Raw genomic sequence first — 72,089 nt, forward strand, 5'->3', positions numbered from 1 at the left:
ATGGAGACAATGCTTTGAAAAATGAAATGGAGACAGTGCTTTGAATTTTGCTGGTTTGAATTCTTGTTGGATTTTAGTGCTTTGACTTGGATTTAGTGCTATTTACATTTAGTGCTATTTATATTTTGCTCTTTAAACCACTCACTAAATCCTGGAATGAATTCTGCTGGTTTGAATTCTTGTCCATTCAAGTCCTGGTTTGAATTCTGCTGGTTTACATTTAGTGGTATTTATATTTTTGCTCTTTAAACCGCTCAGTGCTTTGAATTTTGCTGGTTTCAAAATTAATGAGAGATGTAAAGAAAGATTAATAATTCTCCATATTCTCCATATTAGGGATTTATTGATAGAAAAAATTTATTCTAAGTATCACTAAAGATCATAGATTAAAAACAAATCACTAGTGATATATTATTGAAAGCACATAAAGTAGTACAAATATTTTTGAAAACACACTCATTAAAGCATATAAGCTAGTACATAAATCAATAAGAACCAACTAGTATTTCTCACAAAGAGTCTCCATGTAGTGTCCACAAGTGTTCAACCAAGTCCTGTTTGAGTTTGGAGTGAGTTCCTCTATCTCTGATGCGATGATGATTTTGAATGAATTCAAAAAGTTCTGGTGTACGCTCATGAGACATTGGTGGAAGACTTTCACTAATTGTATCATAATTAAAGTCTAATCCATTGGCATCCCTCTCATCTTCAACAATCATGTTATGCATTATTATGCATGCCATCATAATATCTTCCATTATTTCCGTTTTCCAAAAACGTGCAGGTCCTCGCACAATCGCGAAACGTGCTTGGAGCACACCAAATGCTCGCTCAACATCCTTTCTTGCCGATTCTTGAGCTTTTGCAAAATATATTTGCTTATTCCCTTGTGGAGATGAGATTGTTTTAACAAATGTTGCCTATTGCGGATATATACCATCGGCAAGATAGTGTCCCATTGTATAATCATTTCCATTGATTGAGTAATTGACTGGAGGAGCATGACCTTGAGTAAGGAGTGAAAATACAGAAGAACGATCTAATACATTGATGTCGTTATGAGATCCGGGCATCCTAAAAAAGGCATGCCATATCCATAAATCTTGAGAAGCCACGGCCTCTAAAATAATAGTTGGTTCATGGATGTGACCAGAATACATACATTTCCGTGCAGTAGGACAATTTTTCCACTTCCAATGCATACAATCAATGCTCCCTAACATACCAGGAAACCCGCGATTGCTTCCCATCGCTAATAATCTTGAAATATCATCGTTGTTAGAGCTCCTCAAGTACGTCTCAGAAAACATTGCAACCACCGCCTTAACAAAGTGTTTTAGACTCTCTATGGCGGTGCTTTCACCAATTCTCACATAATCATCCACCGAATCTGCTGCTACTCCATAAGCGAGCATCCTCATAGCAGCTGTCATTTTTTGAAGGGAAGACAAACCAATGATTCCAACAGCATCTGTTTTCTGGACAAAATATGGATCGTATGCTTCCACTGTAGATAGAATATGAAGAAAGAGAGATCGATTCATTCGGAATCTCCTCCTGAATAAATGGGCAGGATATATAGCTGTTTCTGAGAAGTAGTCTCGATAAAGTCTCTCATGGCCTTGAACTCGATCGCGATAAATAACTGCATGGCCTTCAATGGAACCACTACGTCTTCTCGAACATCTTTCTCTATTTAGTCGCTCTTCTTCCATTGCAGCATCGTTATTAACTGCAATTCATCATCACCGTCAAAGTCGTTAAGAATCATTTTCGTGGTATTGCGAGCCATGATAATTAAAAAATGAATGAAGTTGAGAAATATAGTTCAAATTGGTAAAAATGAAAGAGCAAATCTTTTTTATAAACAAAAATATATGACCGTTAGGAATATGTCCGTTACAGAATATTACCGTTAGAGAATATTATCGTTTGAAAATATGACCGTTGAGAGAATATTACCGTTTGAAAATATGACTATTGAGATAATATGATTGTTTGAAAATATTTTTTTTATAAATAATTTAATTATATATATTAAATAAATAAATATTTGCAAATGCCACATCAATATATACAGCATGTTATAAAAAGATTATTTATTTATTTATTTATTAATGTTTATTATAGTTTTCTATTAAAAATTAGTTAAGTTAGTTTGATTGGTTAGCTAAAATAAAGAGTATGGTTGGAGTGTACACTAGCTAAACTAGTTAGGCAAAATAAAGAAGGTAGTTTTTTGTGTACTTTGAAGAGGCATTTTAGAGAGCATGGTTGGAGATGCTCTTAGACAATTTAGATTTAACTCGAGTCGGATTTGAAGAGACAATCTCAAATTATAATTCAAACTTGCTCATAGCATAATTTAAATTAAGTTTAAACAACCTTTCAATCTGTTCAAACTCGAGTTGCGGCCTAACTAATACAATAGTAAAGAACCTGGATGATGAACTGAATTCGTTAATCCATTCCACGCATGCGATACCCATCTTACCTCACCACACGCTCTCCAAAACCCAACGGTGCACGTGCACCTACAAAACACGCTTTACTAGTCTCGCGATTGGCTAACTATGGGATGTTTGGAGAGTAAGACAGATCTTAAAATAGTTAATAAAAATAAAATAGATTAAAATAAAAGTGGTGTTATTAGTATTTCATGAATTATTTTGGATTTTCTATTTTTTTAGATCCCTACTTATAAATTTTGAAGCCTTCAAAATTTCTTTTCTTTCCCTAAATAATACTAAAATTATCGTTGTAAAAACATTTCACGTATTGAATGTACACCCCTACACCACCTACACCCCCCAAAAAGCTTCTTCCAAAAAACCATAGCAAAATCCACCAAGAAGAAGAACTAATGTGATTACTGTCTCTGCTGTCTCATCCATCATTGTCACAGTTGATATGCTCTCTCTCTCTCTCTAGATATATATATACATAATTTTTTAGTTTTTTCGTAATAATTTCTTCTCTTACAGGAAAAAAATTATAATAATTGGTTTGATTGGTTTTGTTGGTAAATATTATAAAATTGTGAGTTCAATAGAGAACTACGTAATAATATTATCAAAGCTATGCGATGAAGAAATAATTCTTGAACCTGATAATGAATTTGGGCTACTTCTAATAATTTCTGCAAGTGTTAAAATTTTTGACCATTCATTGTGTTAAGAAATTTCTATGTTCGGACATGTATTGTAATAATCGGGCCTGTATTCCCAAACTTGAAAAATGAAAACTTTTGCAAGCGTTAACAATTTTGACCGTTCAATGTGTTAAGAAATTTCTATATTCGGACCTACATTCCTGAACATTACTTATTTGTTCAGGAATGCCATCTTGAACAAATAAGTAATGCTCGGGCCTGTATTCTGCCAAAGGATTGCATTGTTACTGCCGGAATATTGCCATTGCTGGAGAAGTGTAGGTAGTCAAATGGTTGCCACTGTTACCGTCGAAATATTACTGTTAAAATGTTTTTAAGATTTTGAGGATGGGTAGGTTTTGATGGTGGAATTTGGAAAAGATGAATAGTTGGTGATGGAGGTGAGTGCTTTCATAAGCCATAATTCATGATGTAGTGGGTGTGTAAGTTTAATTGTGAGATCGGATATCCCAAAATTGGTGATGTTCTTTTTAATAATTTTATTTGAGATTATTATTGTAATAAAAAAAATTTAAAATTGGGATTCTAAAATAATTTATGGATACTAATAGCAACACTCTAAAATAATTAATAAGATAAAATATCATATTTAAATTATAATTTTTTCTCATAATTATTAAATTAATTACTCCAAAAAAAAACTAACTAACTTTCCAAATACAATTCATTTAATTAGACTAAAATATCTAAAATAAAAAATAAAAAATACCGACTAAAATAGTAACTTTTTAAAGGAAGCCAATATTGCACGCGCTTCAAAGCGAATCTCGTTACTCCAAAAAAATTCTCTTCCCTCTCATTATCTTTCTTTGGTATTCAAAGCAAACCAACACTGCCTTCCTTCCGTCCTTCGCATATTCATTTCTTCAGTTCCTGGCGATCCCTTCTCTCTCTCTGTCTCTCTCGTGCATAGGAGTATAGTACATATATATGTACGTATATACCTAAATCGGTTTCATTGATAGTTCGATAGGTCTTCCAATGGCGGCGGTGGCACCAGTAGTGGACGCAGAGTACCTGAAGGAGATCGAAAAGGCTCGTCGAGACCTTCGAGCTATCATCTCCAGGGAGCACTGCGCACCTATCATGCTTCGCTTGGCGTAATCTTATTCTTCTATTCAATCTTCTTCTTTTAATTATATATATATATATATATATCAGCCGTGCTATGCACGAGATAATTATAAATATTTATATTTGTTTTAAATTTTTTTTAATATATAAATTATGTTTTTTAAGATTTTTTATAAAAATAATTTAGCAATTTTATCACTATGGAGAAGTTGTAAAGGATAGTGTTATTACGTACGAATTGTATTCATAATTATTTGTAAGAGGGGATTTTAAATGCTGATTAGAGGATTTTGACCAAATTAATAAATACATGCACTGATTGAATAAGAGGATTTTGACCAAATCAATAAATGTTGATTTTTTTTTAATTAATAAAAAATTTAAAAAATTCAGATTGAGATAGTATAGATAGATATGTATGTATAGCATACTCAATTTTGTTTTTGTTACTGCTTCTGGTTTTTTTGGTGCTCTTAGGTCAGGTTTGTGAACAATTTTCATCATTCTAATATAACAGTGTACTCTGATTGTTAATTTGCTAACTATCTTGTGGATTCCTTCCGTTTTGTACAACTCTCTTCTTGTGCCTTGAAAGGTTCAATGATTTTTTTAATTGAAAAATCAATAATAAGGAACCAAATTTGGTGAAATGAAATATGATATACGTGACATGATTTCTGCTGCAATGTTCAGTAAATTTACGTGGCATATTATTATTTGCCATCTTTATTTTATTTATGCGTGTATGTTCTTTGAGACGTAATTAGACTTTTTATTTTTTAATGATTTAATTCTATCTGTTTTCCTTATTTGATGTGTGATGCTTAACTAATTGTGTCAAGTATCCAGATAATCCAAATAAAACACAGATGGCATGATTAACATTTTACCGGTCTTGATTAATAGATAACAAAGGTTTCAATTAAAGACTTTGATTGAATTTGAAAGAAAAAAAGAGAAAAAAAATTAAAAAGAACATATAAAACTAGAAATGAATTGACAATATGTACATATTTCAACATATGTATTGAGGGGACATATATTGTTCGATAGAGTAAGGTTGATATTTATATGACAATTAGATAATATGAGTTAGTTGCATCAAATTCATGCTAAGCGAGTTTGATACTAATTTTGATTTGTTTATTTTTCATGTTATTGAGTGATGTTAGTTTTGGATTCATGTCAAGAACTAGTCAATTATTAGAGAAATATCTTGATCTTGTTCAGTTTATAGTCATTTTATGGTATTACAGATATATTTGGTAATTTCCTGTTGTGTAAACATTGTAGCTCTAGTCACAAGACTGGCAACAACAATGCAACTATCTTGATTGAGTTAATAAAAAATTATCGATCCAGAGCATTTTGCTTATCTAATCTATTGACTACATTGTGCCATTGGTTTCAAATTGTTGTCTTTGATGCTTGAGGTGCTTTGTGGACAGGCTAGATAACATTACTACTTTACAGGTGGCATGATGCAGGCACTTATGATTCTAAAGCAAAGACTGGAGGACCTAATGGCTCAATTAAGAATGAGAAAGAGTTAAATCATGACGCAAATAAGGGTCTGAAAATAGCAATCGACCTGTGTGGTGAGCTTGTCTGCTTGATTTGTGTGCATTAACCATTCTGACCTTTTTATTCTGTGACACAAGTTCAATTCATTCCATTCCCAGTCCTCATACATATGTTTCACAAAATTTTGTGATCAGCAATCATATTTTTCTTCATCTTGATTGCTTTATATATCTTCACCTTATCATTTACATAACACTGTTGAATAAAGCATCTGTTGATATTCATAATTTTAAGACCTCAATACTTCGATACTAATTTTTCCAATTTATCTGTAAATTTTGCAATATATCCATCATTGTATCCATATCTCTAACTTTTCTCTATATATCTTTTATTGATATTTTTTTTTCATTGCATAAGATTGCACATTTCCTAATGATTTGTATTCTATTTCTGATGGCAGAACCGGTGAAGGCTAGACATCCAAAAATTACATATGCTGACCTTTACCAGGTAATGACAGTTCAGTAAGCCTCTATAGTATTTTCTTAACCTTCTATAAAACTTACGTTTTATCACTTTATATTAATCTGAAAATCTGGAGATAGGCTAGTTTTGGCTTTGTTTGACTAGTGTTGTTTGGCACAACGATATCTTCTATGGGAACTCCTAATTGCACACAACTTTCTAATTACACCCACCTACATAAAATAGAATGTATATTAAATGGATGAAGTGCTTTAAGCTTAAGATTTGTTTCATTAACATGGAGCTTGGTTTCAGTGGATCATGTGTCTATGCAGGAATGAATAATGTTCCATTGAATTTGTGTCTGTCGTCTGTGTGTGACTATGTCAAGATGCTGGCATATTAATGGTTTCACACAAAATAATGAAGACAAACTATTACTGAATAAAAGCAGGTTAAAGCTATGCTGATTTAAAGTAATTTACCAAATCATTTCCACTATTATTGGGTTTGCAGCTTGCTGGGGTAGTTGCAGTAGAGGTCACTGGAGGCCCAACAATTGACTTTGTTCCAGGAAGGAAGGTATGTTCAGGGAACATTTTTATTTTTCATCAAGGTTGTATCTTGCCTTCCCCAGACCTGCTTTAGTGAGAAGCGTTGTGCACTGGGTCATCCCTTTTTATTAACTTTGTCGTGCTTGTCAATCAGGATTTGATGGATTCTCCTGAAGAAGGGCGACTTCCAGATGCCAATAAAGGTAAGCCACTATTTTTCATTAGAGATGGGGGGGTATGCAAGCGAACATCTCCAAAAGCATCCGGAACTCTGGGTGTACTCTTTTACTGGCTGCTTCAATATTGTATGTTCAGTGATTTTTTCACGGATGAATGGCAATAGTTTCCTTTTAAATATGATTCTAAAACTTCTTAATGCACGTTGCTTAACGTACAACCACCGAAGAATTAGGAATTAGAAATGTGTTTTCATAACTCAGCCTACCTAAGTGAGAATCCTGTCAAATAAACCACATCCTATATACAGTACGGAAATTTTATTTGCATAACATTCTCATTACCAGATGTGCTCACTCACATAAACAAATAGAAATGAACTAAATTGTATTGTCCAATGATATTTCCTTGTAGGGCCATCACATCTAAGGGAGGTGTTCTTTCGGATGGGTCTATCTGACAAGGACATTGTGGTACTATCTGGAGCCCACACATTGGTAACTTTCTTGGCAGGTCTGTAATTGTTTTCAAACATTTCTTTGTAAGTAGTTAACCATACAATTTGGCTTGATTTTGGTGCTGTAGGGAAGGGCACATCCAGAGAGATCAGGCTTTGAGGGCCCTTGGACCAAGAATCCGTTGAAGTTTGACAATTCATACTTTGTGTAAGACTTTGAGAAGAACTTTACCATTTTTATGTGTCTTTCATCATCAGTAATTGGAGGGAGCATTTTACAGAAATATATAACTTATAACAGATAATGCATAATGATGTGATTAATCAGGGAACTTCTGAAAGGGGAGTCGGAGGGACTGTTAAAACTTCCAACAGACAAGGTTCTAGTTGAGGATCCTAAGTTTCGTCCCTATGTTGAACTGTACAAACAGGTAAGACGGGTTATGTCGGAATTATTGGATTCTTCTCATTATTTTGGTATTAAGATGAACAGATGAAAGTATGCACGGCAGCCTCTTAAAACGAACGCTAGGTTAACAAGCTCTTTCTAAGTTTTCAAGTTTGACTTTTTACATACCATAGCTTCTCTATATTTCAAATATCCAATTAATATTTTTAAAACAGAGTTGGACCAACACTTTTGTAGGTTGATAGCCGAAGGAAGAACCCTAGTTCTAGGGCACATACACCATAAAAGAGAAAAAAAGAAAAAAACAACAACCTATCAAGAAATGGGATAAGATTGTTTACATCTTGCCATCCCCATCTTAGCTGGAGCCTCGTGCATTAGATTGCCCTTTTATATTTTTCTGAGGTGTAGTAGAAAAGAGAAGTCATGTCAAAGGTTGGCAAATAACTGCTATGCAAGAAATTCAATATTATTTAAAATTTAAGAGATTTACTGTGTCATGTGTCTTTTCTTTCTTTATTCGTAGTATTTTTTTACCACATCATTAACCACAAAAGGTTTTTCTATCCATGTGGCAGGATGAGGAAGCATTCTTTGCGGACTACACGGCATCACACAAGAAATTGTCAGAGCTGGGGTTTACTCCACCTTCCTCTGGTGTCAAGGCAAAGGCTTTCGCAATACTGGCACAGACTGCTGTGGGAGTTGCTGTTGCCACTGCTGTGGTGCTCCTGAGTTTCTTCTATGAAGTTCACAGAAAAGTATAGTAATTAAGATTTATACGGTTCAACAAAGCAGAATTCATGTACCACACAAACACATCCAATTTCAGTTTTAGTATTACAAGTATTATTATATCATGTGCTTGGAAATATTATTACGTCTTATACATCAAGTAATAAGATGTGATCATTTGCTAAAAGATTCGATGTTACATCTTGTTTTTGTTCTTCATAGGTATCATCTGCGTTGAACTTTCTAACCCTATTTATCATTACCAAATGCACTTGGAAGACTAATATTGTGATCCTTGAAAACATGATCGCTGAGATGAGCATGATCATGTTTCTTTATGCTGTGTTTGGTTGGGGGATTTGGAAAGGGAAATGGAAAGGGAAATGGAAATGAAAGGAAAAGGAGAAAGAATTAATAGAATTTCAAATCCCAACTATGTTTGGTTGTGTTGGTTATAAAATAGAATTGATGTCCTAAAAGGTATCCTATTTCTTTATTTATTTCTCACCCCTTTCTTTTCCCATATATTTTTTATTATAACCAAACATAAATAGGATTACATTTCTCATTCATTTTCCAAATCCCACCTCAAAAACTCCAACCAAACACAGCATTAGTGTTTTAAGCGCACTTCAAAATTATCTTGGGGATGAATCCTCAAAATTACTGCACATTTCCTCCAATCCTCAATTCATTGTAGAATGTGAATATGAAATTCACATTTTGCCACAGAAAAAATGTTAAAAGGAAATAATGAAATTTGCATTCATGATAACAGGAAAGTGTATCTATTATTCAAAAATACCACATTTCAAATAATTATTACAGCCCTTTGGAGAGGCAAACATGAACAAAATAGAGACCCATATGATTTCTGTTGAATGGGACAAACCACCAACAGCTACCCCCCATTGCTAACCCAGTGCTAATACTACAACCACTATAGAAGAGAGGTTGCGGAGAACAAGTTCATCTCCAATCTAAAACTATGACAAAATTAGAAAATAACATTAATAAATTAGTTATTTTATGATTATATTAATAAAATAAATATATATATATCTGTCAGGCCCTTGGACTCAAAGATAGTGTTATATCTTGAAAAACCTGCAGCCTCTTGTCAATCTTTCTCTGAACTACTCCAATGCTGTCCTTGTTTGTTGTTCCCAGCACCGTCTTCTCCGTTTCATTACTCGAAGAACCCAAAACTGCTGCCAAAATAGCCTCTTCAAAGTCCTTGCTATCAGGCAACACCTCTGCCCATCTCTCCCCTGCCTTCCCCGGCGAAATTGATCGCCTTCTTGTCTTATTCTCTGGTTCCTCCTCCATAAAAGGCTTCCAAAACTCACCTATTTCATTCCCTCTGATTGAGTTAGCTGCATTTCCAGACCTTGTTCTCTTAAGTCTCTCATGAAATTGGTTCTCCACTGTATGATCCTTCATAAATTTCGATACATAGAATGGCGGGGCATCAATATTCAGCGTGTTCCCTTGTGGGGGAAACAGTTGTTTGACACTTTTTTGCCCAGGAAAAGCCACTGGATTCCCTATTATGTTCAAATTGACGTTCTCATCGGCAAATTCATCTTGGGGCTTGAATGAATTCGTTGTCGTTGAATGTTCCTTGCAAGGCTGAGGCTGCCAAATTGAGGAAGAACCCAGCAATGCATCGAACAACTTGCGCTGTTCAACCCGATCACCGCCCTTATTCATCATTTCAGACTCCAAATCTCGAAGCATTTGCTGTGCCCTCTCATAGGCCTTGAGGTGGGAGTCCACACCTCTTGGGCCATCCATGGCTGCTGGTTTCACTCTCCGAAGAGTCTCCTTCGCTTCGCCAATTCTCCCTTGCTTCATCAAGCAAATACCCAAATTGCACATCTTGTTATTGTCTGGTGCAATCAATAATGCTCTGCGATAAGCATCTTCAGCTTCGATGTAGTTGTTCTGCTGCATCAATGCCCATCCCAAGTTCCCCTGAAACACGCACATTTTTCATTCTAGTCAATTAATTGAGCATTGGCATCCTATTATACAGAAACTGAAATATAGATAGATGAATCTGAACTAGTACCAGTAATCTAGTAGCTTCTTGCTCCACAGAGACCTGAAATTTCTTCCCTTGGGATCGCGCTGTCTTCGTTCGCTTCCCATTGAAAGCCATCCCTTGTTGAATCAAGAACAATTTGTGCCTCAACAACCCAATTTGGTCATCCAATCTCCCACATCTCTGTAATTACAGATATGCAAACACTTTATTGGAATTTGGATTACACAACACAAAACCAAACACTTAGAAGCCATTAATTTAAAACCACAGATCACAAGTAGTAGAAATTTTCAGCATACCTTGTACAGATCAAGAAGGATGTTATCAAGAGACTCTTGGGCTTGCTCCGAACACCGATTTCTCAGTGATTTAATGGCTTCAATGGCTTCTTCAGCCCTGTTCTGTTGCTTCATTACAATAGCCATATCTTTCAGAGCACTATCCACTCTATCTCCTGCATTAATTGCTGCCCAGAACAGTGGTATTGCCTTTTCCGGATCCTTATCTACTAACTGATCGAAACAAAACCAAAAAATGATCAAAAACCCATTAATCAAGAACAATATTTGAGTGCAATTTGAGACCCAGAAGCTTTACCTGAACATTTTTGGCTCTGACATAAGGTGTGTCACCGACTGGGACTTTGTGGGTGATATGGAAGGACCCAGAGCGAGTTCTGGAGACCGCGAGAGGCTTGGCTGGAGACGAAGGTGCAGATTTTGTGGGTCTGAAACCAGGGGGAGCATTCCACATGTCTTGCAACATCTTTGAATTTTTTTTTTTTTGGGTGAGAATTGAGAGAGATGAAGATGGTACTCTCTCTCTCTGTGGCTGCCAAGAGAAGTAGAGGGAGAGTAGGGATCTTACAGAGAGAGAGGAGAGAGAGAGGGGGAAGAGAGAGAGAGTGAAGAAGACGATCGAATTTAGGGAGGTATTTATGGACGATATTTTGAATTTTCGACCGTTAGGTTACCGTTTTACTGTCTCTCCCGACGGAGTCGGATCCTCTGAAGTAAACGTGTGTTAGTAGATGGTGACGTGAAGCTTCTGATTGGGCCAAGTTTCGGCGCACACAGACATAGCGTGTCCTGTATCTTAGTGAATGAAAACCCTTCGTCTAGTTTTTCACCTTTCTCAGCCACTTAAAATATTAGGAAAATACATTTAATTTTTTTTTTAAAAGAAAATGCTATAGACCCAAAAAAAAAATTATTAAATTTTTTACTAAACTTCTCACATAGTTGTGAGACTCATACAAATCACATAATTTTTTAATAGGAAAAGCTTATGGCGTGCATATCTTAGGGAGGTATATTATATCCATCTTATTATAAATTAATATAATTTTATTATAAAATTTTATAATATTAATCACAAATTTGTAATATCGTCATAAATTAACATAATAAAATGTCTAAAATTTCGTGATTGATATTATAAAAATTTGTACAATTTACTTCTAAACTAACTTTTATCTAAAATTCGTCTAAACTTAAACCCAAATATAATAATATATATTTTTTTAGGGGAGTTTTTTTTAAGGTCCCTGGTATTAAGGTTTTACAGTATAAAGGACACTCAATATTTTCATAATGTCTAAGGTCCTTTAAGTTGATCCAGAGAAAATTGATCCAGAGAAAATTGGTCCAGAGAAATTTCTTTGACTTCGGAATGTCTCTCTAGAGAAATTCTAGATTTATATCTAGAGAAATTTTGAATTTTTCTGACTTTGAAATTTCTGACTTCGGCTCTTTTAAAATTCAGCTCAAAATGAATTCATAATCTAAAAAGTCAAAATGAATTCAAACCTTATCAAAATTCAGATGCCTGAGCAGCATGCTTGAAACAAAATTCAGTTCTTTTAAAATTTCTCTGAGTTGAGAATTTCTCTGAATCAGGAAAGAATTTCTATAGACTCACTTCAACTTAGAAATTTTTTCTCAAAGCCAGAGAAATTTTCCTCACCAACCCAGAGAAATTCCCTCAAATCAGAGAAATTCCCCCTCTCAAAATCATTCAACCGAGATAAATTCGCAACTCAGACATCCAAAGCAATATGCATTCTTTGTGTCTAATTCAGAAACTTTTGATCAGTATTGTTGTGATAAATCCGGCACTCAATGGTCCATTTATAGCATATTCATAAACAAAATACCAATGCCCTTCGCTGAAACAAACACCCGATAAGCGGATGAGAGTGATGCTTTCATGAGGATAACAAATAACATTTATAAGAAAGAGGAGAATGCTCCATACCGAAGAGTGACAATTCTGTTAATTTGAAAATGTTGAGGAATAGATTAATTCTCTTCTTGGGAAGGAAAAGTATTGTTGGTGGTGAAATCTGGTTCAAAATGATGGGGAGTTGTTGCAGGTTTTGAGGGAAAAGAGGATCCCCAACCCAAGGGGAGTTTGGATCGCTTGAATGGACGCTTGTAGCGTGGCGATGTTTCAAGAGATGGTGAGTGTTGTTCAGCCGCCACAGATGGCGTCGCCGAGGACACCAACTGGGCATTTTGCAGTCTACGTGGGGGAGGAGAGGCGGTGGTTCGTGGTGCCGACGGGGTTTCTCTTTCATCCTCTGTTCAAGATGCTATTAGAAAGTGAGCTCCGCAGAGGCCGCCGAGTTTGGATGCGGATGAGTTCTTGAACAGGGGTGAGGAACAAGAGTTGATCTGCTGGAGAATGAAGTCAGGGGTGAGGAACAAGAGTTGATTTGCACAGGTCTGAGAATGAAGAAGTTTAGAGAGAGAAAGAGAGAGAGAGAGAGAGAGAGAGAGAGAGAGAGAGATGAGTTTTCATTTGGTAAAATCAAATTTCTCTGTGATATGTTTAGGGACTTTAGACATCAAAAAATAATTTTGTAGATCTCTTCTATTACGAAAAGTGAGAGAGGGATCCTATACTAATTTTTTTATTTTTTTATGTCATATGATAATTAATATAATATTTCTATCCAATTTTAAACAAAAATTAACTTTATGAGTAAATTTAGGCTTGATTTGGGAAGTGGGTTGGCTTTTTGGCTTTTTGATTTTTTTGGCTATTTTAGCCTGGGCTTAAAAGCTTGGTTTGGGAAAGGCTTTTTGGCTTTTTTAAGTTTTTTTGTGAGAGAATAATGTAATAATTATGGGTTGGATGTGATATTTTGTTTGTTATGGCTAAAATAGCCTATTTTATTTTTTGTGACTAAAATAGTCAAAAAAGTCCCAACCAAGACTTCCCAAACGAAGCCTTAAAAAAAAAACTTCCAAAAACCTCCCTAAAGGTTTAAGGGATGGTGGATGCAACTTTTTCGGTGCAACAAAACCACAACAAAAGTTACATCCCCTACCTTATGGTTAATATTTTTCTCATTTTATACTGTCTAGTAATTTTCCCATTTTTTTTTTCTCTTGTAAAGTTTCTCCATATTTTTTGACATTTTCCTGCTCTTTCGTATTTTAATTGAGATTTTCTTTTCCTTATTTTTTAATACTCCTAGGGTGAATTACACTCTCCTAAAATTTTTAAGAAATACAATAAGATTCACTATTTTGACATAATTACACTAACCTCAATTTTAGTAATGATAAACAAATTGAAACAAGTGAAGTGAAAATACAAAAATAAACAATGTAAAATATGCATTTACATATAAAAGATATAATGATATCATTTTTCTATCTACATAACTAATAAATTATTGATAAAAATGAAACTAAATATTAAATGAACTAAAATCTCTAGAGAGCTTAATGTAATTATATTAAAATTATAAAACTTGATATTTTTTCTAAACTTCGGAAGAAGTTAGTATAATTTACCCTTTAGATTATGTAAAAATTCTGAACCATAATTTAATAAATAGTTAAATGTACCAACTGAATGCAAGGAAACTCTCGATTGCATAAAATAAAATTAATTTGAGATTGGATATATGTGTACGAACTCAAACTATGTATATAAACACACAACCCAAACAAACTATCAAATTACAACAAAGAAAAGAACAAAAATACATTTCAACTAATCTTTATGAGTCTGTCCTCATTTTTTTATTATTATTTAAGTTGTACTTAAATCATAGATTTGAAATAAAAATTAAAAAGAAAAGAAAAATATGAATAAAATATAAACTACTTTCTTTTTTCTCTCTCTTCAATTTCAAATTTATACTCAAAATTTATGATCCAAACACAATGTTAAAAAGAAAAGAAGTTCGTTACGAGTTCTATTCTAGTAATCACAGTAGTCAGCTTTTGCAATCACATAATTTTATTATATTTATGACCTATAAATATAATTTAAAAAATAAGACTTCATTTAAAAATAAATAAATATCATGAAAACGAACTGTCCATAAAATATAATTCAAATTGTTGCTTCATAAATGTGCCAGGGAACGTGTTTCAGGGATATCCTTCTCATCAATAATACTGCAGAAGACAAAAATTAGTATAGAAATGTGAAAACTATAACCACGATATTTTTAAAAACCCAAAGATGATGCCAAGTAAAGAGCGGATGCCAAAATTACTGATTCATGACTTTTTTTTTTTTTTTTTTGGCTATTCCCATGCACATAGAATATCAAATTACACATGGTCTGCACATTCCCAAGAAGAAAGAAAAGAAATACATGGTTTGTTATATAACACAACATGAATAAGCATAAACACCAGCACGCATAGGGACAAAAACGAAGAGGAGTAATAGAGTGATGGTGATATGCAGATCACCCTACATAACAAATGCGTTGAAACTATGCTTTAGACTATAGTGCACGAAAACTGTCTGCTTTATCGAGCCTTGTACTCGAGCTAGATGATTCACCCATCGCATCTGGAGAAGCTGCCATTTGGGATGACTCCCTCTTTAGAGAAGTTGGCAACCCTGAAATCTCCTGAAGAATAGAAAAAAAATAATTAATTAATTAAAGCCACACCAAAACAAGAATCAGGTGTCTTCACTGAATTCACCTATTATTGCACTGTCTTCTGCACCAATTCATACAATGCAAGCAATGTAAAATTTATTTTCCAAATTAAAAGCAAAAAATGAGAATCGATCGAATTGGAAACCAAAGCTGGATATGCTTGATTTTCCCTCTGTCGGAAGATTCACCTAAATATCCCTACATTTTGAAGTAAAAACAAAGAAACAGACCACCCCTCATGGTTGTTACTCCCAGCCTCATTGGCATTGCTGGGCTATCACCCAGCATGCTCAAAAGGGAAAGGTCCAACACATTTTCTACAGATTGAACAAAAATAGAAGAAAAAGTGAGATTACAATTGCTAGTAGTGTCAAGAAGAAAATTGAGCAAGAATATCTGCATTACCTTCATTAAATGCAGCCTCAAGTCACATGGCCGAACACGATTTCCTATACATGCCATCACAAATTCTGAGTAATGAAACAAAACATCAGCAGCAGCTTGCTTCTTTTCTTCAATCTGCATATTTAATTTAAAATTTCAATGAAAATGAAGATACAGACTACCCCAACAAGAAAATTAGGTGACTTCTCTCATAATGAAAAAAAGAGTAGCAGATGCAGACCTGTCCACTATTTATATAAATACATTTTCTTCTTTTTATTATCCCGTCTTCCATTTGAGTTTTTTCTTCTTCTTTTTTTTTGAAAAAAATAAAAATTATTTATCAGGTGTCTTGTGTCCATGATAAAATTTGTAGAGACGAACAGGACAAATGAATGGATTACAAAATATGACATAGACACTACATATTTGCAAGTGATGTAATGTAACCATATTTGACACCATTACTATTGTTCATCCATATACATTTAACCTATTTTTCACCAAATTTTTACCTTCCTGTGTTGATAAGAGTGCATATACTACGCAACAAATTTTGGGTTAATGCACACCAAAGTTCCAAAAATACTGAAAGGAACATATTGCATATTTTGAGCCTCAAACATACATGTTACTCAAGCTATCTATATCTATTTAGGTATATTCACAAATCACAATGGCCAATACAATGACAAGACCACATTATTAGAATCAACTCTACTGCTCATACTTTGAAGCAAAATTATATTCTTGAAGCAGCAAATATTGAAGTATGAAAGATGGAAAGAGGAACATGAACGCTGTATTTGGTTGGGGGATTTGAGAAGGGATTTGGAATGGGAAAGGGAAAATGTGCATAAAACTAGGTGAAATGCAGATATATTTTATTCACATTTCCTGTACCTTTTCTTTTTCCTTTTCCAAATCCCTTCTTAAATCCCCTAACCAAACACACTGGAGAAGCAGACACAAACATGTCTGAGATTCTTTGAAAATCCATTGACAACTACAAGTGATGTCCAAGATATGACTAAAACAAAAGCCCAATCATATCATCGCTAGAATCAGAATGTGATTTCATCTTGGTCTTGTGGCCAATCCCAACTCTAAGAAAAAATAACTTGAAATTTGAATTATACAAAATCCTTCATATCATTACTAATACTATCATCCCTTTGTTAGTGGATTGTTTGGACTGTCAGGATCATGGTTTTTGTCCCCAGGGAGAATTTTCCTGGGGTTTCCACATAAAAATCGTTTTGTTTTTGTTTTTGCTTACATTTTTATGATTTACATATTATCAATTTATCACCTGTTGTTCTGAAATCAAATCTAATAGTACATGGAGGTAATTTTAAAAGTGGTATTGTTTTGAAATTTGGCCTATGCATGACGATTACCGACTCCAATAAGGTTACCCTCTAGGCATCTACTTTTCCAAAGATGAAAACTTTCTAATGTTAATCATCACCAACATCTAGGGTTACACACACAATCGCAAACCCAGCGATTTAAATGTTGATGAGGTTCAGAAACTGAATCATATTAGCAGATAGTATACAACTGGAAGATCGAAACACAAATTAGTACACACAAAAACTAATTTTTAGAGTTGAATTTGAGAGTTTAACCACCACCGGGAATTTTTTATTAATTTATTTTTTGATTGAAGACATACTGGGAAACGATTAAATTGACAAACAAAACCACAAAAGAAGAGAAAAAGGAAAAGAAAATCAAGAAGAAGAGAAACGATTTAATTGATAAGAAAGAAAATGGAGTGGAATAATAATATACCTCGTAATCCTCTTTCATGGCGTCTCAGATTTGTTCTCCAAAGTTTTCACCTTCAAACCCTCGCTTCGCTCGCTCACCACGACGATAACATGACGATTTGAACTTGTACCTCCATCAGTTGTATTTAATAAAATATTTATATTTATATTTAGAATTTTATTTTGTTTTCAAAATGGCCTATTAGCTCAGCTGGTTAGAGCGTCGTGCTAATAACGCGAAGGTCGCAGGTTCGAGACCTGCATGGGCCAATGTTTTCCATAATCACTAAGGCGTATCCAACCGTTCATTAAATTCAAAATTCAAATTTGATAAAAAAAAATGTTACTTTTTGTACTCTAACAGTTGCACCAAAATAGTATCAAATTGAGAAAACACTAAACTGAAGACGGCTTATTTCTTTCATCAATTCACTGTGCATAGCCGTTAAAGTAGAAATTTGTGAAAATTTTACACTATGTGGTCGACCAACCGATTGACTGGCTCATGCAAAAATTGACTTGCGAACTGGTTCAAACAGTTCAAAAAAAATTTGAACCGGTTGATCGACTCACCGAATGTCTCTTTCCTTTTTTTGATGCATACTACAGTAACCATAACCATTGGAGCTACGCGTATCAGATCAAGAAAATCAACTTTTTTTTACTCAAATTTAGTAAAAATTTTGCTAAACCGTTGGAGATGCTTAATACATTAAAATATGTATATATATATATATATATATATGTAACCACACTTCTTGAACATATAGCATTATTCGAAAAAATGAGAATTCAACTGCCAGCATATATATTAATAAATTATTTTTTACTTGGAAAAACAAACATTTCTTTTGGCAATGGAATAGTTTTTCTTTTTTGGAAGATTCATAATAAATACAGTAGGAAATATGCCTTCATGTTTTGAAGGACTAAAATATATTAAAAATTAAACGAAGTCTATGTTTGGATTTTAAATTTACAGGAAAAAAATAAATGAAAAGAAAAAGACCGGAAAATAAAATGCAAGGAAAAAGATAGGAAAATAAAATAATTTTTTTTTTTTTTCCCTTCTCTTTTTTAGTTGGATTAAGAAAATGAGGAGACAATGAATAAATAGTTATTATTATTATTTTTCATTCAATTACTCATAAAAAATAATATATACAATTAATTGCTTCTCTTTCTCTACACAAAACTCGTGCTTAACTTGTATTTAGCTCGTTGAAAACTTATTTAAGATTTGACTGGTTATGTAAACAAGTACACTTTAAATACGCTTCAAGATTCATCAAGTTTTCAAATCAAGTTGAAACCAATTTATGACTTGGCTTAACTCGGTTTGATCACAAACCTTGGGTTTTGGAGCCAAACTCCCACTGTGCTACTCCATAAAGAGAGAGCTTTAATCGATGCAAAGATGTAAAAAACATTTGCAGACATTAGATGGCAAGAGAAAAAATATTGATTGCATACTCCAGCACAAACACCACCTGATGTCATTCTAATCCAACATCACCATAATAAGACTTCCACATAACAGAATTTTACCTCAAAAGGCCAAGAAATTATGAGAATGGGCTAACATCCACAAGCAAAACAAAAAGAACAACGAAAAGACAAATTATGTTTCCTTGGGAGGGCCCTTCTTTGCAGCCTCAGCAGCTGCTTTCTCGGCTTCAATCTCCGCAACTATGGCATCAATTTCAGCTTCATCAAGTTGACGCAGTCCATGCTCCTTTGTCATCACAGCTACTTCAATGTTCTTTCCCCCACTCTCGACAACCTAAATGCAAAAAAAAAAAAAAAGCATACTTCAGAAGTTATCACAAAACATAAGGTTCATATACAAGAATGATAATACAAGGATTAAAAAAGCCTCTTTGGCCACAAGGATCTGCAAGAGCATGATACAATGTGCCACATGTTTACCTATTGATTAGTTCATTCACCAATTGCAAGACAAAAACAGAAAAGGAAAGGAACCATTCTCGATAAACTTTTCCTCTTGATTAGTGAGTACTTTTTCTTTGGTTTGGTGTGGATCACAAAGTAGAGCGATGGGGAGCGTATCCTCCACCAAAACCCCTTTGTTAAGTACTTGCGATTGTGCTAAATTGTTTCTACTTCTCACCCAATCACCTATAAAGAAGGTTTTAACAGATACACAAAGATCCCTTCTCTATTGAACCCCTTCTTCTCTACTTTTCTCTAATCTTCTCATCACTTCACACCTTCAAAACAACATGCTAGCCACAAGACCAATGTTCCAAGGATCCTCATGCTAAGAATGAACTTTTATGATTTTCAAAGCAATATTTAGAAGTCTAAACAAAATAAATCCACTGGTTCAACATCAATCGACCATCTTAACTTCAGTAGGATTTATTTGGTGGCTGTCAATTGTTGATGTCACGTCCTATAGTTTTCAAACATCACTATACATCAATAAGGCTTGATTTTGTTTTCAGTTTGGGATTCAACGAGTAAATAAACAAAAAGAAAGAAAAATAGGAAAAAATAAACTATTCTTTTTCTTCTTCTCTCCATTACTTTTCTTGCATTCAATTTGAAGCGCTACCAACTGAACCAAATCTATATCTTCTACTTTGCACCATATCCACTCTCAAATTCATCAACTGTCTTACTGTCAGCCAAATCAAAGCCCCCTGTAGCCGCTGCCTGCGGGAAGAGTTCAGAGCAGTTTACATGTAGCTGTGATTGGCTTCTCCATCCAAACCTATTAGTGGTAGATGATGTCAAAGCAATGGATCTCAACAATGCTGGTAGTGGATAATGCTGATTTTGTAGACTGGTAGCAATTAATGGCAACAAAAGTTGCTAAATGAGATGACCAGAAGATGGTTTTTGCACATCGAGGTACAGAGGGAAAGGTAGAAGGTGGTGAAAGAGGTCTGAAAAAGAGGAGAATTTGAATTAAAATGTACCCTCATTTAAGTTGGGATAATAGAAACAGAAATTGGGTATCTTTGTCCTAACCTACAACAGATTCCTATTAGGATAGCAATTCCTATATTAAAACGATCTTACACATAAAGTGTATTCTATTGATACCATTTCCAGATGGCAGTACATCAATCATTTTGGGGTCACGAAGGAAAGGGTAGTCCATGTATGCTTAACCACTATATTTATTTGCACACAATGGTCATCCTCAAACTCAAAGTAGGTTTCTCTTGCTGCACAGTGCAAGCTTTTACCAAAGCAAAAAGTAATGCCCCTCAGCAAATGAAGATTTGTAAGCTAAATAACCTACGAAGTTCCTCAGATAGAAAAATATACAAAAAAATCAAATTCAACATCTTAACTTTAAATCACATAAAAAATACATTGGAGAGAAAAAGAAGGAAAAAAAAAAAAATAGCACCTAATACACTAGAAATAACAAAGTGAAGATAGAACATAATTAGTCTGAACAAATTATACAATTAGCATTAAAATCCACAAAAAAATAAAAAATAAAAATGTAATCAAGAAAGACATGTCAAAGATTAGCCAAAAATACTTACTTCGAGCAATGCACGAATTGCAAGCTTCACAGTTTCTTGCCCAGAAGTTTCTTTATAATTTTTCTCCAAAAATTCTCGCATTGAATTAGAGTTTCTCCCAGTTGCATTAGCTTTCCAAGCAGAAAATGTACCTGATGGATCTGTCTGATATAGTGATGGTACACCAGTATATGGGTCAAAGCCCACAATTAAAGTTGAAAGACCAAATGGTCTCACACCACCACTTTGCGTGTACTTCTGTTGAAGACCAGCAATGTAACGTGTAATATACTCAACAGTTACTGGATCCTCAACGGTAAGCCTGTGGCTTTGACATTCGATACGTGCCCTGTTAATAAGGACACGAGCATCTGCTTTGAGCCCTGCGCAGGCCATCGCAATGTGATCATCCAAGTTAACAATCTTTCTAACTGATCTGCAATACAAAGTGAAATAGTAAGAATTAATCAATCTGAGAAAACATCGTGTGCTCCAATCATGTGAAAGAAGAGAAAATAGAAAGAAAGAAAGAAAAGGCATAACATGAATGCATCCCAAATTACAGAGGAACAACATTTAATTCGTGGTTCAGTGAGGAGACACATCCGGATGACCTAGGATCTACAAGAACCACTCCTAGAGAAAGAAGCATGTCCCCTACCTCTGGTAGGTTATTTGTGGATACTCCTTTCAGAGATTATACAACATCCCATCAACTGATATTTAAGCATGACTTCCATATAACTACATTGACAGAGACTTAGAAAGAAAATTGTGAGCGACTACCCCAGTGACTTACTCAAATTAAAAAAAGAAAAATTTACCGTAAGTACTACTTCATCCTCATGATTACCATTGAGTCCTATCAAATTTCAATGTAGATAACTATCATTAAGAAGACTTTAGCTTTTTGGAACAAGTTTTCAGAAAATAGGACTTAGTTGTCCACATAAAATTTGATAAGACTCGAAGGTATCTTGAAAGAAAGCAGTGCTTATTGGTAATTCTCCATTTAAAAAAATTAGGATGAACTATGTATAACAGCTGGACTAACAGAAATATATGGAGGTATCAGGGGTTTTGCATGTTTGAATAGCATTTAACTAGTTTTCTTTGGCTTATGTAAAACTTGGAATGGTACTTCATATTCCCTAAAGCATTTAAATGAGCCTAACAAACAGGTTGTCTAACTTTGAGCTGATTCCTAATTGGTGTGTTTGGTTTCAGTTTTCTGAATTCAATTTTTTGAAAATTAAATTTTTTTATTTGTTGTGTTTTTTTGTTTTTAGTGAATATTTTTAAAATTTTAAACATTTTTTTTTTTACTTTTTAGATGCACCTTACTTAGATGTATCTAAAAAGTAAAATATTTATGAAAAAATATTTTTAAAAATTAATAAAAATACGAAAATACGAAAAACCTACTAAATTTTCGTATTTTTTATATTTTTGGTATTTAGTGAATTTTTTAAAGATTTTTTTCACAAAAATTATGCTTTTTAAGAGTATTTATGTTAGGTGTGTCTAAAAATTAAAAAAATTGCTTAAATTATTAAAAAAATTCAGTAAAAACAAAAAAATACGGAAAATAAGAAAGTAAAATTTTCTAAGAAGTGTTTTCAAAAAACTGGAAACCAACATGGTGAACATTTTTCTTTTAATTTAATGCAAGTATACTAAAAAGCCGCACATAACACTAAGGCCCTTGGGAGAAACCAATGAAAAGCCATGGTAGAGCCTTGGAGCCGGCCCAAGCGAAGATTGGCACTCGAAGGCTTGAGGACCAGCCAGAAAAAGGGAAAGCTGTGGAGATGGCAGACTCACCAATCAGAGGCACATCTTGAGGCTGACTACAGCAGACAGGGAGGTTACAATTCCTATTTCAATTTCTGGGAGTGAATGTAGGAAGTTTAGAAGGTGGATCGAGTGTGGACATTCAACCAAAGTTGTCTTGGAGATCAACAATAACTTACCATTGCGGCCATCACAGTTCAAGCTATGTATGGCTGGTGTACAACCTAAGGGCTTCTTATCCAAAAGAAAAACAACAAAAAGGATGCTTGGTTTGGTACCTTCAGTCCAATCTTAAACAAAGAGCAAGGAAGATATGGCGCATAGCTGCGTAGACCATGGACTAAGTCAATATTGGTGGCATGAATACTCACCCTCCTATTAAGTGCAACATACTAGAGATAGCAAAAAAATAAAAAAAATAAAAAATAAAACAAACAAACAAAAAAAAAACATGAGGATACAGTTAGACAATTGCCAATAACAAAGTTCATTTCCATCCTCGCTATTTAACATCTTAGCTGCTAAATACATTGAAGTGCCTAGGAATGGATATTGCCTTTAAATCCAACTTTAACACAAAAAGGAATTCCAATTCTGCAATAGTAGCCAAGCTACTGCAGCCTTCAAGTTTTATACTAGAAGGCCTTCAAATAACCAGGTCTACTAATTAAAAAATGAGCTTTTGTTTATGAGACTGACAGACTGTAAATAATAGTTCAAGAGTAAGCTCTAACAAAGTGAATTGGACACCCACTATATGGATACCTTCCAGGATTGAAGCTTAGGAGTCCATTGGGTCTCTGGTCAGATGCTTCAGGATTCGCTAGTCCAAGAAAGGGTGGATGATACTTCGGTTTGGACTGTGGCCAGTAACGGCATTCTTCAGGTATCTCCCTTTTACCAAATCTTGGTTACAAGGAAGGGATGTAGAATTCCATTGTAATGGGATTAGGTGGACTAAGGCTAGGCCTTCTTTGCTTGGACGGCAATTCAAGAAGCTATATTGATGTTGGATAATTTGAGGCAGAGGGGTAAATTTTTCTTAGATTGGGTCCTTCTGCATAGGGGTGTTCAAAAAAATGAGAAGAGTGCTAATCATTACTCTTACATAGCTCATTTGCGAGTCAAGTTTGGCGTACAGTAAGCATGAGAGTTGATTGTACTGTGTCTTATGTAGTGTTTGTGGAGTGAGAGGTACATAAGGCCATTTCAAAATGTTGACAGCTCAATTTTTACCTCAAAAGGAACTGTTTTCTGGCTAATTGTATATCTCGTAGATGTAGATACATTCAAGAGTTACTTTTTCGTGTGTCCCCATTAAACCATTTTCTATCATCAATAAAATTCAGTAAAGAAAATATGAATCTAATAACCTAATTTTAAGATCAAAAAAATACCACCTCTCAAATCTAGGTTTCACGAGGTACCAACTCAAGCAAGCGATCGAAGTTTTACAAAACCCAAACCCTAGCCCTAACCTTAAACATTAAAAAAAACAGATCAATGAAACAGAACAAAACACAATGAGATAGAGAGAGAACGATGATGGACCTGGAATCTTGGAGCTTGGCGGTGGATTTCTTCTCGACGCCGAGAACGATGGTGTCGGTGCCACGGACTCCGACGGCGGCGTTGCCCTTACGGACGGCCTCGAGAGCGTATTCGACTTGGAAGAGGTGACCATCAGGTGAGAAGACCGTGATTGCTCTGTCGTACCTCGCCATTGCTTTGCTGCTTCTGTGATGATGATGATGATGATGATGATGATAGTGTGTTACTCTCTTTCTTTGTTGTGGAGGTGAGGAGGATGATCTATTCTTTCTTGGGCTTCTTGGAGGACAAGGCAGCTTTTGGGCTTCTTCTGGCTATCTGTATAATTAATTAATGGGCACCCCAATTTGGGGAAATTCTACTTGCTCAACTCATTTTTCCCTCCTCAGGTATTAGGCAGGGGGAATTTCAAATTCGATGGTGCGGTTCATATCGATTGCTATATTAATTAGTATATGTATCCATATATGTTATATGTTATGATATTAACATTTTAAAATTATAATCTCATCTATTATATAAATTATAAATATTTTAAAAAATTTAAATTATGTCACATCTGTTGGAACAATCTTCTGTCTAAATAAAATAAATTGAAACAAAGTCAAACAAATAAATAAATAACATATTGAATTTAGTTATCGAATCGAATTAAAAAATAAAAAACCAAGTTGAGTGTGTGACACTTTGTCCTTAAGACAGATTCGCCCCGCTACGGTGCTTACGGTTGAGTGGCGTCAATCTCCCAGGATACAATAATCTTCACAAATTTGTAGTAGTACTCTACACAAATTTATACGGCGAACTAGAACCTTGTGTTCTAATACTCTTTTTGATTTTTTCTAAAAACTAGAATGAGGAATAAAATGCAGAAGAGAAAATTCTGGACAGCAATATAAATTATGCAGACTGATATTTTCGGATGTTTAGACTGCTGGAATCATGGCTGTATTTATAGACAATAAATCTGACCCGAACTGGTGCTTTAAGGAAGTGAACAGGTATGATACTATTTTGAACAGATGCTGTTTTGAATTCGAACAGATTTGCTGCCAGGTTTTGAATCTGTTCGGAAGTAACAGATCTGTAACTGCTGGGCAGTTAAAACCGAATCTGCTGGGCAGTTTTTCAGTTTGAATCTGAGAGGAATTTCGGACAGAGGAGACTTAAATGCTGGACAAAAAATTAGAATTCAAATTTGAATTAAATTCCCGCAATATTTTTTTTTGAAAAATTCAAATGAATTTTGTCCAAAAAATTAATACAAGAACCGACCCGACCCACAACCCGCACCCGGCCCGGCCGAGCGGCCGGTGGCGCGCGTGTATGGTGGTTTGGGCTAAGGTTCACTTTGTCCATAACTCTTCCCTTCTACAAACTTGGGGTGCCCCTTGGGGCCCAACCCAAGTGTTGTAGGCTAGAGCTTATATACTTAACAAAACTCTCTTAAAGTTTCAATGTGGAACAAGCCTCACAAGGAAACTCACATTAAAAACTTTAAATGTCCATTCCGCAAACCCGAAAACGACGTCATGTTCCCATTCACTCATAAATGGTTTTGACGAACCGTCTTCACCGTGTGACTTGCCACGCGAGAATAAACACTTCACCTCTTCGGACCCAACCTAAAAGACGTTTAGGGCCCACTCAATTTTGGGTTCAAAGTCGGCCCAAAATAAGCCTAATAAACCAAATTTTCCAACAATCCCCCACATGAATGGAATTTGACAGAGAGAAAATACAACAACATGATTTAATTACAGAGAGTACAAAAATTAGAAATATTCTGCATAGGATAGGTAGCTTTTGGCTTTGAACCTTTCCTTGTGAGACACTATCGGATTTACTAGCTAAACAGTGAACATGATGTCTTAAACTGTTCAGCCGTTTGTGTAAACCAAGACAATAGAACTCACACAATATATCCCCAGACACAGTTTAGTTCTCACTATTGTGTTCATTTTGACCCTGAACAACCTGGTCTTTCATGAGTGCTCTAGAGAATTGTAGCCCTTCACAAATCTCATAGAACCGGCCCAGTTCACACTCATATAGGTGATTTTTATGAAGAGTATCCTGTCGTACTCTACTAGGTATACCTAGATATAAGAATCATTAAAAGTATTACTTAACCTAAAACTCTGCAGTCGTCACTATTTTATCATAGAAATGGGTAGGAGTTTAACTCTTCAGTGATCCTTCTGAGTCATACACAACTCGGTTGTCCCTTTGAACCTAGATCTTGGGATCTCCAGTCAAATAGGTTGGGTTGCCGTTGTGGTAACTCTTATTTAATAGGCTTAAGTCCTATTCCCCTCGATGAATTCTCAACTAACTCTCTTGCTAACCCTTTGGTTAGTGGATCCGCTATGTTGTCTTTAGATTTCACATATTCAATGAAAATAATTCCATTAGAGAGTAGTTGTCTTATGGTATTATGTCAACGAATGTGTCTAGACTTACCGTTATACATATGACTCTGTGCTCTACCTATTGCTGATTGACTATCGCAATGTATGCATATAGCAGGCACCAGTTTTGGCCATATTAGTATATCTTCAAGGAAGTGGCGAAGCTATTCTGCCTCTTCCCCAGCTTTGTCTAAAGCTATGAATTCTGATTCCATAGTAGACCTAGCAATACAAGTCTGTTTGGAGGATTTCCAAGATACAGTCGCCCCACCAAGAGTAAAGATATACCCACTGGTGGACTTTGAGTCTCTAATATCCAATATCCAATTTGCATCACAGTATCCTTCAAGTACTGCTGGATATCTAGTATAATTAAGCTCAATGTTACGAGTAAATCGGAGATATCTTAGAACCCTGATAATTGCTTTCCAGTGTTCTACTCCCGGGTTACTTGTATATCTACTTAATTTACTTACTGCATAAGCTATATCTGGGCGAGTGCAGTTCATCAAGTACATTAAGCTTCCAATAATTTGGGCATACTCTAATTGAGAAATACTTTCCTGTACATTCTTAGAAAGATACAAATTAACATCTACAGGTGTTCTAACAAGATGATCATTATCTTTGCTAAATTTGTCAAGTATTTTCTCAATGTAATGAGATTGTGACAAAACATATCCTTCTGATGTTTTGGTAATTTTTATACCAAGAATTTCATCAGCAATGCCCATGTCCTTCATGTCAAAATGTTTATTCAACATTTTCTTAGTAGTTTTAATCATATCATTATTAATACATATAATGAGCATATCATCTACATAAAAACATACAATGACATAACCTTTGTCTGTGTTTTTAATATAAACACATTTGTCACACTCATTAATTTTAAATCAATTTGACATCATTGCCTTGTCGAATTTCTCATGCCATTGCTTTGGCGCTTGTTATAAACCATATAATGATTTAACCAATTTACACACTTTCTTTTATTTTCCTGGAACAGAAAAACCTTCTGGTTGTTTCATGTAAATTTCTTTATTTAACTTACAATTTAAGAAAGCTGTTTTTACATCCATTTAATGAATTTCTAAATTTTATAAAGATGCAATAGCAATTAACATTCTAATGAATGTTATTCTAGTAACCGGTAAGTATGTGTCAAAGTAATCAAGACCTTCTTTTTGTCTAAAACCTTTGACCACAAGTTTTGCCTTGTATTTGTCAATTGATCCATTCGCTTTCAATTTTCTTTTGAAAATCCACTTGTACCCAAGAGGTTTACAACCTGGTGGCAAATCCACCAATTCCCAAGTGTGATTTTGCAAGATGGATTCAACTTTACTATTGACAGTTTCTTTCCATAAAGGAGTTTCAGGACTGGACATAGCCTCTTTAAAAGTTAAAGGCTCATTTTCTAACAAATATGTTAGAAAATCTGGACCGAAAGATTTTGAGGTTCTAGCACGTTTACTACGCCTAAGTTCCTTTTCTTCATTTTGATCTAGCTCTTGCTCTTGATCATGTTCATGTTCTTGATCCTAACTAGTAATAGCATCATGAGATCTTTTGTTACTACTAGTCACTTGTCCAGTCTTATTTAGAAATACATGTTCAAAGAATGATGCATTCCGAGACTTAATAATAGTATTTACATGCATTTCGGTATGTTTTGATTTATGAATCAAAAACCGATATGCACTACTATTCTTAGCATAACCAATGAAAATGCAATCAATGGTCTTAGGACCTATCTTAGTTTTTTTAGGACTAGGAATAGCCACTTTAGCCAAACACCCCCACACTTTTACGTATTTGTAAGATGGGTACTCTTCCATGCCACAATTCATAAGGTGTTTGATTCACTTTCTTTCGGGGTATTTTATTAAGTATATAATTAGCAGAAATATTGCTTCCCCCCACAAGTTTTGAGGTAATCAAGAACTGATTAACATGGCATTCATCATTTCTTTTAAAATCCTATTTTTCCTTTCAATAATTCCATTTTGCTGAGGTGAGTAAGGAGCAGTGATTTGATGAATTATTCCATGTTCTTTACAAAATTCACCAAAAGGTGATTTATATTCACCACCTCTATCACTTCTAAGTTTCTTGATTTTCTTACAACAATCCATCCCAAAGATCAAATTTCAACAATCTATACAAGACAAAAAATAATAATCAACCTACACATGCAATATGAAATAAACAAATTCCGTGCGGCACATGTTAATGAGGTCGTAATCCGGGATATATATTTTTGAACAACACCACATTAGTGTGGGAATCCTTGTTTATGTCATTGTTAAGCGTTCTAAACGAACACGTTAAACTTAATCAACAAAAACATTCAACAGTTTGGGTGACTGTACTGAAACAAAATGGGAATCGAAAATGAAAATCAAACAAAAAATGAGAATCTTTAAACACGCTTTTGAGACGTCCAAGTCGTGAATCATCGCACAGCCTGGGTGTAGAGGCCACTTCTCAAGTCATTCATGAACGTCTTTACTAAGGCAACCCAAAATGTAGTGGGGGTAAGGCCGTCCATTAAATTGTCAATCTCCACCTTGTGCACATATTGGTGCATGATGAAATAAACTAAGATTCTACAATTAGCGTTGCATCAATGTATGAAAACAAACGACATAAATATGGATGGTTATTAAAAATATTGAAAAATGTGAAAACTGTACAATTTGGTAGCGTTTGGTAACGTTTACGTTTTTTGTTTATGTTTACAAAAATTTTATAAACTAGTTTTTGTTTTTTTTTAGAAAAACATAAATAATAAACCCGTTTGGTTTGGACAAAATATTTGAAAATTTTTGAAAACATAAACTAAAAAACATGTTTGTTAAGGTCTAATTTTTTTTGACAATGGGATCATACACATTATTCATAATAATCATATTGATACAATACCAACCATAGATAAATTTAATAAGCATAATAAACCATAATGTTCATAACAACTAACAAACCATAATAATAACATCTCAATTCTTCCACAAACTATAAAAAAACATCTTCCACAATCTATTATACGCATAAATAATATTTCAATTGTTTCCGACAGATTCCCAAATTTGACCAGCAATTTGATTCCTTATATCAGACATGTGACGTAATTGAGGTTGACTAATGTCTAAGTTAATTGGTTGCTGAGAACTACTTCCTGCATGTGTCGAGCTGCTACTACCACCTCCACTAGGCCCATCATCTTCAACGATATGATCTGGATTGGCCCATTCAGCGAACAATGTGTCACTTTGAGAATGTATCCTTATCCAGTTGTGTGTTGTACAACATGCAATGGGGATATATCTCTACGTCTTAGTTGAATACGGAGGCATGTCTCTCAAAATTGGAAAACGAGTCTTGAAGACACCGAAGCATCTCTCAATCACATTGCGCAGTGAGGAGTGTCGGTAATTGAACATTTGCTTCTTGTTTCTTGGTTGTCGACGTTGATTACGAAACTCATTTAGATGGTACCTCTCACCACAGTATGGCGATAAAAAGCCAGGCATATTTGTATAACCCGAGTCGACAACATGGTATTTATCTGTTCAACATGTATGTATCTATTATTATGGGTTGATAAAAGAATATTCATTATAAATTAACAAAATGCCATATAATACGTACTTGTTGGTGGCATTGGAAATAAATTTGTTGGATCATGTACGCTTTCAATGAACACTCTTGAATCATTTGCAATGCCCTCCCAACCGGCCAATACATACGTAAATCGCATATCAAATGAGCAAACACACATTACATTTTGCGTTGTAACTGTATGCTTACCCCGATATGGCATTTGCTCTGATGCTGGCACCCTTGCAGATATGTGGGTATCATCAATTGCTCCAACACAATCCTATTTGACACATGACTTTAATAATGCAAGATATTTTACTAAAATTTATATTTCAAATATTCTGTTAGTGATTACCTTAAAAAAAGGATAGAAGCGTGGATTATATCGAATTTCTGCAGGAATCTGGAGGCCTTATAACTTGTTTACCAAGCCTACACACTGCCTTTAAGACTCGGTTGAAGTATTTGGAGATGGTCTGGCCAGAATGTTGGAATTGCTCTTGGACAACACGATTTCGTTCGTTGTGACCAATTATTAGCAAAAATATACAAACTTGCTCTTGGACAGTCAGATAACGTGAGTGTTCCAGTTTACCATATACCTTAAGTGCCTCGCACAAATTAATAAATACATCTGGTTCCATTCTAAAATTTTCTGTGGACTTTCTTTTATGGCCATTCAATATTTCTAATACGTAGTCATGTCCTTGTAATATGGACGTTCGGCATGGTCTAGGTTGAAGGTAAGTATTACAATACTCATGTAGTGCTACACACACCAGTAATTGTATATTTTCATCGTCACTGTCTGAGTCAAAACTCAAATCAAGAGCATGCATCGGCTCCATATATATCACTGTGATATTGTGTTGACCCCTTAAAAACAAAAGTATTAGTGATAATGAAAATACATGAAATAATGGTCACACAAGAATTTTTTCTTTCATTGAATTTTTTCAGTTTGGTAACCATTTTGTTTGGTCCAATTCAAATGTTGGTTCCATATACTTTAATTTCATGTCACTTTAAAATAATTAAAATAATTTCATGTTAATTACGCAAATAATTAAAATAATTTTTGGTGCCTTTTTCTTGGTCATTCTTTTGTTCCTCTTGTCAATAGTGCCCAAGCCAAAGAATAAATATGGGAGTGGTGACATATGCTACAAAGTCAATTGATTCTTAAGTATAGGCCCAAGTAGTTTTATTGGTCTAGTACATTGGACGTCTTGATTAGAGATGAGGGTATTTTTGTTCAAGTTATGAACTTAAGCCCATGAGGTACATTAAAGCATCTACACCATACCAAATAGTACTATAATCTCAAAAATAAACTTTACAGCTTAAAAAGTGACATCTCAAAAATAAAAAATGGTAATTCTCTGCTCTAATGCACTTTTGTCATCCATCTCAAACTCTACACTCAGCCCAGCTTTGACTATTTTGGCAATGCCTATTAGGGTATGAGCTTATGCCTTGTACTCTGGAAACACCAAAGTGTAGTGCCATACTATACATGGTGTAGTGCACACGAAGAAGATAACCACATAACAGCAATGCTAACAACACATCATTTGACAATCCAACAGTATGCCAAGTATACATAACTCAGCATCCACATCACGTTCAATGCATACAATTCATAAGTTATATTCGTGTCAATTGCATAAACAACATAATTGGATATAGGTAGACAAACAATAATGTGTCCACAGTGCATAGTGAATGCATGCAGGTGAGTAAGACTGATTTTGTTTCAATTCAATCATTTTAACTTTCTTTCATTTATCTCTTTTTTAATCTCGTGGTTCCTTCTTTTAAATTTTCAACATACTCTTTCCTTCTATATTTCCAAATATTTTCCTTTTATCCATATTCAACCAGTCTATGCCACAAACCCACATCTAGTGATGTTTCATATGACTTCAAAATTTGGGAAATCCAGACACATTGACTAGAATAGAACAGTATTAATAATCCAGACACATTGACACATTTCATCGAACAGGTAATGGAAAAAACAATGTTGACAATGCAGTGACATAAGAATTTTGTATAGGAGAAGATCATTCATACCTTGCAATGCAGTGTTGATAATACAGTGATATAAAACAATGTTGACAATGCTTCCCATGCAATGTTGACAATGTAGTAAAAAGAGCATACTACTAACAAACATTATATAGGAGAAGATCATTCAATACTTCAACTAACCATAAACTCTCATAAAAAAAAGAGCCTGCATACCAGTACAATAGTAACACTGATTAGTAATAGGAAGCTTTGCAGTAATGGGAAGCTTGCATACCACCTTCAATTTTATATCTACACATCTACCCATCTCTTTGCAGTACAATATTAAATGTAGGTTGGATACACCTAACTCTGTTTCCATAATAAATTATTCTGAAACAAATAAAATAAAATAAAAAGTACAATACGTCTGTTACAGCACTAAATTTGTTACAGCACCAAATATTATCCAACAATACAAGCTTGTTCACAGAATACACTAAGTCTGTTAAAATAAAAAGTAGAATAAGTCTGTTACAACACCATATATTATCCAACAATACACTACCAAATTTGTTACAACACCAAATATAAAATACAGTACCAAATATAAACTTCCATAATAAGTCTGTTTCCACAATAAACTACCAAATATTATCCAACATTAGTAATAAATTAAACAACGCAAACACATACCACACTAAATCTGCAGCACTTTCTCATAATAACTTTCAAAGATTAAGGACCCAATCCACCATCCTACTAGGAGGCATATCAACAAATACCTCCCTTATTATGGGATCCGATGCAAGCTTGTTCACAGCTTTAGTGTAAGTAGGAGCAGGAATTTCCTCCATACCATGCAATAGTGCCATGCACTCTTTCAGTAATGTGATGGAGTAGAGCCACCTTCAATTGAACCACTGTCATCGCCAACATTAGTAGCTGAAGCACTTGTGAATCGCTTTTCCATTTGGTTCACCTTCCTCCTGCTATTTTCAGTCATTTCTTTGAGTGCTTCAGAAATATTAGCTTGAAAAGAGCTCATCTTCTTACTCTTTTTACCTCTCATTTTGCTCTTGCTCTTGCCCTTGCCCTTGCCCTTGCCATTGCCTTGGCCATCTCCATTGTCATTATCACTATCAATTTGCAATGCATCTAACTCCTCATTTTTTACCTTAAATTCAGGATCAGAACTGGCACTACTTTAAGAAGGTGACTTGGTGGAAGGGAAAGCTAGTTTACCAGTTGCGGATGTGTCTCCTAAGATGCGAGACAACTCATGGTAGTAAACCATCCTTTTCTTCCTAAACCTCTTTGCATGGGTATTAACGTACAAACCAATGAATTTCAGGATAACATGAAGATTTCTCCAATTAAATGTAGCAAAGAAAATACAAAAAGTTAATTAAACCTTGTAAAGGGTTTCCCAAACGTCATCTGGTGCAGTGATAGTAAATCGCTATGTCACGACCCGCTCCCCGTACCCAAGGGTTAAGCATCGTGATGGCCAGTAACTGAAGTTACCTATGGCCAATTCTTAAACAAATCAACAAACACAAGCGGAAGTAATATTTAGGTAAGGGTACGAAAATAATCATTGGAGCTTCTATTTTTATTACAAAATATATTGACCAAAAAGGCCGATATTTACATATAAATAATATCATAAAAATACGGTGTGTGTCTATTCCGCAACCCGACTTCCCAAAAGCTCTTTCTGAATTGCACTGCTTCCTGAAAATTGAAAAACAACTATAAGCACATGGCAGAGTGAGAAATATTATACCAAGAGTATAAGGGACACGAAATTACCATGGATAGTTAGTTAGGCCAAAACATTTACATAACTCAGTTTGGTAAATAAATCATTGGTAACCAAATCATTTAAGTGGTAGAAACTGAAATATAGAAATTATGTAAATATATAATCATAACCACGGTACTGAACAGAACAGAACAGAGGTCACAAAAGTGACAGTCAGAACAGTGGTACGGATTCAAGAGGTGGCTCGTACGGATTCTAGAGATGGCTCCCACAATAGTGTAGCACTTAGCTTCGTACAGCACTTTGGTCCGCACAGAACATAGGTACGGATTCAAGAGGTGGCTCGTACGGATTCTAGAGGTGGCTCCCACAATAGTGTAGCACTTAGCTCCGCACAGCACTTTGCTCCGCATAGAACAGAGGTCAATGGATCCATGACAGATAGAGGACCACAAAGTATCAAACAGAAGCCAATGGTCATTTAAGTCCCCCAAGGCGTGGGACTCTCGTGGTGGTACTTACAAAACATAATTGTATATAAGGTCATAGTCAAATATTTTTTAAAATATAAACAGACATATTCATGGATTTCCTTTTAAGCAAATAGGGTTCAGAAATAAAACCACGTAACTGAAACATTTATAAAACATAACTTTTATTAATATACTAATAAAACATAGCTTGTGTAAAATAGATTTTGGTAAGCCAAAACATACGTAAAATACTTTATGGTGACTCAAGGTATAATATAACTCACCTTAACTTTAATACCTTACTCTTTCTTTTCATTATCAAAAACCCTTTTAACTTCCACAATTTTTTTCTTCTTTCTCTCATTTCTTTCTTCCTTTTCTTTCTTTTGCTCACTGATTTCAATCATTCTAAACCTTCTTATAAGTTTTTCTCAATTTATAGAGAAGTAGAAATCCTCTGTGGCCGACACGTGGCAATCTCAATCCTTTTTCATAATTCATCTGGATCTCCTTCATTAAAACTTAGATTATCACTTATCTATTAAATATATATATAAGATATTTACATTTTGGCCCAGATTCTTAATATAACTATATAAATAAATTAATTCTTAATTAAATTACATTATATCATATACCAACAGAAAATTAATTATTTATTTATATTTTGAACCATAAAATTATATTGTTTTACAAAATTATGCATAATAATATATAATAAATTATATATTTTCCGAACTGAGATTAAATAATATTAATATAAATTATACAGAATAATTAAAAATCTCGGTTGTAACAATCTTCCCTCCTTTTAAAATTTCGTCCTCGAAATTTGTCATACGTAAGCTATCCGTTGCGCACTCTGATAAATATATATTAAATGATTAATCTAATAGAAAATAGTACCTCAAAAAAAAACTTTATGAGAAATAACTCACTGTCTAGTTGTCAAAAATGTTTGGGCCAAAATGAGAAACAATTTGCGACTTTAAAAACTTTTCACTTGTTTTGTTTATGATAAAAATGAGAACACAATGACAAAATCAGATGCAAGAGTTGAAAAATTTTGAGATGAACTCCCATTTCTTTTATCCGTGAACTTTCCACTGATGGAAAATAGTTTTAAAATTAATATTTTTAAAATTTCAATCCACTTTTAAAAAAAGCATCAAAATAAAAAAAAAATTGAATGCTGAACTGAAAATTATATATATTTGATTATATTATAATTTTGGTGGGTGCTTGAGCCCGACATCCTTTTTTTCTTGTCCTTCTTTTACTATCGCAAATATAAATTATATCTAATATCCTTCACAAGTTAGGCACTCTAAAAAAAAAAATTTATTAGATATATATAATCATATAAAATTATAATATAATTAAATCGACGAACAAAATATAATAATTTGGTACTAATTACCCGCTATCCCACTTCTTAAATGTGAGCGTGTCCTATGCTCCAATGATGGTTTTTTTTTATTGTTATTATTATAAACCATTGCTCTGATACCACTTGTCACGACCCACTTCCCGTACCCAAGGGTTAAGTATCGTGATGGCCAGCAACTGAAGTTACCTACGGCCAATTCTTAAACAAATCAATAAACGCAAGCGGAAGTAATATTTAAGTAAGGGTACGAAAATAATAATTGGAACTTCTATTTTTATTACAAAATATATTGACAAAAAAGGCCGATATTTACATATAAATAATATCATAAAAATACTGTGTGTGTTTGTTTCGCAACCCGACTTCCCAAAAGCTCTTTCTCAATTGCACTGCTTCCTGAAAATTGGTAAACAACTATAAGCACATGGCAGAGTGAGAAATATTATACCAAGAGTATAAGGGACACGAAATTACCATGGATAGTTAGTTAAGCCAAAACATTTACATAACTCAGTTTGGTAAATAAATCATTGGTAACCAAATCATTTAAGTGACAGAAACTGAAATATAGAAATTATGTAAATATATAATCATAACCACGGTACTGAACAGAACAGAACAGAGGTCACAAAAGTGACAGTCAGAACAAAGGTGCGGATTCAAGAGGTGGCTCGTACGGATTCTATAGGTGGCTCCCACGATAGTGTAGCACTTAACTCCGCACAGCACTTTGGTCCGCATAGAACAGAGGTACGGATTCAAGAGGTGGCTCATACAGATTCTAGAGGTGGCTCCCACAATAGTGTAGCACTTAGCTCCGCACAGCACTTTGCTCCGCACAGAACAGAGATCAATGGATCCATGACAGACAGAGGACCACAAAGTATCAAACAGAAGCCAATGGTCATTAAAGTCCCCCAAGGCGTGGGACTCCCGTGGTAGTACTTACAAAACATAATTATATATAAGGTCATAGTCAAATATTTTTTAAAATATAAACAGACATATTCATGGGTTTCCTTTTAAGCAAATAGGGTTCAGAAATAAAACCACGTAACTGAAACCTTTATAAAACATAACTTTTGTTAATATACTAATAAAATATAAGTTGTGTAAAATAGATTTTGGTAAGTCAAAACATACGTAAAATACTTTGTGGTGACTCAAGGTATAATATAACTCACCTTAACTTTAATACCTTACTATTTCTTTTCATTATCAAAAATCCTTTTAACTTCCACCATTTTTTTCTTCTCTCTCTCCTTTCTTTCTCCCTTTTCTTTCTTTTCCTCGCTGATTTCAATCACTCTAAGCCTTCTGATCAGTTCTTCTCAATTTATAGAGAAGTAGAAATGCCCTGTGACCGACACATGGCAATCTCAATCCTTTTTCATAATTCATCCGGATCTCCTTTATTAAAACTCAGATTATCACTTATCTATTAAATATATATACAAGATATTTACATTTTGGCCCAAATTCTTAATATAACTATATAAATAAATTAATTCTTAATTAAATTACATTATATCATATACCAACAGAAAATTAATTATTTATTTATATTTTGACCCATAAAATTATATTGTTTTACAAAATTACGCATAATAATATATAATAAATTATATATTTTCCGAACTGAGATTAAATAATATTAATATAAATTATACAGAATAATTAAAAATTTGGGTTGTTACAATCTTCCTTCCTTTTAAAATTTCGTCCTCGAAATTTATCGTACGTAAGTTATCCACTGCGCACTCTGATAAATATATATTAGATGATTAATCTGATAGAAAATAGTACGTCAAAAAAAAACTTTACGAGAAATAACTCATTATCTAGTTGTCAAAAATGTTTGGGCCAAAATGAGAAACAATTTGCGACTTTAAAAACTTTTCACTTGTTTTGTTTATGATAAAAATGAGAACACAATGACAAGATCATATGCAAGAGTTGACAAATTTTGAGATGAACTCTCATTTCTTTTATTCGTGAACTTTCCACTGATGGAAAATAGTTTTAAAATTAATATTTTTAAAATTTCAATCCACTTTTAAAAAAGCATCAAAATAAATTTTTTTTTGAATGCTGAACTGAAAATTATACACTATGTTTGGTTATGGTTTTTTGAATATGGTTTTTTGAAAATTGTATATAACTTGTTTGGTTATTCTAAAAAATGAGTTATGTTTTCAAAAAAATAAATGAGATAGGTAGGCTTTAATAGAATAGGTATATATAGGTAGGCTTTAAAAATGAGATAGGTATGCTTTAGTAGAATAGGTACATATAGGTACATATAAGTATGTATATATATATATATTTAAAAAATCTGAGAGAATGTTTTGATGTGATTTTTTTGTATTTTTTTAATTGTTTCAATCATTAATTTAGAGGGAAATTTGAAATTGTAATGAAATATTTTTTTGAAAACCAAACAAGCATTTTTTTTTTTCAAAAAACAGTTTTCAAATCATTTTTTCAAAATTTTTTTCAAAAAATGGCAACCAAGCATGCTGATATGTATTTGATTATATTATAATTTTGGTAGGTGCTTGAGCCCGACATCCTTCTTTTCTTGTCCTTCTTTTACTATCACAAATATAAATTATATCTAATATCCTTCACAAATTAGGCACTCTAAAAAAAAAAATTTATTAGATATATATAATCATATAAAATTATAATATAATTAAATCGACGAACAAAATATAATAATTTGGTACTAATTACTCGCTATCCCACTTCTTAAATGTGAGTGTCCTATGCTCCAATGATGATTTTTTTTTATTGTTATTATTATAAACCATTGCTCTGATACCACTTGTCACGACCCGCTCCCCGTACCCAAGGGTTAAGCATCGTGATGGCCAGTAACTGAAGTTACCTACGGCCAATTCTTAAACAAATCAATAAACGCAAGCGGAAGTAATATTTAAGTAAGGGTACGAAAATAATCATTGGAACTTCTATTTTTATTACAAAATATATTGACAAAAAGGCCGACATTTACATGTAAATAATATCATAAAAATACTGTGTGTGCCTATTCCGCAACCCGACTTCCCAAAAGCTCTTTTTGAATTGCACTGCTTTCTGAAAATTGGTAAACAACTATAAGCACATGGTAGAGTGAGAAATATTATACCAAGAGTATAAGGGACACGAAATTACCATGGATAGTTAGTTAGGCCAAAACATTTACATAACTCAGTTTGGTAAATAAATCATTGGTAACCAAATCATTTAAGTGACAGAAACTGAAATATAGAAATTATGTAAATATATAGTCATAACCACGGTACTGAACAGAACAGAACAGAGGTCACAAAAGTGACAGTCAGAACAGTGGTACGGATTCAAGAGGTGGCTCGTACGGATTCTAGAGGTGGCTTCCACGATAATATAGCACTTTGGTCCGCACAGAACAGAGGTACGGATTCAAGAGGTGGCTTGTACGGATTCTAAAGGTGACTCCCACAATAGTGTAGCACTTAGCTCCTCATAGCACTTTGTTCCGCACAGAACAGAGGTCAATGGATCCATGACAGACAGAGGACCACAAAGTATCAAACAGAAGCCAATGGTCAATAAAGTCTCCCAAGGCGTGGGACTCCCGTGGTGGTACTTACAAAACATAATTGTATATAAGGTCATAGTCAAATATTCTTTAAAATATAAACAGACATATCCATGGATTTCCTTTTAAGCAAATAGGGTTCAGAAATAAAACCGCGTAACTGAAACCTTTATAAAACATAACTTTTGTTAATATACTAATAAAATATAAGTTGTGTAAATAGATTTTGGTAAGTCAAAACATACGTAAAATACTTTGTGGTGACTCAAGGTATAATATAACTCACCTTAACTTTAATACCTTACTCTTTCTTTTCATTATCAAAGACCCTTTTAGCTTCCACAATTTTTTTCTTCTTTCTCTCCTTTCTTTCTTCCTTTTCTTTCTTTTCCTCACTGATTTCAATCACTCCAAGCCTTCTGATCAGTTCTTCTCAATTTATAGAGAAGTAGAAATGCCCTGTGGCCGACACGTGGCAATCTCAATCCTTTTTCATAAATCATCCGAATCTCCTTCATTAAAACTTAGATTATCACTTACCTATTAAATATATATATATATATATATATATAAGATATTTACATTTTGGCCTAGATTCTTAATATAACTATATAAATAAATTAATTCTTAATTAAATTACATTATATCATATACCAACAGAAAATTAATTATTTATTTATATTTTGACCAATAAAATTATATTGTTTGACAAAATTATGCATAATAATATATAATAAATTATATATTTTCTCTGAATTGAGATTAAATAATATTAATATAAATTATACAGAATAATTAAAAATCTGGGTTGCTACACGCTGGCTATTCCAACCAACACCAGTATGCTTTAGTAATGATGTAAATTTGTTGAACATAATACGTAGCTGATTGTATTTGTTCCGAAGCTGGTGTGCGTTATACTGGTATTGGGTTTTTGCGTTCATTTGATCTCTCAACCTATTCCAAGCTTATTTAGTGAATGTTCCAGTTATTTTACTATTCTTGATTTTCACCTCCTCATCCATGAGGGTAATGAAAAGAGCTTCATTTGCCTGAGGCCATGGACCACTATTTCCTCTACCAACTTCAACAACATCATCATCATCAATGGGGAGATCATAGTGTATTGTTGTTGCCATTGCCTAAATATTTATATTTATTCATAGAAAAACAAATTTCAATAAAATATAAGTCAAATAAAATGAAGAGACATTGAAGAACAAACAGCAGTTTAAATATCCTGTGGGTTGGTATAGCAGTCATCTTTTTAAAGTAGGGGGGTAAATATTGTATACTTTGTATAGATTACTAGCATTCTGTTAAAAGTGTACTAGCATTCGAAGATTTCGAAATCTCCCAAAACCCAATTCAGTTTCAAGCAAAACCCATCAATAAAAATATGAAAATCTGAAATTGGACCCTCAAAACCACATAATACTGACACAAGAAAGAGAAAAAAACCAAAAATTGAAAAGGATAACCAATCCAAGCACATACATTTGTGCAAACATATCATCTACATATATACAATGAACATTTAACTCATCAGACAATGCAGTTAAAGCTCTTAACTAGTAACTAGAAGATCTCACTCTCTAATTTCCATCATTTTTCAGAGTTTTTTTTTTTTGCCCCAAAAAAATAGTACAGAACCAGTCAAATATTCAAAATCTCTCAAAACCCAATACAGTTTCAAACAAAACCCATCATGTCATATATACTGAGAAAAAACCAGAAATTGAAGAAAAAAACCAATCCAAACACATACATATATGCGAACATATCATGTCATATATATATACAATGAACATTGTAACTCACCAGACAAAAATATCTCACCCTCCTATTTCCTTCATTTTTCAGAGTATTTTTTTTTTTTTTTGCCCACCAAAAAAATAGTACAGAACCAGTCAAATATTGGAAATCTCCCCACAACCCAATTCAGTTTCACGCAAAACCCATCAATACAAACATGAAAATCTGAACTTGGACCCTAAAAAAAGCATAAAACCGACACATGAAAGAGAAAAAACCAGAAACTGAAGAGGAAAACCAATCCAAACACATACATATATGCAAACATATCATGTTATATTTACACTGAACATTGTAACTCACCAGAGAAAAGAATCTCACTCGCCCATTTCCTTCATTTTTCAGAGTTCTTTTTTTTTTTGCCCACCAAAAAAATAATACAGACCAGTCAAATCTTCGAAATCTATACAAAGTATACTAGCATTCTGTTAAAAGTGTACTAGCAGTCAAATTTTCCAGCAGTAGCATACTAGCATTCTGTTAAAAGTGTTTGATTTTGCTCTAGGACAATTGATTTCATGTTCCAATTGAAGATAAAACCAACTGAATTTTACATGGAGGGTTGTGAACATTAGTGGTTACATCATAATATGCTATAATGTTTATGAATATAGGATATACTAAAGTGAGCTAAAGCTCTATTAAAGGAAGATGACACCCAAGATCACTCCCCTCAATGTGTGAGATTAGGTTTTCCCTTTTTATAATTAAAAGAAAAGTTGTGGATGTATGCTCTTCATTTCATTAAGTCTGTTTGTTTTCTTTTTGTGTTTATATTTTTTTTTTAATAAAAAAAAAATGAAGAAGAAATATATATCAAAACTCAAGACATGTTTGAAAGGACCTAAGCAGGCAATTAAAAGGTCACTTTCCACAAATAAAGCAACGTAAAAATTGATCTAGCCAAAAGGGATCCAAATATAAACTTCCATACTCTGTTTTTAACTAAAGGGATCCAAATAAATACATCTATGAAAGCATGCCCAAGTTTTTAACTTGATTAACTTTGTTCTCTAGATTTCATTACAGTGAAGACCAGTTACAAGAGGCCTAACAAATTTCTTCTTCAGAACAGATTTCTGGTTTGGAAAAAAAACTACAGAACAAATTATAGTACAGATCTACAAAATGTAGCACAGATCTACAACCAACCATGGCAGAACAGATTTTTGGTTCCAAACTTTTGCATAACAGAGAAAGAGAGACTAACTTGAGAGTGAGATTGATATGGTTCGGAAGTTTTGCAAAAGAACTACAAAATAGATTTTTCGTTTTAGAAAAAAAAAAAAAAAAAAAACACCATTGTAGCTCTACAAAAATCTGAGATCAATTTGTTGCCATCGAAGCTGCTATCAAATTGATCTCAGCTGCCATGAAATCCCAAAGCTGTCATGAAATCGAAGCTGCCATCGAAGAGAGAGAGAAGAAAGAGACCTAAGTGCACATGAAATCGATCTGTCAACAAACAAACATACCCTTTATCTCATCATTAATCGATTTCATGACAGATTTATTAACCTACAAACCATAGCAAGAGAGAGAGAAGAAAGAGACCTGAGATCAATTTGTTGACAGATCTACAAAGATCTGCATGTTTGCAACATAATGTTTTAGAAAAGAAAAAAAAAATCGAAGCTCGGTGAACACAAAGAGCAAGGTCGGTGAACACAGAGAAGAGAGGGGAGACAGAGAGAGAAGAGAGGGGAGACAGAGAGAGAGAGAGAAGAGAGAAGAGAGACTAACCTGATCTGTGAAGTTCAAGTCAACATGAATGAAGTGGAGGAAGATGAGATACAAGAATTGGGTGCTGCGGAGATTTGAACCAAGGTCAAGTTGCCAACAATTAAATTACTGTAGCTCTGCTATAGTAACTTCCGCTATAGTGCCAGTTTAATAAATCAACGAAAACACGTTTTTTCTGTTTCCGTTTTTTGGGTGGAATTTATAAACTGAGTAGTCAAATTATAAACCAATTTTTTTACCAAACGAGTTTTTAGCACAGTTTTTAAAATTTTTGTAAATATAAACTGTAAACTGAAAATAAAATGGTTACCAAACATATCCTTTATGTTTGTGAACCACGTACGAGTTGTTGGGGACATTCGATGACTGACTCGACTGTACCGTCAATAGCTTGAGTTGCAACTTCATTGGACAACGGACCTTTTTCCAGCAACCGTTTCATGTAATCAACCACCTATTATTTTTGCGAATAGCAAGTACCGTAATGCCTCAACATTTACAAACAACAAATAATTTCGTAAACCACAAACAGCATCCAAACTGGAATTACCATTTTCAATGCCTTTGTGAAATGCTCATCTCGGCTACCCTTCCATTGCCTCATTGAATTGTAATTATTTCATGTCACACATTCTGAATCATAAACCATGATTGTCCAATGGTTTGTGTAATATATCGGATAGTAGATATATATACGTCCTTGTGCGGCATTAAATTAGACTTTCAGATATCGGTCTCTAGATGTCGAACTTGGGTTCTGCATCATGTCTCGCACACATGTGGACAATAGATATTTTTAAACAAGTATGACGTATGCATATAATAGTAATTTGGTGGACAGGGTTGTGTTACCATACCGAACAAATACTACTATAAAAGTAGGATCAATTAAGATATTCACTTTCAACAGCTGTCTTGGTTTGCAAATCCATGAGTATATCAGCATATGCATTAATAACCTAGTTGGCATAATAGTATGTACATGATTAGTTGTCTTAATAACATAGATTTAGCGAGGAAAAATACAGGCCAACTCTCTAATATTTAAATGCATGGCACTTACGCTCCCATTGATACTCGACTGCTGTACCAAAGTTTGGATGTCCGTGAAACGAACGTGCATGCCGATCCTTCGCCACCCCCATATTATAGCTCTACATCCATAGGAAATCACAGTAAACAATTTATAAATACTAACATTTAGGTTTTTAAAAATAGATGCTACATTTCAAAACTAATGCACACCCGTCACCCTCGAAGCTGTATACCTCCAAATATTTCTATTCCTCTAGACTAGGCATTTTTCACATAAGATGTTGGTTGTTCATTCTGAAACCGGCCCATGTCTTTTCCAGTTCTGCGTCATCGTCAACATTAACTACGTCCCCAGCCACAACCAAATTTGCTTTAACCATATTCTACTGCTGCTTCGTACGATCAACAACACCGGGGTACTCGTAATCCACTAACCTTTATTCTTGCCTTATTTTTTCCTTCACACGTCTTACCAATGAATTCATTTTTGGGAGCGTGACTTTTACAAAATAGAATTGTGGACACACAATTTCCACTCTATCTGCATTGCCCGCGTTGTTTGCTTTGATGGTCTCTTCGGGTTTTGAGGTGATGTTAGGCAATACTGCACGTATTGGACTACCAATAACCCTGCCAGGATTCGATACATTGTTTTTGACCCCATCATGGACGAACGGTGAACTATGTCACAATGACGACTATTCAGCAACATTTAAGCAATGCTCCTTAGTCACGCATTCTACCAAGTTGACAACAAGCGGTGTAAATGCGACATTTGGCGACGTGGAACGGTGCGAACTGCCGTTATGTTTCAACAAATTCGGCGTAAAATTTATGTCGGCGTAACAGCCAAATGTTGTACTCCAGCTCGTAGTTACATTCATCACTGATTGACTGACTTTGTGTGCCTTATGGTCGTCAATTTGATCTTCTAATCTAATGATGGTTTCCTTCAAATCGGTAAGACGCTCTATTTCAGTGTCTTTTGAACATATAACACTGCCAAACCCCATGAACATTTTGGTGCATTGCACACCAACCATCCGTTCCATGGTACTGGCTCTCCCTTCTAACTCTTTCAAACGTTCCGACTTCTTTACTGATTGATTTTCCAGCTCCTTAATCCTAAGTAACGCTTTTCTCAGTTCCTCTTCTACATTTCCTGTTTTTTCACCACTATTGTCTACCACAAGTGTACTAGATAAATCAAGAAGGTCAAGGAATAGGTTTGGACAGCCTTCATCTGCAACAAGAATGTTAACATTATTCTTTTCAGAACTCCGCACAAAGTCAGTATTCATGCTTGTGGTTCCCAACTCTGGTTCAATTTCAACATGTCCACCATTTGGAGAATATAGTTTCCAACACTCAAGGCTTGGCTCTGCGATTTCCATATCGACACCACTATCACTATTGCCTTTCCACACCGATTCTAGGGCTACATTCGAAACCGGTGTCAATCTGACATTAATGTCAACATTTTGTCCCTCTTTCACCTCTGCCACATTGGTGTTTAGCTGATAACACTCAAGTATTGTCCCAGTCAATTTTTCACACTTCACCTGTAGAAACAGCAAACGTCACACTACCAGAATAGGGGAAAAATAAAATGTTGTCACCTAAATACAGATTAGTGTCAACCTCGAAAACACCTTCAGCTGTTAAATCCATCAATTCTATCATGCTAATTAGATTGCCAGCATTCCAATTGCAAAATCGTGGAAACAATTTAGGACGCTTGGATTTGATTAGGTTTGTATGTTTGCAAATCAAAAATCGCAATACAAACATAGACCATAATCATTACATACATTAGCAAATAACTATTGTAATGCACATTGATAATGGTGAATGGACGTGCCATTTGCGAAAAACAACTTACCATTAATGCGACAACGTAACCAGTCACTTTTTTCAGCCTTGGTGAAAATCATTCAAAGACCCAATCAGCGTATTACGAATTGTCGCTGTCCAGTCATAAAACCTTAGCGTCTCCAGCTTGTCAATGGCTTGGACATAAGCCCACCCAATAGACTCTCCACTAGTTGCAAAAAAAAGCTTTGCATAGATATACAAACATAAAAGCTTCGTAATGTCTTCCTTATCGCGTTGGGTAGTCCCTCATAATGCTTCAAGTATAGCTTCTTGATGGCTTTGGAGGATATCCGTTCAATGTTCGGGAAACGTCGCTGGATGAAATCAAATGGTAGCTTCATTCCATATGTCAAGTCCAATTTCTCCCGACCACATTGTATCCCAAAGATTAGTCTTACATCACTATTGCGGAGTGGTATGCCTTTCCCCCCAATGTAAAACTTCTCGTTTGATGGATTGTACGTTTGAATGATTCGATACACCGTTCCATCACATTTCTTAAAAGTTTTCTTCGTTAGGTTGTGTGCCCATATAGCATCAATCATCAGCCAAAATGGGGTTTTCTGCAAATGACATATGTGTCTTTTACCTAGATAAACTTCAGCAACTGTTTTAATGACCCCAGCTATGTTTGATTGGTACATTAGCTTCAATGGGTCAACAATTGGCTTTTTCCCTTTGGTTTTCACACCAACACTGGCCGGTTTTTTATTCTTGAACGGTAGCTTGCTATGTCTCCGCACCGCTAATCTTGTCGATTTTAACGTCACCTTGCTTGATTCACGCATTATTCCTCCTCCACTCTGTCGTGTTGGTTACCTCCTCAAAATACTTGTCACATTCGTAACCAATCATTACTACAATATTCACTTTGCTTGGTTTGAGTTTTCTAAAAACACTTTTCAGAAAATTTTACTTTCTTATTTTTCGTTTTTTTTGTTTTTTGTTTTTATTGATTTTTTTAATATTTTAAGCAATTTTTTTTAAAAAAAATTAGACAAACCTAACATAAATACGCTTTAAAAATATAATTTTTGTGAAAAATATCTTTAAAAAATTCACCAAATACCAAAAATACAAAAAAAAAAACGAAAATTCAGTATATTTTTTATATTTTTGTGTATTTATTAATTTTTTAAAATAATTTTTTTCACAAATATTTTACTTTTTAAACATATCTAAGTAAGACGCATCTAAAAAAGTAAAAGAAAAAATGCTTAAAATTTTAAAAATATTCACTAAAAACAAAAAAAATAAAAAATAAACAACTCAATTTTCAAAAAACTTAATTCAAAAAATTCAAACCAAACACACTAATTTCTTCTCAGAAACTGCATTATTGTATACCGCTGTCATGACCCGAACCCGCCCCCATGGGTTAAGGACATAACCGGCCAGTAATCATGAGATTACCTACGGCCTCAAACCAAACCAGACGTATTTTAATAGAGTTAACGGAGGCCAAACAGAAGCATTTTTTAAAACTTTGTCCATAGAGCTGTGCTTACATGGCACGCCAAAACAAACTATACATACATACATTAATAACTCACAACAAATATACAGTACCACAAAGTTCTGCACAGACATGATCATCCAAAACTAAGTCAACCCATGAAAACTGTATACCGACATATACAAAGTCTTCACCAACATGACAATAGAGAACAAAATGACAAAAAGGTGAAGGCGAGTCTCGTGCGTAAGACACATGGGCTGACTCTCCAAAACCCGGTTGTTCCATACAGACTTCACTGGGGCTGGGTCTGGACCTCTTTTGGCTCACTTACAAAGACATGAATGAGCATGAGCAAAAACCCAGTGAATGATATCAAATAAAGAAAATACATTAGAACATTATACATCAGACGACCTTGGGCCCAATTCACTCATGTCAAACTGGCCTTTAGGCCTTTCAAACTTTCATTTCAGACTTATCCTGTAGTTACTTTCAGAACGGCCATAGGCCCAGTTTTTAATCAGAACGACTTTAAGCTCTTGAACAAAGTGGCATTGAGCCCTTAAACAGAGTGGCGTTAAGCCTTTATTAGAATGGCATTAAGCCCTTATCAGAATGTATGAACTCAAGAGGTGTCTCGCACGGATTCTAGAGGTGACTCACATTGTAGCACTTAATTCCGTACAACACTTTGCTTCATACCAGAAAATACAGATTGGCCTCAGGCCTAACAGATCATATAGAATGGCCATAGGCCTAGATTGGCTTTAAGCCCAGTTCATGTATGTATAGACTCAAGAGGTGTCTCGCACGGATTCTAGATGTGACTCGCATTGCAGCACTTAGTTCCATACAACAATTTGTTCTATACTGGAAATCATTAGGTCTTAAAGACCGAACAATCCATATCATGTCATAGCATAGCATAATCGGAACAGATAGACAGAAACAAAATAATCTCAGTTTCCCAAGTATACCATTATACAATAGTGCACATAAGTTTCTTATGGTTTATGTCAAACTGTTATTCGTGTCAGATTATCATTCGCGTCAGATCATTAGACTATCATTCGTGCCAAATCATTTGTATCAGATCATTATTCGTATCAGATGGACTTTGGTCCAATACATAGCATAACAGATATTTTAAATTGGGGACAAATAACATACTCCAAATATCTTTATTAAGAGATTACTCACAGTGATCGGCTGATTGATTTGCCCTAGAGCTTGACCCTACACATCACATAACACATATGGGTCACAACCGATTCAATCCATTCTTAATTCACATATTCCTCTTTAGGCTTAATTCTTATTCTTCTAACTCATTTACAATGCTTAATGTATGCCTAAGAGTACTTAGAAGTGAAAGGGAACGGAAAACGAAACACAGAATGCATTTTCAAAATTTCAGGAAACAGGATCCCCGCTCGAGCGTGGACTTCCCCACTCGAGCGGACCCATGAGGCCTGCAAAAGTACTGGCTATGTCGAATTTACGCTCGAGCGTGCATTCTGACGCTTGAGCGGAAGGCCTCTCTACATGGTTCCCCGCTCGAGCGTGAACTTCCCTGCTCAAGCGGACATCATGTCTGCAACAAGTGCTAGGAGCACGAAATTCACGCTCGAGCGGCGGTTTCCCCGCTCGAGCGGACATCAAAATTTCTGGAAATTCCAGAACTGTTCTTGGAGTTCAATTTTTGATGTTCAAAGGTCTCAACTCATGATTTCAGTCCCAAAAACATATAAACACATTATATTTCAAGGGTACACAAACAATATGAAGCTAATTCCTCAAAATCATGGTTCATGCTTTCAAATCCCATATGAGCTTCATATCTTCAGAAATCAAACATGCATGCAATCTTTCAACTCTAATTCCATTTCAAATAGGTTAAATGATGCTTAAACACATGAAATTCATCCAAATCATGCTTGCATGTAAATTGACTTCATTTCTGTTACAAATGGTACAAATGATGCTCCAAATCATGAAGCCACACAAAACAACTTATGCATATGAGATTTGGTGCTTTATTCTTCATTTTTAACATACTACATGCTAGAACACCCAAAATTGTAACAATCATACACATGCATGCATTCTATGACTTCAAATACAACAAAATCAACTCAATTTCCTTAATTCATGTTCTTGACCATTATTCAAACTTGAATTCACAAGATGATAACTTAAAATTTCATGAATTCACTTACCTAGAGGCTTCAACACCCAACTCTAGCCAAATCTTGAGTTTAATCTTCAAATCCCCAAACCTTGAGCCAAGATTACACAATTCTCTCCCTTTCTTTCTCTATATCCGACCCTCTCTCTCTCTCTCTCAAGGCACAAAATCTGATTCTTGAGCTCAAGTATAGGAACTAAGTATATAGTGCCCTTCTACATAAATTTCCACTAGTCACAATTATTTAATATTAAACAATTTGAGCACTACACCACTAATTAATCTAATTAATCTGATCCGAAACATTTTTCAATTAAATTTCACCGTAGGCTCTAAAAATTACGCTAATCACAATGGCGTAGTCAATTTCGGATTTCGTGGCCGATAAGGCCTTCAATTTAATTTCCAAAGCAGATAATCAAGCAGATATTCCTACGGTGAACAGATAGAAATTCAAAACCGCATATATTCACATAATTGGTACACAAAATCATATCAGACACATAATCAAATTCATAATAAGGACCAATTAGCATTATACGGAACGGGGTTATCACAACCACCAAACATTAAACAACCCAGCCGCACAAGTATTGTGATAACTTACAATGGCGATGAAAAATCCATACCAAACATAAATGTTAACATACACTGTGAAGCAAAATTGCCCATTTCTTATAAACAACACATTAAAATGATTGTATAACAACTCATTACATTCATTTACTACTCATATATCCCTCGCGTAAAAAACATAACATCAAACAAGCTACAAACAATTTAACACTTATTGCATACTCACGGCATATCCGTTTCGGTCAACTAAAAACGTAACACAATTTGCAGACTAAATCTTCAATTACAGACTTATAACACGATCGAGAAACCACACATATATGCTGATTTAAATTAGGCAATGTTGGCTGTTTAAATTCATTCATTTCAAACATCGAATGTACAATAAGGTTTAAAACACATCTACTGGAATGATATGGCTGATAATTTTGATAAAAAAATGCATTGTTACAATGTATTTCAACATACTTAGCATACGAAAATTTTTTACCATAGTATACTAAACCCATAAGATATGTTAAATATAGTATATATTCTGTATACTACTGTATTTACCATAATTACAACATTATTGTATTTAGGTTAGGTCTTCCATAATTAGGTTTCTCCTTCTATATAAAGGAGTCGTGTACATTGTGTCATTTAATCAATTGAATACAAGAGTTTTCTCTTTTCTCTTCATTCCTCTCTCTTTATAATATCATAACATGGTATTAGAGTTAATGCTATTCTCCTAAGCCGCCTCCGGCATACCACCTTATTTTTCCATTGTTCCAAACCACCTTCGGCACACCATGTTCTCCTTCAAATATTTGTGTGTCTCTATTCCCAGTTTTGTCCGCCTAAAACCCAAAAATAACTAGCACAGAGATCTTTCCCATCACTCCACGAATCTGTCGCCACCAAACCGGCACCGAAATCACTTTTAACGTGCCCTCACGCGCCTCCAGAAGCCTCGACGCATCATTTTCGGTGTCACCACTCGCTGACACGTGCTCTAGGGCATTTTGTTTGATCTATCACACGCTCCTACACGCGCATTTCAAGCGCGTCTTACTGACCTCAGCGTGACGTTAGCCCTACTGTTTAACCATCTGTCGTCGCTTCCATCAGCTGCTAATGTGCGCCGCGCTTTCTCTACTACACTATGACGCACCTTAGCCGTGCTAACATGAGTCACACCTCTACTGACGTCAGCTTTAACGTCAGCCTTGCACCCTGTTTGGCAAAAATTCAATTTTTGGCTTGTTTTGACTATTTTCGACATTCAAGATTCACTGGTGCACTCTGTTTTATCCAATTTTACTCCGCTATCATTGGTTCTCCTTTGTGATTCATTTTTTAATCACCTCATGGCTCATTCAGACAGTTATCCTCAGCACGGTAGCTATTCTGGACCCTCCACAATATATAGCCGAGATTAGTCTTCCGCCCATTTTGCATCGACTACAGTTGCCTCTGGTTCATCATCCGTGGTTGCCCCGTCACCACCCTACAGTCTTTAGGACATTGAAGCTATTGTCAAAAAGGTTATTTCTACCTCTGGTACACCTTCTATTGTCCCCTCAGTTGCTCCAAGTAACTCTTTTTGGTATTTTGATTCCGCTTGTTATAACCATATGACCTCTGACCCTACACTTTTCTCCTTTACTACATCTTTCCTACGTTACCTGTTATTCACACTGCTGATAGCTCTCAAATGCATGTTAGTCATATAGGTCATATTTCTACCTCTACTGTTTCTCTACCCCACACTTATCTGATCCCAAATCTTACACTTAATCTTGTTTCAATTGGTCAACTCTATGATCTTGGGCTCACTGTTCTTTTTTCTCCAACTGGTTGTGTTGTGCAGGATCTGAAGACGGGACAGACTCTTAGGATCGGTCTTAGACATGGACGTCTGTATGAGCTCATCCACCTTCGCATTCCCTTCTTCAATCTTTCCACTGTCCAGATTGCTGCTCCTACTACTCCTAGTTCTCCTCTTACATTATGGCATTCTCAGTTAGGTCATGTTTCTTTGGTCGCTTACAATCTCTAGTTTCCAGCGGTCAGTTAGGTCCTGTTCCAAATGATAAAGTTGATTGTCTATCTTGTTGTCAACTAGCAAAATAATTTGCTCTGTCATTTCCATCTAGTACTTCTATGTCTCATGCACCTTTTGATCTCATACACTCTGATGTTTGGGGACCGACACCAAATTCTACTATGGAGGGATCTAAATACTTTGTTATTTTTGTAGATGATTTCACTCGTTTTACCTGGTTATTTCTTATGAAGTCTCGCTCTGAGTTACAACAAATATACTATGATTTCTCATAAATGATTAAAACTCAGTTTTCTTCCACCATCAAAGTTTCCCATGCTGATAATACCCAAGAATACAAAAAAACAAATTTTTTGCGATTCCTTCATCAAAATGGCACACTTTCTCACTATTCTTGTCCTGGTACCTCCCAACAAAATGGTCATGCTGAGCGTAAACATCGCCATCTTCTAGACACTGTCCGTGTTCTTTTAATTTCCTCTTCTTATCTTGAGCACTTCTGGGTGGAAGCCGCTCTTACAACTGCCTATACTATCAACCATGTTCCTTTTCCTACCATTAACAATCACACCCCATATGAGTGTTTATATGGTCAGCCTCTTGTCTATTCTCGTCTCCGTGTGTTTGGATGTGCTTGTTTTGTCCTCTTTCAACCACATGAGCGTTCCAAATTAGAACCTCGAGCCTGTCTATATTGCTTCTTGGGGTATGAGATTGAACATAAAGGCCATCGTTGTTGGGATCCTATTTCTCAACGTCTTCATGTCTCTCGTCATGTGGTATTTTGGGAAGACAAGATGTTTTCTTCTATATCTAAGTTTCATTTATTCTCTCATCTCACTACATTATTCTTCACAGATCCCTCTCTTTTGTTTGATGAGCTTGATACAGACACTACTTCTGCCATGTCTTCGACCCATCCGGAGGATCCTGCTCTGCCTCCTGGTCCTGCTGATGTTTCACTCCATGATCCTGTTTCTAGTCTTGCCATGTTACCTCCGGCCCATCCTGAGGATCCTGCTTCGCCTCTTGGTCCTGCTTATAAGGTGCCTCTTCGTCATTCTACTCGAGTAACACAACCTTCTATTCTTCTTTGTGATTTCATTGTTAGTTCTACTGCATTTTTCTCTCATGAACCTACTTCTTATCCAAAGGCTTGTTCTAACCCTCTTTGGCAGCAAGCTATGACTGATGAACTACAAGCTTTTGATAAAACTTATGCTTGGAATGTGATTGATCTTCCTCCTGGCAAAAGTGTTGCTAGTTGCAAATAGGTTCACAAGCTCAAGACTCATTCTGATGGTTCTATTAAGCGTTACAAAGCTCGTCTTGTTGCCCAGGGGTTTACTCAAGAATATGAGATTAACTATGAAGAAATCTTTGCTCATGTTGCCCGTCTAACTTTTGTTCGTAGCTTACTTGCGGTTGCTGCTGCTCGCCGCTGGACACTTTGTCAGATGGATGTGAAGAATGCATTTCTCAATGGAGATCTCACTGAGGAAGCTTATTTGCAACTTGCTCCTGGTTCCTCTATTCCGTCCTCCAAAGTATGCAAACGTCGTCGTGCTTTGTATGGCTTGAAACAAGCTCCTCGTGCCTGGTTTGACAAATTTAGCTCCACCATTCATGACTTTGGATTCTTTTCTAGTGCCTATGATTCTGCCATTTTTATTCGTAAGACAGAGCATGGTATTATTGTTTTTCTTCTCTATGTGGATGATATGATCATCACTGGGGATGACACAGTAGGTATCTTTAGTCTCAAACAGTTTCTCAGTTGCCAGTTTGAGATGAAGGATTTGGGTCTTCTCAGCTATTTTCTTGGCTTAGAAATCTCTCATGATCCATCTAGTTACTTTCTCTCCCAAGCCAAGTATATTTATGATCTCTTGGCTCGTGCTAGTCTTATTTATTGCAAGATTGCCTTTACTCGCATTGACCCTCAATCACGTCTCACTCCTCTTGACGGTCACCTGTTGTCTAATGCTACTTTATATCGTCAGCTAGTTGGCAGTTTTGTTTATCTCACAGTTACTCGTCCAAACATTGTTTATGTTGTTCACATTATTAGTCAATTCATGACTGCTTCTCGTTTTCCACACTATGATGCTATAGTTCGCATTTTATGCTATCTCAAAAGAACTATGTTACATGGTCTTCACTACTCCGCTCACTCTTCTCTACAGTTACATGCATTTTCTAATGTGGATTGGGCAGGGGACCCTACTGATCTCCGCTCTACTACAGGGTTCTGCTTCTTATTAGGTTACTCTCTCATTGCCTGGCATAGCAAGAAGTAAACTCTTACTACTCATTCTAGTACTAAGGCTGAATATTGTGCTCTTGTTGACACTACTCAGGAGCTTGTGTGGCTTCGATGGCTTCTTTCTGACATGGGGATTCCTCATCTTGCTGCTACCAACCTCTACTGTGACAATCAGAGTGCTATTCAGATTGTACATAATGATGTCTTCCATGATCGCACCAAACACATTGAAATTTATTGTCATTTCATACGACAACATGTTACTAGTGGCACTGTTCAACTTCTCTTTGTTACTTCTGCTGATCAGACAGCGGATATCTTTACCAAGGCTCATTCCCCATGATGCTTTTCTGACTTACTTTCCAAGCTCAAGTTGTTATCTGCATTACCACCTTAAGCTTGAGGAAGGGTGTTAAATATAGTATATATTCTATATACTACTGTATTTACCATAATTACAACATTACTGTATTTAGGTTAGGTTTTCCATAATTAGGTTTGTCTCCTTTTATATAAAGAAGTCTTGTACATTGTGTTATTTAATCAATTGAATACAAGAGTTTTCTCTTTTCTCTTCACTCCTCTCTGTAACAACCCCAACTTGTGATTAGCCTTTAATCCATGATTAATTATGCCTAAGAATAATTAAGATGACATTCTGAATTTATTTGTATGTGTGTACGACATTATTTTTGTTTCTATCTGTCCATCATAGAAATATCTGTTTGTCATTCTGTTCTGTTTTGTGAATTAAAGACCTTATTGGCATCCGATCGCGAAATTGACTTGAATTATGTGTGTGTTAGAATTTTTAGAATTTTATGGTAGGTTCAATTGAGAGTCGATTTAGAACGATTTAATTAGAATAATTTATGTCTAATTGAGTAATTTGATCAACCATTTAATTACACCATTAATTAAGCCTATATAAGGCATAAGTGGACCCTTGGCTATACTTTATACACTCTCATTTTGTTATCTTGAGATCAAACGTGAGAAGAGAGGGAGAAGAAAGCTTGAGAACTTAAATTCATCAAACAAGGAAGGAAAAGAAGGATTGCTAAGCATTGGAAGAGAATTTGGAAGATTTTAGCACTCTAGAGCATAATTGAACATCTACGGTGATAATTCAACCTTTAGGTTTGAGTTTAAGTCATTCCATACATGAATTCAAGAGAAGTGAGCTAAGTTAAGCAAGAATTGAACTAGAAAGTAGAAAAGAAGAACATCTCATGCATACATGTCCATTTGAACATAATTTGAGTTTGATTTTAAAGAATTCTCTCATGCATGTGCTCATTTTATCTTTATTTTGAGAATTCATCAAGTTTCATGTCATTGTGTGTCATTAGATTATGTTTTGAAAGTTTTGAAGTCAAGGCAATACATGTATGTCATATTCATGTTATGTTTTCACAATTTAAGTTTGAGTTTGTATAATTGACACACTTATGGGCCTTGATTTCATGAAATGATTTTTAATTCTTTATGTTTTCCAAGTTTAGACTTGTTTCCTCAAGTTTTAGGGCCCAAAAGTTCTGTTTTGAGGGGTTGAATTCGAGTTTTGAGTTTGGGAGTGCAATCTAAAAATTTGCTCGAGCGACGGATTCTCCGCTCGAGCGACCACTTTGTGATCTTACACTTCCCACTCGAGTGACCTAAATCTCGCTCAAGTTTGAAATGCAAGCTCCCAAAAGCTTCACATTTTTGCAGACCGTAGAGCGTTCGTCAAGCGTGAAAATCACATAACCATTACTTTTTCAAAGTTTGCAAACCGCTCGAGTGAAGGAAGCTGCGCTCGAGCGGCCTTTTACATGTTTACATATCCGCTCGAGCGAAGGAAGTTGCGCTCAACCGGAGCCCTTATTTCCAACATTTTTGACCAAGTATTTTCAAATACATTTTTGCATCCTAGGCATTCTTAGGTCAAGATTAAGACTCAATAATGAGGATAAAGGCTGATAACACGCTAAGAATATAACATAATGAGTAAAGTATATCTTGAGCGTATGTTTCAAATGTATGTCTGTTATGTGTTGTGTAGGTCACGCGTCATAGGCTATTCGGTTATCTGTTCTGTCCATCTACTTTGGAGCCATCTGTGAGTAATAACTTTGTAAAGTTATGTTTAATTATAAGTATTTTCTGAATGATATAAGATGATCTGTTTTTGAAATATTATTTTCTGTATGAATGAATGGTTGTCCAATGTTTCTAAATTGTATTCGTGGCATTCTTAGCTTCAGATGACATATGTTATCTGTTCTGTTACGTTCCAATTATGGGTCAATTGTACGTCTCATGAGCCAACTGTTATGGATCTTTATATATACGTCTCATTTATAGGCCAACTGTACGTCTCATGAGTCAACTGTATTGTCTTCGTGCACGTGAGTCAACTATATGCCTTTTATGACCGTCCTTTTATGGGTCAGTTGTTTCTGCTAGTGCTAATAAATGTACCACGTATGATTAACTGCAAATTCTGGTTATGAATATGATTCTGATTCTGTATCTGTTATGAACTATAATTTCTGAACATGTTTATGAATCCATTTCTGATAACTATTGAATTCTGTTTTCTGTAACTATTATAGACAACATTCATTTAAATCCTTTACTCTGTTGTTATTCACTAGGCTTCCGCTCACTATTTATATTATGTATGCATGTGATCAGGCGCGCGACTAGACTCAGAGTTGAGGACCTGGTCTCTCAATTTTGTCAGCCAGCCATTATGCCTCCGAAGAGGTTCCTTTTTGTGAACGAGTTAAGTCTAAATAACATATGTTTAAGACCTTATCTTCTTTGAATTATGAATAAGTTTTCTGTTATGTGTATATTGCTCTAAGTCCTTTTTTGGCTGCATCTGTATTGAATGTGACGTGAGACCTGCATTATGATGTCACGTATATGTGTAAAGGGTTTAAAATTTCTGTCACATATATGTCTCCACAACTCAATGTACTATGTATGTTTCTATATTTGCTTTCGTAGCCCATATTTATAAGTTATTCTGTTCAGAGGCCTTTGATAATTTAAGGATTACTAGCCGGTTATAACGTTAAACCTATAAGGACGGGTTTGGGTTGACACTCTCTCTTTATAATGTCATAACAAGATTCATGGATTCAAACATTGTGGGTACTTTTTAGCATCACACTTCCAACTAAACGGATAGACCTTGACATGCTACACACGACCATACCAATGTTAACATGGAAGTCAGGTATGATTTTTTTTTTATCCAATCAGATATTGCACCACTTAACATATACAACAACCAAAAAAAAAAAAGGGCATTCTATAAGAACCAAACTGCGCACATTCACAAATCTATTTACACAATGAAACAAAACAACCTCACACACCTATGGAAGGGCCAAGTAGGTAGCTTTCTACAGGTAAATTTCACATCTGTAACATACCAAACTATGCGGACATTCAGTCCAGCATCGGCTGCTAAATTCAACACCCACCAATGTATATTTTATAACACACTACAATATTACACCCATGTTACAATTTCAACTCAAACACCTAAAAATCCATGACACAATTTTGAATCAGAAACTAATAACACCTACAAACCAACATCGGTTACCCCTTCCCGCCAGCCATAGCTTAAAAGCATGTTTACATAAAAAGTGACAACCCACACTTGGCTTGCCCCGGAAAACAACCTTCATACAACTCAACCCAAAAACCCTTACTCCACATTTGCAAAGCGTATAATGAAACTATCAACTACGGCGTTAATGTCGGGTAAAAAAAAAACAGCATCAACATGCCCACATTTCCAATAAACATCCCTACACCAATTTGGGCAGGGAGAGGGGCAATATGTAATGGCAATCCACATAGACATCAAAATTACATACCTACTACAACATTTACGGTACATGGTTTAAGGTATATGTGGGATTTTCATATTTCACTCATTAACATCACAATCCCAATTTCAACATGTGCCACCCGGAGAATACCACACCCAAACAGTGAATCACAAATCACATAGCATCACAGGTTTGAATACTAGACGACACTACCAAACCATCTACTACTCAACAAAATCCACTTTGTAACGATGGTGTACCAAATACCACTCCCATATCACACAAACATTGCATAAAACATCAATATTTCAACCCAATGCATCAAACCCCTTATTTTATGCTAAAAAACCCTAACATTACGACTCCCAAACACGATTACATGTCAAACAAACATCACTAACATTCCCGTCTCGTTGTTATCTAAACGAGAATAGATTCAACCGTACGACTTTCGCGTCTATTGGTGTCCAACAAAATCCCTCCTTCAAACAATGTAGGGTTTCTACTTCCAAAAGGTGACTCAATTTGGACGACTATTAAAAGTGACAACAACGAACATTAAGTTACGAATTACATATTAAGGAAACAAGAAGTCAACATTTGAATACAAAATCCTTCCATTCCTGATAGTGTGAGATTCGATCGCAAATGAGGGAAACTACAAAAGCCTTCAGTGAGGTTGGTGTGCAAATGTGTAATTTCATCTTACTGCGAAATCCCACATCCACCCCTCATTGGACTCACACGCTTGTTTCCACTCCATTCTTTAGTGTAATTTCACTTATAATAGGACTTTTGGGTCCATAAGATAAAACTAAGGACTAACCAGTTCACAAAATCTAAATTTGAGATTTATTGGTACTTCACTCTTTAAAATTTTACTTTTTCTTTTTCTAAAGTATTTGGTACAGACATTTCGATTGCTTTAATGTTACTAGGTTGGTAAACATCATTTTCTTTTAACAGTCACTCTATTGAACTCTTTCGTCGAATTATAAACATGAGAGAGCATGCGCTGATATATATGTTTTTTTTTTGTCCTATAGGCCTAAGTGGTAATCCTGCTGGGACCATGATATCCTTTTTTTTTTTAACAAGGACCATGATATCCTAATCCTTTGATTTTTACTCATGAAAAAATTTGGGATCTCATAATTAGGGTTTTAGAATTTATTCAGAATGAATATATATGGTGAAAATTAAATTGATGAAGAACACAGTTCAAAAATGAAATGAATTTGAATTATTGCTTATTATTTTTAGATAAATTCTGAGTAAATAATTATGGATTTACAGTATTGCTATTTACTGACAAATGCACTTTGGCATCACTTGGATTATTCAATTTGGATTAACACCACCTTACTCCGACCAATGCTCAATTATCACCTAGGATGTAAATTTGGACGAAAGAATCAAATTAAAATTAGATTTAAAATATAAAGATTAAATTAATTGTTCAATTTGAAACGTGTATTGAGTTTTCCTCTAGTCCATGATCATGACTAAAGGGTGTTGTCCAGCTAGTGAGACCCACCACAATCTCGTTTTAATAATTTGAATCGTTTATTTTGTAAGATATATCACGTGTTATTCACATAAAAAATTGAGTTGATCATATAATCATAATTCATTTAATTTATCGCATTTATCACACACAAAAAAAGAACATATTTAAACACACTTGTCGTATATATATTTTTTGTTGGAGATAAATACAATAAATTGAATAACCTACAATTATTGGCTCGATCTTTTTGTGTGTGTGTGGAGGGGGGGGGATGATATACATGAAAGTCTTGACAAAATGAACGGTTTTAATCATCAAAATAGAACCCGTGGTAGCAACCTCCAAGAAGCCAAATCCTACGAAAACGGAATTTAGATCAAACTACATTTATACATTCATGTTCACAAGTTTATTTGAATTGTGTTTGGGTCTACTCGAGTTCACTTGAATTACTAAACAAATTTAAAATTTTGATTAAAGCTTGTTCAATAAGTAAATAAGTTAAACTCAAACAAATTCTAAACAAATCAAACTCAAATTAGTCATGAACAGCGCAATTTATTTATAGTCATACCTAGTAGTGACAAATATGCAAGACAAACCCATCTCCTGGATAAGTCCGTGGTTATATATTAATGTTAGTAAATATTTGCCTTTGCATTATAAGTTGCACCCAACATGGAATGGGATGTCTTTGTTCCTTTAAATTTGCACCACTAGCTCTCTCACATGGCCACGACACTTTTAAAAAACACCTATTTTAACGAATCAAATCCTTCTCAACTCTCATTTATAATAATAATCTTTTTTTCTCTCTCTCTCCTTTCTTTCATACTTTAAGATATACAGATCTAAGCTATATACATATATATGATATGAGAGTTACCAACTTTTTTATTTTTTTAATACTTTTTAAGTTATGTATGAAACTGAACTGACCAACTTTTTTTTCTCTTTTTAATCAGTAGGACTAACTCAATGATCAAAATTTTTATATCTCATTAAGACGTCAATGATTTAAATCGCTTCATTTACATGTATGTTTTATCTTTAGTGTATTTGCTTGGAATTTCTCTCTCCTTTTTTGAAAGTTTATGTATTGTATTTGATTTTTGGACTATAATTTGTTGGGTTTTATAGTAATATATCACATATTAATAAATTAAAAAAAGAAAAACTTTTTCTTTCTTTAATGCTTCTCAAAGGAGATGTTACCCAATGCACCAAGGCCAAAATGCTGAGCAAGTAGACACAATATAGCTGTCCACATCCTGTATGACAGATCAGCCATTGTGCCCTTATCTAGATAATCAATCGAGTCATGTAATGGAAACTACAAATGCACTGCTTACAGCAACTCAACTCTTGGTTGTTAGTGTTGTTTGGTTGGGATCAAGCAATTCAACTCTTGTGGGACACCTGCACGAGGGCTTTTTAGGGACTTATAGACACTGATCCATCGATTATATAGGTCTTAAAATCAAAATCGTTCAATAAATTGATTTTAAAAGAGACAGTGAAAATATAAAATGCAAAGATTTTAATGCGTGTTAGATAGGACTTATTGAGTCGCACAAGGCCTTCAAAACTCTTTGAGGACCCCAAGTCTCAAGAGATATTAATCGATCAATTGTATATTCGTTGAAATCAAAGTTGAAACTTTTGAAATATCAATTGATTTTAGGAGAGATAGTGGAAGAAGAGGACACAATTAAAAACCTAACAAATGTGGTGAAGAGGACTCGTCATGGCATACATTGTCTTTAAAAACTCATGGATAAATGCAAATTAAAAGGAGAATTCTTGATAAAAAATAAAAATGTGTGAATCATGCTCACTAGGGTACAAAAATGATACGTCTCCAAATGTGAAAATGAGAAATTATAGAACAACAAAGAGTGAGGAATTGGAATGGAAGAGTATGGTGGTGATGATTAGTTATGCAAATAAAGTTGCACTGATTTGTGCTGGTTTAAAGGTAAACCTAGGGCATCAGCTACAGGGTTTAAGTGGGTGTTAAGTAAGCCACAAGCAAACTGCAGTAGGTATTGCTTTGTTGGTGCTGATCATGGATTTGTGATGTGGACTCATTAACATTTCAGAGCTTCTAGAGGCTGAGTAGAAATCCATCAAACAATCAGATATGCAAGTCTCATTAAAGAATTCGATTATAGAATCGACCTTCACATGGATGGAAGGAGGACATGTGAGAGAGTTATATCTAATTCTATGACTCTACACTTAGACTGTGTTTAGATTGAATATTTGAGTAAGAATTTGTAAATGCAAAAAATTGAAAGTAAATGCAAATGAAATATAAATTAATTTTCACTTTTTTCTCTTACTTTCTTTTTTTTCACAAATGACAAAAATATAGGGATATTTTAGTCTTTTTTATTTAATCGTTAATGGGTCTAACGTTGCACTTCAATCCACAAACCAAAAGGGGTTATGCGATTATTTTCAAATGTTAGAGAATAAATTATACATAACCCAAACAGCTGGGAGTTAAGTGAAATTTGTCCAAATATTTAATCTAAACATGCCCTTTAAATTTTTTCTTCTACAGGATCAAGCTCGGCACACAAAGTCAAGGTACATGATTCACATAAAGTGCACGCCCCATGCATGCCTTTGGCTTCACATAAATTATATAGCCGCCCTTGCCACACAATCTTCAACAAGATTATGGCCATAATCTTCAACAAACATGAGAGAGAGAGAGAGAGAGAGAGAGAGAGAGAGAGAGAGAGAGAGAGAGAGAGAATATTAGCCATACGTTGATCCCACTTGCTCCAAAGTCCATATACATGAACTACTCACTATTGAGTTCTCTTTCTTCATCTTTTTTCTTGTTGCTTTTTGTTATGCTTTTAAGTTAGAATTTCAGGTGAAATCATTTTTGAAAACTTTGAAATGCATCAGAGGTAATTAAATGGGAAGTTTAAAAGATTGTTTTGCCTATTAATATTGAGTAGTTAAACTCATGCACCAATAAAAAGCTCCACTTTCATTGGTAATTATTGGTGCATGAGTTTATATTCATTAGACGTGATTAAACTCATGCACCAATAAAAAGTCTGAGCGTCCAGATAATACGTGAGTCACACTTAGATATACACTTTATTCTTTGATAATATTTTCAAACGGTGTAATATTGTTGATCATTTATTCATGCATAGAATTGCAATAAATTTATGAAAAATAGTATTCATATATATATGATTTTTACACAAAATTTAAAATAAGAATGATATAATAATAACATTTTTACAATAATGAACCGTGGAGAGGGGATGGTGGTTGGCTGCTCGGAAGAGTGGGAGAGGGAGGGAAGAGAAAGGGGCTGCTGACATGAAAGTGGGAGGGGCAAAAATGTAATTTGCATTATGTTTTGTAGTTAATTTTTAAGTTTCCATCTCCACTATAATTATTTTTTAGAGGGCTATTGGGACTCACCACAAGCTCCACTCCAATAACATGAACAATTTATTTAGTTCAACTATGCATGTAGATCACCTATTAAAGAAATCAGATTAATCTGATAATCATAATTCATGATTTTATCATATTTGCCTTGAAAAAATAGACCATCTATTTTTTAAAATTATCTTTGTCATCCATTTTTGTAAACAAATATCATCAAAATATGTGATTATAAAAATCAGATCAATTTAATTTTTTCATGAATAATTTACATGCATAATTGAACAAAATGTACAATTCAAATTATCAAAATAAAATTCGCCATGAGCCCTACAAAGGGCCAACAGCACTTCAAACCACTTCCAATTTTTTATGCTCCACATTTTTACAATTATTTATATTTCTTCTCATTTTTCTACAGTCCTCCCTAACTTATATATAAATAAATACCCTCATGGTCATTTGACATTTATAAGACTATTTTTTTCCCCTTCCAACATTAAAATTCTTTGATTAGATTGTGATCTAGTCCACTCAAAGAAAAACATTTGGGAATCACAATCTTGGAAGTCATGGCTGTGTAGTTTTGAATTATGATTCTTTTACTTTATGATGCCCCATCAATTCTGTGTTTGGAATCAGCAGGACCAATTTCTCAATTAGTCATTATTCCATTGCCAAAAGTTCACATATGCCCATAACATTGATGCGACTTCTTATTCTATCCAAACCCCCCCTTAATTGAGGATCCTAGGTCTTGGATCTTCAACCAACAACACAGATGTTCCCTCAACGAAGAAATTTTCATTTTCGCTTTCATAATATATTTTATTTAAAATTAATGATAAAAATAAATTAAAAAATAATAATTTTAAAACTATTTTTGACTGAAGCACACACAAAAATTGAAAATGGTGAGTGTTTTTAAAAAAATTATTATTTTTTCACCAAATTATTTTTTTAGTGTTTTTCATAAAACAAATTCTAAAAATAATACCAAACATATACACTATCCCTAAATTTCCAATTATGGGCCCAATGATCTACATTTGGAAACCCTATACTAAGGCCTCGTTTGGGAACAGACATTTTTAGCAACTTTTTAATTTTTTGGCTAAAATATGATGTAAAAAAAACTAGTATGTTTGGAATGAATTTTTGATTTTTTTATGAAAAGATGTACAAAAAATAAAGAGAAAAAAGAATATTTAACTTTTTTGTATAAGTTGGCTTTTTGAATTTTTTGATGACTTTTTAGCTTTTAAGCTAAAAAGCAATATTGTCAAATGAGATCTAAATTTTAACTAATGAAATCTGCATGAATAGTTCAATAATAAAGGGACTTCCCGTAGATTGAATCGTAAATTCAAATGCGTAGTTTCAACTCTTCTCGTAATATATTTGGTCTCAATAATATACATATAGTTTGCAAGTGACTGCATATATTCAGAATTTACTTTGTCAAGTATGCTCAATATGACCCTGCTTTAAACAAGGTTCTTTACAAGACAAAAAGGGAAAAAAAAAACATTTTCAACAAGTAAATTGGAAGAAACTAAAAAAGCAAAATAAGATGTACATGGTCAAGCATGGTATGGCCATTTTGACCTACATAAATTCCAAAATCATTATACATAACGGTCGAATTTGTCGAAGGCAATTAAAAAAAGGGGTGGAAGATATGGATGAGGAATAAGTGAATAACACTACACCACCTCCCACTTTCAAAAGCTTCTGGTAAATGTGCCACTAAAAAGTGGAAGTGACACTAGTAATATTAAACACACCCCTCTTTGTACCCAAAAAAAAAACACACACACACACCTCTCTTTCCCTCTCTGTGTTCCTACTTGCAAATGTTTAATAACAATATCATGTAAGCAACCTTGCTGTTTTGGAAGATTAAAATGGCAAAGAAAGTAGAGGAAACCCACTCCTCTATAAGCTCTGAATCTTCACCACCTCCAACCACTCCACCAATGGCATCACTCCTGAGAAGGGTCAGAGTCTTCTTCAACAGAATTTCTGGTTTTACCATTAATTCTTCGGAAACGAACCAATCTCCTCGCAGCAGCAGCAGCAGCAGTAGCGGCAGCAGCCGAAGAACTTTCCACAGGGATGTAGAACAAGAAGAGTTCCTGTATGCAAGCAGCCATTGTCTCTCATCATACTACAGTGTCTTTGTCGTTCGCCTCGCCATCATGGTTTGTAAATTTTTTGTCTCTGATCATTGGACACGCCTTTGTCTTATTTTACCCTGCAAGGATGGGTCCAATGTGATCCTGCCTTGGAGAATTCCTCGTCTAATTAAATTGCCAACAGAGAAAAGAAAAAATAAAACAAAATGGTCAGCAAACCTGATGAATATGAACACTGAATTATGTGGCAGATACATTTGTGTATGAAGAAAGAAAAAAAAAAAACAAAATTTTTATTGTTCTAGCTTGTCTACAACCTACCCAAGGATTGGTTTGTGTGGGTGTGCTATAAAAATTATATATGAAAATAATTTTGGATGTCCCTTGATTATATGCTTCATCTTTCCATGACAATTCTCATTTATTTTCAGTTGTTTCTTTATTGACATACTCTTCTCTTGATTTGATTTCCTCAATGGGGTATGGTCCAATTTTGGTATAAAGTTACAAGAGCTATTACTATTCAGTTCTCACTGTCACACAGCCTTGGATGGAATTCAACCCCAAGCCCTAACCCTCAATATGCTTACATACTGCGCATTATTTTTGTGAGATGTATATTACACATTACGAAGATGTCAGACTTTGCTTCACACCCTCTCACGCACAGTGTGCTCACTTGGAAGCACCTGTCATGTACAGTCCAGGGCCACGTACTCTACAATCACATCTACGTGAGATTCTACCAATGCATCCACCCCTGTGGCAGCCCTGCCAGCCATCCCCCTTCCTCCTCTTCAACCTTTCAAATGTGCACTTAAATTTTCCGTCAATAGCAAACAATGAAGAATTCAATCTTGGTTATTTTTCTCTTTTATATAGTTGCAGATACAAACTCCAGTTCAGAAATTCTTATACTTGTCAATGGCTTCATGCAGGTGATGCTAGCAATTTTGATAGGAATGCTAACATTGTTGACATGGCATTTTACAAGGGTCTACACAGCAAAATCACTTGAAAATTTAGCTTATGGCCTTCGGTATGAACTTCTACAGCGTCCCATATTACGAATGTGGAACATCTTGAATTCCACTGTCGAAATAACTACAGCTCAAGTTAAATTGTCACAGTATGTCATCAGACGGTACAGCAAGCCTGTTAATCAAGCACAACAAGTCGAGGTTGTTTTTTCAGATATTCTCTTTGTTCCCAATGCTGCAAATTATATCTGAGGACAGTTTATATATATATATATATATATATATGTAGTAGGTAACATTTTTTTTTGAACTTTTCGACTCTTAGCAGTTATACGAAGTAATGAGGGATGTAACATGGGCACTATTTGCAAGTCGCAAGGCTCTTAATGCTATAACTATAAATTACAGAAATGGTTTCGTCCAGGCTTTCCACAGAGATCACCGGAGTAACAATACATTTTACATCTACTCAGATCTTGTCAACTATTCAATCAGCGGTTCTTATGACATCAACTTGCTGTCGTCTCATCAAGGGTGGAGCGATCAATCCATACACAATAACTTTTCTGCTATCTGGTACCGAGAGCCACTCGATCCTCTTACAGGTGAAAAGATAGGGAAAGCAAGGCCAATCCTTCCAGATGATCTAATTAACATTGCAGGCCTTTCACAAGTACCTGACGGTGTTGCTTCGTGGCACGTAGCAGTGAGCAAATACACGGATTCACCATTGCTTTCTGCAGCGTTGCCGGTTTGGGATGCTTCCAACAAAAGCATAGTGGCGGTTGTGGGCGTTACAACCGCGCTTTATAGCGTAGGTCAGCTTATGAAAGAACTTGTTGAATTCCACAGCGGACACATTTACTTGACCTCTCAAGAAGGCTGGTTACTTGCTACTTCCTCAAACACTCCTCTGTTGATGAATTCAACGACAGGTCCTAAGCTTATGATGGCCATCGATTCTGAGGATCAAGTGATACGATTGGGAGCAGAGTGGCTAAAGCAGGCCTATGGCGACAATTTTGCTCCAAGTCACGAGGTTCATGCAGAGAATGCTCGGCTTGGACACCAGTTATATTACATCGATTCGTTTTTCCTAAACTTAAAGAGGCTTCCAATGGTAAGATTTCTTATCATACATTGAAATCTCAGTTCTAACAACAGTGGTAAGAACTTGGTTCTTAAAGAGCAATACTTTTACAGGTAGGCGTGATCATTATTCCGAGGAAATATATAATGGGGAAGGTAGATGAGAGGGCTTTCAAAACATTGGTAATACTGATATCAGCTTCATTATGTATCCTAGTCGTCGGTTGTGTTTGCATTTTCATATTGACAAATGGGGTGTCAAAGGAAATGAAACTAAGAGCAGAGTTGATCAGTCATTTAGATGCAAGGAGAAAGGCAGAGGCATCTAGCAACTACAAAAGCCAGTTTTTAGCAAACATGAGGTGAGTATCATTTTGAACTTGGTTGTCTTGTCAACATATAAGATAATATAATGAAATGTTCGAATGGAAACAAGGACGGACCAAAGATTCTAACGTATATACTAACATAAATTTCAAAATGAAACTATGGACTACAACATCAATTTCTACCAGCATAAAAAGTGAAAAATAAAATGAAAATTTATATAAATAAGCATGTTTTCTTGTATCCACATTGAGTAGTTACAAAAGATAGCAATGATAAGACAATCTATCTACTAAAATGAGATATCTTGAATTATGCTCAACACACTTTTAGGTCATTAAAAGCATCTATAATAGATTCGATAATAAAATCTCGAACAATAATTTTCTCCATAAATGTAATTGAGTAAGTTGTTGACTTCTCCTCCACACTCTTCTTTTCTCTGCAGATTGGGGCTTATACTTTACACTTGTTATGAGAAAATAATTTCTTTTGTTTTATTTTGTTCAAGTTTTTTAATTTTTTACTTTGACCCAATGTTTCATAGGCTTCAATTTCTTTAAAAAGGTAGAGGGGATGGCCATTTAAAATAAAATAAAATAAAAACCCTTAGAATGCACAAGACTATATAACTTGGAGATAATTAATAGCCAAAATTATTATAGCAAGGGTTTTTTTGAAATCGTAGGGGGGCGGGCGATCATCCCCCTTGCCCCCCAGTAGGTCCATCCTTGTTTCATTCATTTATTTATTTATTTTATATTATGTTCCGTCTTAAACCAAGTTGCATGAGTCATTCTCTGAGTCTTACATTGTCTTTTTACTGAATTTAAACCATCTAATTATTGTGTGAACCCATTTGATTTACATTTTGCCTTTTATCGGATAACACATTATTGTATCGTTAATCATCATGATGGTAAAACTTGCTTCTGTTGTGACAGTCATGAATTGCGAACACCTATGGCTGCAGTGATTGGACTGCTGGACATCCTTATGTGTGATGATTGTCTCACAAATGAGCAATATGCAACAATTACCCAAATTCGTAAATGCTCAACTGCATTACTCCGGCTTCTCAACAACATTTTGGATCTCAGTAAGGTGAGAAACAAAGGCAAGCCCTCCCTTAAAAAATAAACCAAACTAGTTGTTTCATAAACATGTACTAGAACAAACTAATCACGTAAATTTAAAGTTATAGAAAGTTTAGAGTGATTTACAACTGACAGAACAAGGCAGTTACCTTCTATCATTAGCTTCTTCTTTTTCTTTTTTTTCCTTTGTGTTGACTGAAGAAGTTCAATAGCTCAACAAACTACATTTGTTAGCAGTTTTCAGAATTATATTGGATTTTTTTGACCTTATTAAGAAAATAAACTTAATTTTAGCTAGGAGTTTCAAGTTTTAAACTAATGTCCATATACAAGAGTAATAAAAAAAAATATAAAAAGTACTACTACTTTAGACCCCCACTGGATGGCGGTCTGGGAGGGGTAGATTAAGCACAAACCTAACTTTTGGCATAATTTGCACAAAGTGGCTACTCTCAAGTTTAAATCCACATCCTCAAGGTTAGTAGGCCAAGTTTTAACCACTGAACAAGTGGGCCCCAATATGCCAGAATAATATTGAAATTTTGGCAGCATGATTACCAAGTTAGAACCTAATGGCTAAAGTTGTACCAGAATACTGCAGTGCTCATTAAATTAACATCCTTTGAAATTATTATATAGGTTGAATCTGGAAAACTGGTGCTGGAAGAAACTGAGTTTGACTTGGGGAGAGAACTTGAAGGGCTAGTGGATATGTTCTCCGTGCAGTGCATTAACCACAATGTGGAGACTGTTCTAGACCTATCTGGTATGACAATCTTCATTACATAAAGATCATAATCGAAAAGAATTTAAGTTCAATTATCATATTGTATAATTAGTAGTCTCTACTTCAGAGGTTCTGACACACATTATTGCTCATTTTTTTCTTTTATAGATGATATGCCAAGATTAGTTCAAGGTGACTCTGCAAGAGTTGTTCAAATTTTTGCAAACCTAATTAGCAATTCTATCAAGTTTACTACGTGTAAGTGCAACTGTCACACTGCCTAATTTGCAAGCTCAATGTTTTTGTGTTTCGATAAATCAATTTGCAATGCAGCTTAAACAGTGAATGAAACTAAGAGACAAGAGGGAAAAAAAAAGGTCCAAGTAATTTTTTTTATCAAAGTTAACATACAGATAAGAATAGAAAAGAGGAAAACATAAGCAAAAGTGCTCTTTCAATTAACTGCGTATAAGTCTATCTCAATGCCAAAAAAACTAGATTCCTCTAATGATCTCCAACAAAGTTTTGAATTGATATGGGTTTTTCTAATACATATTTGCTTCTTATTTTCTACGAGGCTTCTCATCACCATTCTGTTTCCTCTACCTAATTCATTTTTATCAAAATTTTATGATTTTATTTCTATGTAAGAGGCCTAACTGATTTTATAATTTGACATCTGGATGACAGCTTAAAAGAATGTACCCCAATCAACAGTTCATAATTAGGGCATTCAGGCTAATGAAAGACTCATAAAGCCGAAGGTTTTGATGTTGGAATCTCTTAGATCATTACTTCATTACACATTGCTAAATTCCAAGTAACATAATCTAGTTTGTCAATGATTAATATTTTGAATCATCCAAACTTCATTAAAGGAGGTTTGTAACACAATTTAAAGCATCAAAAAAAAAGAAAAAGCACAAGTTCATTCATTTACAAGAGAATTAATTTTCTTTAGAAAGTAAAGGTAAAACCAGCAGGATTTAATTTTCCAAGTGGCTTACAGCTGGCTACATTGTTCTGCGAGGATGGTGTGAGAATCCAAACACTTCTAGCAACGGCAGGAAGTTTCATCTCAATCCAAAGGAATCATGGAGTACACACAAAACAATTTTGAAGCAATATGTAAACCACGCAAAGAGATCCTGCAAAAAAGATAACAAAGTGATTCTTTGGTTTGAAGTTGATGACACTGGCTGTGGTATGTACCTCAGAGCTATGTAATGGACTCTTAACTACCCACAACATAATACATTCAATTTCAAAAAAAAAAAAAAAAATTCTTGATTGACCTCTCTCCTTTATTTTCTTATTGTAGGAATCGATCCAAACAAATGGGAGTCTGTTTTTGAAAGCTTTGAGCAAGCTGATCCCTCAACAACTCGCACGTAAGCAGATTTCCGAGCTGTACATCCTCCACTGGTTAAATTTATTAATAAGAATCCATTATTGAGTAAATGTGAAGTCTATTGTGCTGTTACAATTATTGTTTATATGCTATAATAAACTCTATAATGAATTTCTTGAACTCTTTTTCCATTTTCAGGCATGGTGGCACTGGCCTTGGCCTATGCATTGTGCGAACCTTGGTGAGTAAAAGCATTTTCCCTGGTATAAAATTTTTTGGTCATGAAAACCGAAACACTAGAACTAGAGCAAAACAAAATCTCAATCAGGTTGACACATGTGACATTTGGGTTGACTCATAATTCATCTTATTTGAAATGTAACTAAAAAATGTCACTTATTATTTTCTGTATTTTGCACACCACCTCTTTGTGGATCTCCTTATTCTATCTTACAATGTGAGGTGCTAACAGGTGAACAAGATGGGTGGAGAAATCAAAGTGGTAAAGAAGAATGGCCCGGGCACTCTAATGCGATTATACTTGCTTCTCGGTACATCAGCAGATACTGCAGGAAAGCATTGTCAACTAAAATTTACTGAACATAGCTTGATGGTAAGTTACTTCATTCTGACATGTAAATATTTTTTACCAAGAACCCTTGATCTCCTAGTGAGGTGCAAAGATTCTAGCCAACGAAAATAAGGGAAATTATTGATAGCATGTAATCTAGTACACAGAGTCCAAAATTGTTTTCTGCAATACTTTTGCTGCAAACAGTTCTTGGATCTAGACAATGAAATCTAAAGAT

The 72,089-nt window shown here is 34.7% G+C and overlaps 6 protein-coding genes, 1 long non-coding RNA gene and 1 other non-coding gene across 8 annotated transcripts in view; 3 read left to right on the forward strand and 5 right to left on the reverse strand.

Moving 5' to 3' along the window:
• Window positions 1-509: 509 nt before the first annotated feature.
• Window positions 510-2,894, reverse strand: LOC145822115 (uncharacterized). Its single transcript, XM_082918712.1, has 3 exons — window positions 2,834-2,894; window positions 938-1,732; window positions 510-886 (listed from the first exon to the last, which is right to left on the reverse strand). Exons 1-3 carry the CDS (start codon window positions 2,892-2,894, stop codon window positions 510-512), a joined length of 1,233 nt encoding a protein of 410 aa, XP_082774838.1.
• Window positions 2,895-3,973: 1,079 nt separating this feature from the next.
• LOC114285269 (L-ascorbate peroxidase 3) lies at window positions 3,974-8,757 on the forward strand. Its single transcript, XM_082891860.1, has 9 exons — window positions 3,974-4,272; window positions 5,720-5,844; window positions 6,234-6,283; window positions 6,755-6,820; window positions 6,947-6,995; window positions 7,384-7,466; window positions 7,555-7,634; window positions 7,755-7,857; window positions 8,414-8,757. The coding sequence occupies exons 1-9, from the start codon at window positions 4,154-4,156 to the stop codon at window positions 8,600-8,602; spliced, it is 864 nt and encodes a 287-aa protein (XP_082747986.1). The 5' UTR covers window positions 3,974-4,153; the 3' UTR covers window positions 8,603-8,757.
• A 585-nt stretch (window positions 8,758-9,342) lies between these two features.
• LOC114285268 (Tetratricopeptide repeat (TPR)-like superfamily protein) lies at window positions 9,343-11,533 on the reverse strand. The gene is made up of 4 exons (XM_028228306.2): window positions 11,218-11,533; window positions 10,920-11,132; window positions 10,645-10,800; window positions 9,343-10,547 (listed from the first exon to the last, which is right to left on the reverse strand). Exons 1-4 carry the CDS (start codon window positions 11,383-11,385, stop codon window positions 9,636-9,638), a joined length of 1,449 nt encoding a protein of 482 aa, XP_028084107.2. The 5' UTR covers window positions 11,386-11,533; the 3' UTR covers window positions 9,343-9,635.
• A 3,594-nt stretch (window positions 11,534-15,127) lies between these two features.
• Window positions 15,128-18,476, reverse strand: LOC114285267 (uncharacterized). Its single transcript, XM_028228305.2, has 3 exons — window positions 17,720-18,476; window positions 15,944-16,057; window positions 15,128-15,505 (listed from the first exon to the last, which is right to left on the reverse strand). The coding sequence occupies exons 1-3, from the start codon at window positions 17,735-17,737 to the stop codon at window positions 15,377-15,379; spliced, it is 261 nt and encodes an 86-aa protein (XP_028084106.1). The 5' UTR covers window positions 17,738-18,476; the 3' UTR covers window positions 15,128-15,376.
• Window positions 17,894-17,967, forward strand: TRNAI-AAU (transfer RNA isoleucine (anticodon AAU)). Its single transcript has one exon. It is a non-coding gene; the product is annotated as a tRNA-Ile (tRNA).
• A 665-nt stretch (window positions 18,477-19,141) lies between the features above and the next one.
• On the reverse strand, window positions 19,142-24,994 carry PAD2 (proteasome alpha subunit D2). Its single transcript, XM_028228304.2, has 3 exons — window positions 24,549-24,994; window positions 21,225-21,639; window positions 19,142-19,480 (listed from the first exon to the last, which is right to left on the reverse strand). Exons 1-3 carry the CDS (start codon window positions 24,719-24,721, stop codon window positions 19,319-19,321), a joined length of 750 nt encoding a protein of 249 aa, XP_028084105.1. The 5' UTR covers window positions 24,722-24,994; the 3' UTR covers window positions 19,142-19,318.
• A 39,969-nt stretch (window positions 24,995-64,963) lies between these two features.
• Window positions 64,964-71,351, reverse strand: LOC114285264 (uncharacterized). Its single transcript, XR_003637199.2, has 3 exons — window positions 71,225-71,351; window positions 70,937-71,077; window positions 64,964-65,874 (listed from the first exon to the last, which is right to left on the reverse strand). It is a non-coding gene; the product is annotated as an uncharacterized LOC114285264 (long non-coding RNA).
• Window positions 65,479-72,089, forward strand: part of LOC114285263 (histidine kinase 1) — an 8,638-nt gene continuing 2,027 nt past the window's right edge. Inside the window, exons 1-11 of the mRNA XM_028228303.2 lie at window positions 65,479-65,775; window positions 66,648-66,890; window positions 67,018-67,809; window positions 67,893-68,140; window positions 69,050-69,209; window positions 69,842-69,968; window positions 70,098-70,187; window positions 70,939-71,133; window positions 71,251-71,320; window positions 71,479-71,521; window positions 71,753-71,893. Coding sequence (XP_028084104.2) covers window positions 65,479-65,775; window positions 66,648-66,890; window positions 67,018-67,809; window positions 67,893-68,140; window positions 69,050-69,209; window positions 69,842-69,968; window positions 70,098-70,187; window positions 70,939-71,133; window positions 71,251-71,320; window positions 71,479-71,521; window positions 71,753-71,893 — 2,406 coding nt within the window. The remainder of the gene's footprint in view (window positions 65,776-66,647; window positions 66,891-67,017; window positions 67,810-67,892; window positions 68,141-69,049; window positions 69,210-69,841; window positions 69,969-70,097; window positions 70,188-70,938; window positions 71,134-71,250; window positions 71,321-71,478; window positions 71,522-71,752; window positions 71,894-72,089) is intronic.

This window comes from Camellia sinensis, chromosome 1, assembly GCF_055761805.1.
Source record: "Camellia sinensis isolate YWXY chromosome 1, ASM5576180v1, whole genome shotgun sequence".
NCBI lineage: Eukaryota > Viridiplantae > Streptophyta > Magnoliopsida > Ericales > Theaceae > Camellia > Camellia sinensis.

Excerpts from the sequence above, each read along its gene's own strand:
- LOC145822115 (XM_082918712.1), bottom strand. The coding sequence starts at position 2,894 with ATGGATGAGACAGCAGAGACAGTAATCACATTAGTTCTTCTTCTTGGT. Across the intron at positions 1,733-2,833 it reads TCTTGGTGGATTTTGCTATG|TTAATAACGATGCTGCAATG; the intron begins GTTTTTTGGAAG and ends GATGAATTGCAG. Across the intron at positions 887-937 it reads GGGACACTATCTTGCCGATG|GGAATAAGCAAATATATTTT; the intron begins GTATATATCCGC and ends CATCTCCACAAG.
- LOC114285269 (XM_082891860.1), top strand. The coding sequence starts at position 4,154 with ATGGCGGCGGTGGCACCAGTAGTGGACGCAGAGTACCTGAAGGAGATC. Across the intron at positions 5,845-6,233 it reads AATAGCAATCGACCTGTGTG|AACCGGTGAAGGCTAGACAT; the intron begins GTGAGCTTGTCT and ends TTCTGATGGCAG. Across the intron at positions 7,635-7,754 it reads TTTGACAATTCATACTTTGT|GGAACTTCTGAAAGGGGAGT; the intron begins GTAAGACTTTGA and ends GTGATTAATCAG.
- LOC114285268 (XM_028228306.2), bottom strand. The coding sequence starts at position 11,385 with ATGTTGCAAGACATGTGGAATGCTCCCCCTGGTTTCAGACCCACAAAA. Across the intron at positions 11,133-11,217 it reads TCAGAGCCAAAAATGTTCAG|TTAGTAGATAAGGATCCGGA; the intron begins GTAAAGCTTCTG and ends TGTTTCGATCAG. Across the intron at positions 10,801-10,919 it reads TCCTTCTTGATCTGTACAAG|AGATGTGGGAGATTGGATGA; the intron begins GTATGCTGAAAA and ends CTGTAATTACAG.
- LOC114285267 (XM_028228305.2), bottom strand. Across the intron at positions 15,506-15,943 it reads TGAGGCTGCATTTAATGAAG|GAGATTTCAGGGTTGCCAAC; the intron begins GTAATGCAGATA and ends TCTATTCTTCAG.
- PAD2 (XM_028228304.2), bottom strand. The coding sequence starts at position 24,721 with ATGGCGAGGTACGACAGAGCAATCACGGTCTTCTCACCTGATGGTCAC. Across the intron at positions 21,640-24,548 it reads GCCAAGCTCCAAGATTCCAG|ATCAGTTAGAAAGATTGTTA; the intron begins GTCCATCATCGT and ends TTTGTATTGCAG. Across the intron at positions 19,481-21,224 it reads CAATTCGTGCATTGCTCGAA|GTTGTCGAGAGTGGGGGAAA; the intron begins GTAAGTATTTTT and ends TTTTGCATTTAG.